At 38.8% G+C, this 72,089-nt stretch overlaps 2 protein-coding genes across 6 annotated transcripts; one reads left to right on the top strand and one right to left on the bottom strand.

Moving 5' to 3' along the window:
* Positions 1-2,291: 2,291 nt before the first annotated feature.
* Positions 2,292-10,276, top strand: LOC115726335 (UMP-CMP kinase 3-like). Of its 5 annotated transcripts, none has more exons than XM_048284971.1 (11): positions 2,292-2,573; positions 3,589-3,651; positions 4,429-4,474; positions 5,231-5,348; positions 6,675-6,831; positions 6,977-7,057; positions 7,173-7,280; positions 7,375-7,446; positions 8,473-8,539; positions 9,244-9,297; positions 9,383-9,623. In XM_048284971.1, exons 2-11 carry the CDS (start codon positions 3,622-3,624, stop codon positions 9,439-9,441), a joined length of 792 nt encoding a protein of 263 aa, XP_048140928.1. In that variant the 5' UTR covers positions 2,292-2,573; positions 3,589-3,621; the 3' UTR covers positions 9,442-9,623. The 5 variants fall into 5 exon arrangements, with proteins under 5 accessions (XP_048140928.1, XP_030512017.2, XP_030512019.2 ...); XM_030656157.2 differs by lacking the exon at positions 9,383-9,623 and adding an exon at positions 10,109-10,276 and having other exon boundaries at positions 2,293-2,573; XM_030656159.2 differs by lacking the exon at positions 8,473-8,539 and having other exon boundaries at positions 2,298-2,573; positions 9,395-9,623.
* A 37,010-nt stretch (positions 10,277-47,286) lies between these two features.
* On the bottom strand, positions 47,287-54,425 carry LOC115728556 (pleiotropic drug resistance protein 2-like). The gene is made up of 20 exons (XM_030658875.2): positions 54,099-54,425; positions 53,870-53,990; positions 53,507-53,595; positions 53,318-53,402; positions 52,934-53,224; positions 52,754-52,844; positions 51,677-52,577; positions 51,371-51,531; positions 51,111-51,214; positions 50,852-51,017; positions 50,688-50,771; positions 50,352-50,488; positions 49,775-50,107; positions 49,349-49,639; positions 49,179-49,262; positions 48,939-49,072; positions 48,627-48,854; positions 48,301-48,472; positions 47,916-48,170; positions 47,287-47,583 (listed from the first exon to the last, which is right to left on the bottom strand). The coding sequence occupies exons 1-20, from the start codon at positions 54,395-54,397 to the stop codon at positions 47,314-47,316; spliced, it is 4,296 nt and encodes a 1,431-aa protein (XP_030514735.2). The 5' UTR covers positions 54,398-54,425; the 3' UTR covers positions 47,287-47,313.
* Between the last annotated feature and the right edge of the window lie 17,664 nt (positions 54,426-72,089).

The following is a 72,089-nucleotide window of genomic DNA, read 5'->3' as shown; positions in this document are numbered from 1 at the left end:
GAATTCTCATTCGATAATGATTAATGGACGACTTATGATATATTAACCGCTCCATACTAAATCAATTACCTAATGTGAGACTTTCTAACACAACTTACACATATATTTTAACGATCTCCTCGTTACATATGAGCTCAATATCAGGCTGCTCCCCCTTTAATTCAGATATTCTTCCTCATCAAGATATATCTTAATTTTCCAACTCTCACCCTCATCCTTAGTCCCTTTCTATTGACCAAACTATGGAGGATGCAATTGGGACCGTGTCGCTATACCACAAAGCCCAACTCTCGGATACCTCGTTGGTCACGAGATTCCTTCTTGAGATTGGCAGGCCCACCAATTTACAATTGGCTCTAGTACCATTTGCTGGGAGCACGCATCGAAACCTAATAACCTATACTTGAAAAGATTGCCAAGAACGAGCCCAAGTCCGAGCATGTCAAAATTGAGCCAATTATAATATATTAATTGCTTTACATTGTATTAATTCTCCATATAAGACTTTATAACGCAACTCACATATGCATTCCAACATTACATTCGCCCATCTAATCTGTGGAGTTTTTTTTTTAACCATGCTTGATCAGCATGATCCCTTTGGATTTCGTCAGTAGTGAATTGATGAAAACTCCGGGCATGAAAAGAAGTCTCCCTCGGGCATGCAGTCAAGTCAAACACTTGGAGGCATTGAAACCAACTTTTCCATTGTACCGAAAGATCAAGAAATCCCCATTTCTACGCGATCCTTCACGAAATTTAGCCACCCTCCATCGAAATAAAGCACACCGTCTTCTTGGATTAGGATGACCGTCCAAGAATCGCCATCTGGGCCAATCAGCCAAACCGCTCGAGGGCTTTAGCTTCTGATGTAATTTAGAAAGGCTTTGAAATTTTCTATAGAAATTTAGAAAAAGAAAAGAAAATAAAATAAAAGAAAAGATGCTCAGAGCCTCAAACATTAAGCTCTATCACACAGTAACACAGTCAAGGTCGGACTTGGGTCCTCGATGCCCGTACTCGAGTTCCCAGTGGCTGCGTTCGAGAAGCCCTGGCTCCCATAATCTAGATCTCGGCTGCTGGGTATCCCTATATTATGGGAATAGTGCAGGTCTCTCTAAGAAAATAGATTCAATGTGTTGATTTCCAAAGGACGGAAAATGTTTTTCAAGTCATTGTCGGATTTTATTGGAACACAAAAAATACCGCCTTTTTTTCCTTCTGGAAAATGACTTCTTGAAGATAACATTGTTGCTAAGCAAACGGAGCCTGAGCCTTGGTTTGTCTTTCCTCTGTTTCTCTCGCCCACTCCCTGTTTCTCTCTGTTTCTGATTTTCCCGACTCCACAATCCACAAGAACGTGCGTTGCCCTCTCTCCGTTTCTTTGTTTCAGCTCATGCGCATCCCCCTCGTGTGATGCTGATTGGCAACCTTTCGCTAGTTGCCAAAGAAAATCCCACGAAACATGGAGTCACCACCAAGTCAATTGAGAGCTTTGCTGATCTTTCTTTCTTGAAGATTCCCCTTTTCTGGAAGAAATGAAAGAGAGTCCCCTTTCGTGCCGCGTGCCCCGAGAATTCCCAAAAGGATGGCGAATGCCAATTCACCGAATCACTCGCTTCTCGTTCTTACCACAAACGCATCGATCGGACATGTCATATTTCACTTCCAATCTCGGTCGGCCCCCACCCCCACCTTCCACGAATGTCTTCATTCTTGCCTTGCTTAGGAGTGATCCGTGTATGCATGCCACTCCTACGTTTTGATCCAGATATGCTATTCTTAAACAAAGATGCCCAGAGTTGGTTAGTGCGGAAGATCAGCGGACCCGATTCCTAACTTTCGTGTAATTCGAAAGGGACAAAATTTCGATGTCAGTACCGTGGTCTAGGATATGTGAATTTATTTCTACTTTCTGCTTAATGTAAAATCTTGTGCACATGCATTTGAAGCAGAAACATACAAGCCCTTAAACTACACGCCTTACTCACTGGCCACGCGGCCCGGGGGCAAGAGAATTGGGTAGGTGCCACTTTGTTCCCTCTAGATTTCTCTCTAGATGGATAGCATTTAATTGAATGCCCATCCCTCTGTTACTTAGCGAATGCTCTAATCGCCGTCCGCCACCAACGAGCCCTAAACCTCGCGATCTTCTTTGGCCAGATGGTTGTCGCCAAGGCCATCGTCTAACTTGCCGTTTCGACAGTCGAATCGCTACAGCCAACCAGCCTGACGCGGCCAAAACCCGATAAAACATCTAGGGGAAAGGTGCACCCTTGTAACCAAACGCTAATCCTAGCCGTAGATTTCTAATCTAGACCTCGTACGCGGTCGGGTGCGGGCTTCATAGAATCTGAGTTGGAAAATTACATTTGTGCGTTCCTTTGGAGCTTCGGGCGCAAGGGTTGTTTGTAACTGTAACCGTCGGGATCACGCGAAGTTGCTCATCGCCCCACCACCCGACCAGCCTATAAAGCCTCGATTCGCACCTTCTTCTTCTTCTTCTTCACCGTTATATCTGCCATCTTTCTCCCAGATATCTCTCTCCCTCTCGTACATTTTCATTTGCAGAGGTAATCCTCCGGATCTAATATCTCTCTGCAACTTCTAGATTTGGATTGATCTGTTCGCGGCTTTCATGATCTTCCGTGCTTGCTTATGCTTTCGTTTGTTGCTTCATTGCATGCTCATGTCCCGCGGCTATTGCCGGATCTGATCTGTTAGCTTTGATTTCGATCCGGTTGGTTCCATCACTTTTTCTGGCGATTCTGTGCTGTGAAATGCGAACGATTATCGACTGCTCTGAGTTTCCTTGCTGTCTCTGTTAGAATTTCGGAACGCTCTTGCTCTAAAATTGTTCGGCTGGCCTAGTTGTGATCTGAGCCAGCTTTGGGATTCTACTCTTACGGTGCTGATCTTTCGTTTTTCTGCATTTGGGGTTGAGAGGATTGGAGGAAGAGAGTCGAGGAGGGCAAAAAAGACGAGATCTTTATTCTTCTTAGTTGAGCATTGTTTTCAAATGTTCGCTTGTTAGATTCTAAGTTCCTTTTCTTTTAAAAGCGTAGTCATATCGATTTAGCTTAAAGCAAGTTTAAACTAATCATAAATGCAAGTTTAAAGCTTTTTCTCATACGATTACTTTGCTATTGAATTGTAAGTACGACCATCATGCAGTGGATTCAGTCGTACCATATGATCTTTCAAGTTGTGCATTAGTTGAGTCATTGATCTGGATTTGGAGGATTTCTTCTTAAGGGGTTCTATTCGGGATAAGATCTAATCAGTAAAATGGAATAATTAATAGGTTATAGTGAAGCTATTCCACAACAGTTGGACCATCTTGATTTTATGAAGGGTACGTATGTTTTAAGCTTGTATGGATCAAGGCAAACCATCAGCAGATATGGTGTATGTTTCCAAACTGATCTGCTTTTGTGCCAAATTATATGTCAGTGGTTTATGATATTTTACCTCTGAAATGCACTCTATTGTTTGGAGCTTAACATGGCCTCTACTTGGCAGCCTCTACCAAGAATTGATAGCATGAATTTAGCTGTTCTTATACAATTCTTCTTCTTGGTGGTCCAGATCTTGTGGTTCAATATTCTTTAGCTGGCTCTCATGGGAAGTGTTATTGATGGTGCAATTGAGGCAAGCATCTTATTTCTTCTCTACTGTAGCTTTCTTTTGGTTACTTCTGTTCTGTTTTGAACGTTAATCCTAAATGGTAGCCATGATGTACTGCCTGATGTGCACTGATGTCTTATTCATTCTTCCAATCTGGAGTAGTAGACTTCTCAATCTCAGTTGTTTCTGCATCTCCATGCTCATCTTTGAATTCATTCACACTTATACATCTAGTGAGAACTTAGAAGTTCCTTCATTGCTGAGAGTTGGGGTCCTATCAAAAGTATCTTGACACCCTGCTAAGGCCATTGTACAAGTTGAAAGTGAAAAGTCTGTTAAAATGCACTAAGCATACATGATGATGAGATAAGATACATTTGAATTGCTAGGACAAGTCTCCTAGTGAAAATTACTCCAGAATAAAATCTTTGACTGGTTTCCCATAATACACTATCTTAGTCTAGGATATTGAGTAAATGTTCTGCTGAGCATGTTGCAGAAAACATTTGATTCTCTCTCGCTCTCTCTCTCTCTCTCTCTCCCACACGCATGTGCATTTTTTTGTGGGCGTGTGTGTGGGGGGAGAGTGAGGTGTGCTCGTGCTTGTGTTAATTTTAGGTTTGTGTGACATCCATGTATCAAAGTGACTTGACAACTTGCTATGAGAACATATTCAGAAGAAGATGTTGAAGAATAATTGGTAATTGTGAAGATTCTTTCTCCGGGACAAAGATGCTTTTAACATATTCTTCCAACTTCACTGATGTAAGATGCTGATATGAGAAACTGCCCTGCTTACAGGAGGGAAGCTTGACAGAGAAGAAGCCCACAGTTGTTTTTGTTTTGGGTGAGCATCTATTCTTAAGTTTCTGCAACTTGCTATTGGGATAACAGGGGTCCTTTATTTCAATTCCATCAGAGTTAGCTCCTGTTAGATTCCATGATACTATAATCTGAATTTTTGAATAATAATCAATTCCAGAGTTAGCTCCTGTTAGATTCCATGATATTATATTCTGATCTATTATTTTAGTTTGTCAAGTAGCAGAAAGTAGACTCATTCAGATCTTTCAGCAGAGTTGCTAGAGTGATGCATTGTGTTTTAAATTTTTAATATGCTTGTCTTTCGTTTCGTCCCGTCTGGATCATATCCTTGGTGCTTGATTTACTGTTAGGTGAGATTTTATTTGTAGGGCCCTTAATCGCTCAGTTTTTCTTCTTCCTTTTGACTTTATTTGATTTCTTTTCCCCCATTTTTCAGCATTGGCCTCTCTCTCTCTCTCTCTCTCTCTCTCTCTCTCTCTATATATATATATATATATATATAAATGTTTCATTTGAACATCCTATGTTATTACTCGGGTCATAATATGCAAGTTTAAAATAGTTTTATCTTACACTCATGATAAACTGGGGTTCATATTTTGCCTTCTGGATGGAGACTATTCCAAAAGTGGAGTATATGATCCAATGTATTCATCTAATTCAAATTCCTTTTAACTTTTTGGAAAGAGTGTTTTTATTGCTCGATTTCTAAATTCTAATTTGCCAAAAGTGTAGAGGCTCTTCCAAACATTTTAATTGAGCTTTCTTAAGTTTGTAGGTGGACCAGGCAGTGGAAAGGGTACCCAATGTGCCAATATTGTTCAGCACTTTGGCTTCACACATCTCAGTGCCGGTGACCTTCTCCGAGCAGAAATCAAATCTGGTTCTGAAAATGGGTAATAATGCCGCTGTCACTGATCTTGTATTATTTCAGGAAGTTAGTATAGATAGTATCTGTTCTTGTACTTTTTTGCTAGAGATATGTGCTTTCTCTATTTTCCATGTGGTGGGATCCCCTTCTTGACTAAACCTAGTTATATAAGTCCAGGCATGTTCAAGTCAAGTTTATATGTCATGCTATTTTCTTTCTTTTGTAGATCTTTGTAATGCTCACTTGAACAGGATTTCTTGGCTATTTCACTATTTTTTGTTTTGTTTCCACTGAGAAAATGTCATGAATCGTTCTGTGGCAGATGATTTTGTTCACATCCACATTACTTGTAATAATAAGCTGCTTTAGTGGCTACACAGAGAGAGAAGAGGGAGGGGAGGTGGGGTGAGTATTTTCCGCTTGGGAAGAAATTGATTGCGCATGGTGTTGTTTTTGATTCACTGGATTTTGAGCTCTGGTTGAGGTATCAAACCGGCTTGAAAGTTGCAATTGCAATTTGGGTTGTGTGCACGCTCGCATGCGCAGAGTTTGCCGCATGGGCAGCTTGGTTGCACTGTGTTGTTATTGACTCACTGGTGATTTTGAACTCTGGTTGAGATGACAAACCACCTTCAAAGCTGCAATTGCGACATGTGTTGTCTGCACACACGCATGCGTACACACAGAATATTGCTGCTTGGGCAGCAATTGGTTGCATTGTGTTGTTATTGACTCACTGGAAGCTGCAATCTGCGACATGGGTTGTTCACATAACCCGCATGTGACTTTAGTTAGTTTCCTGTTTTGGACCCAACATCACAGCATAAATGGTGCAACATGAAAAAGAACCGTGTCCTACACAAGTTAACCTTTGGTAGTCTCTTATGCTCATTCTGACATGTTTATTTGATTCTTTCACCTATTATACATGACAGCTTGTCACTTGCACATTATTACCCATTATCATTTGCTAATAAGTGACAAAAAATGTTGTTAAACAAGCTTGACTCATATGGCATGAATGATGAATATTCTTTTTATTTATTTATTTTTGTGTGTGTTCCAAAAGTTCAATGCGAATAACTAACACGTCATATCTGGGTAGAAAAATTTATAGTCCTGCTAAGTGGCAGTAATGATTAATTGCAAGGTCGAAACTTCAGTTCTTTGCCCTAACTGGCATAAGACATGTTTGACATTCCTTTATTCTTTTTCTACCGGAGAGACTACTGATGCCATCTCGAGATGAATGAAAGCACATGATAGGAGCCACGTCTTTTAGGTTCTCGTACAACTGAGTTGTCTCTTTGAAGGCCTGATGACCAACCAAATTTCCTCTTTGAATTGGCAGAACTATGATCCAGAATATGATTAAGGAGGGAAAGATTGTGCCATCAGAAGTGACAATCAAGCTCCTGCAGAAAGCAATGCAGGAAAGTGGAAATGATAAGTTCCTTATTGATGGTTTCCCTCGAAATGAGGAAAACCGTGCCGCATTTGAAGCTGTTGTAAGTTTGGCCACACCTGTTTTTGTTTGAAATGCACTGCTTTAGTCTTATTACTGATCTAGTATTGTCCCTCACATTTTAAATTTGACCTTATTAGCTGTTGCATGTTGTTCTTCTGTCCTAAAGGGATGTGAAATTTTTGCAGACTAAAATTGAGCCAAAATTCGTGTTGTTTTTTGATTGTTCTGAGGAAGAGATGGAAAGGCGCTTGTTGAATAGGAATCAGGTCAGGCAATTATTTCTTTACTACCTTTACCAGACAAGCACATATTCCTGCTTTTGTCATCTTTCCGATTTTAGAAATCTGATTTTTTTTTCTCTATTTGTCACAAATTTTGAAGGGAAGAGAAGATGACAACATAGAAACAATAAGGAAAAGGTTTAAGGTGTTCTTGGAGTCTAGCCTCCCAGTTATCGAGCATTACAATGCCAAGGGAAAAGTCAGAAAGGTGAGGAAATCTCTAAATGCATTGCAATCTTCCTTATGTGTATTTGCATGCTCTTGTTTTATTCAGTTACTTATCTATTTTGGCTTTTGTTCAGATTGATGCTGGAAAACCTGTTGAAGAGGTTTTTGAAGACGTTAAAATAATTTTTACCTCAAACTCTGAGAAGGTACAGCGCCACCGCTGTGTTATCTTATAGGCTTCTTTTTTTGCTGTGAAAATCACTGAAAGGAACAAATTAATGATGATCAAATTTCAAACTAAAGGAAAAAGTGGTGATTGATTGGGCTTGTACTGTCTTCACAAGTCGATGTGATGCTGTCTGTTTATTAAATGTGGTTGTAGCATTGTAATACCTTTCAGAGAACCAGTACTGGGAAATAATATCCAATGTGATTATTTAGCATAATCATGTGGTTGTAATATCTTTGCATGTGTACGGTGTTCTAATTATGCAAGGCTTCCATTTCCACAGCCAAAATGGCTGTAGTCATGTCCTATGGCTCTGATCAAAAAAGAAAAAAAAAATTTCCTAGGGCTATTATACCCTCGTTTAACATTAGGAGTAAAATTGCAGTAGCTCTGCCCCTTATTCTCCAGTTCCTGTTTCTTGTCCCTCGCCAGTCTCTCTCTCTCTCTCTCTCTGACGCTAAAGCTTTTCCGGTTCCGCTGTTGTTTTGAATAAAGTAATTCATGCATTTATAGAGAATTTAAAAAAAAAATTCAGTGATATTATATGTCACCCTTTTAGTTGAAATGGATGCAAGGGAGAAATGTTGCATTTTTTGGGGATGCCTGCTGTGAATTAAGGATCAAGCAACACTTGATTGGTTGATCAATCAAGTGCTGGTTCATTCTTTGCAGGAAAGGCCAATTTGTTATATTTTAGGTTCTTCATAGAAGCAATTTTCATCTTATGAAGGCGCAGATTCCATTTTTTGTTAGGTCTGTAGAAGAATTAAAGAAGTAAAAGATTTAACAAAATAAAAACTCACCCCAACCCAACAATGAGCTTTCTGCAAGACTTTTGAGCAATATGGGTGGGGAGAGAGACTTTTTATATCAGATAGTTCGGGTAACCTCTGGGTAGAAAACCTTCTTTGGGAGGAACTAAAACCACAAGCACTGGGATTTACAAAGAGGTCTGTACAGTGCTTCAGGGCTTATAGCCCATTATTTGTTCTCCCTTAGTTAGGAATTCACATTTATAGGAGATAGAGTGAGGATGGCAAAGTGCGGTCAACATGCCATTCATTTTCACGGTTTGCCTACTTATCCTAAAGGGTGTTTAGTCATTGTAAGATGGTTCAATTTCTGAAGCTGTGGCTGCATAATTTGTTGCTCTGGAAATAGCTGTAGCCTTTGTGCAGTCGTACCTTTGTGCAGTCGTACTTTTTTCTTGCATGGCCCTATGCAGTATATTAAGTACCACATATAAAAGTTGTCTTCCAAGGGCAGCTGAACATGGAGGTTACCTAGTGCTATGCATGGTGAATTTAAAGGTCCACATACTGTCGTTAAATGCAGAAATCATAGCATAACTCATGAGTGAAAAATGCATTTCAGCACCATTAACCCTGGGTATAAGGAATAAGAGAAATATCTAGAAAGTAATTAAATAAAGAATGGGGGTGCTCATAGTTATTAACTTCTCCATTTACCACTTGTCAAATTGAAAGGTGATGGTTCAGCCAGTTTTCTTTGCTCCGACATTTTATGAAGGCCTTCCATTAACAATCATTACCAAATATGAATGAATATAATAATTATTTTGCCATAAGTGGCATCTCATGGTTGCAACGTTAGGCTAAGCTGCTTTCTCCCCCCTCCTCCTTGGGTAAATAAGCGAATAGTGGTTGGCCTAATTTTAACTCTTGCATGTTCTCACTTGATTTATTAGAATATTGTTTTGGGAAAAAAAGGATGGGAACAGTAGGTGATAATTCTGTCTTGCACATATCTGCAGGCTACTGTCTAGAGCTGCCTTATATGTTCTGGCATCAGCTTTGGATATCCCGAGGTAATTCTATTATCTTAATCTTTAGAAGTACCAACTTGATTTCATCAATATGTTTCATAGTTGAAGGTTGATGAATTGCATGTAGTTTTTGTTCCAGTGGTCATGCAAAGACCTTATCCTATACTGCCCCTCGTTTTGAGATAATCAGCTGGGTGGGAGATTACAAGGGTTTTTGGAGCTTATGCTAGTACTATGATTTGAAATTGGCTTAATAATGTTGATATCCCCAGTGCGGATACTGATATGTTCTATACAGAACCTGATTCTATGCTCCACTGATGGAAAGACGGAATACATCTATTCGAGTATATTCTGCTTCCACTTCATATTCAGACTCTTAAAAGTGAAAACTTTGCTTCTTGCATAAAAAGTTTTATGTGGGGGCTATAGGAGGGTTCTTACGAAGAATCATCAGTGGATGGTCAAGAGCTTTCCCATGTGCCTCCTTTGTTCCTTTTGGAAATGGGTACTTTCTTTCTTTTTAATATTTGGTTCTTTTTGTTCTGTTTGGCCAATGGCTGGTGAATGATAAGAGTTTGATGCACGGTCAGGACAAACCGTTTGGTCATCGATGTTCAAGGAACGTAGCTTTTGTTCTGCTAGCATGCTGACTCTTTAGTCTCCCTTCTCTAAAAATCTTTCAATGTGCTATTTTCCAAGAGGCTTCACTGAATGGGACTTCCATATGAGAACTGACATGAACTTACGTGACTTTGTATGCCCGTTATGTCAAGTCACTTTTCCTGGAAGATATGATTACTGTTCTGAACACATGATGTATAATGCTGGATTTTTCTTTGGTCCATGCCAGGTGATGATGCTGTTGTAGCTGCCTATTGTTACTTCATTTTGGAGATTTTCTTGAATCTATTTTAACGGTAGAAATGATTATACAAGTATGTACCGGGATATATGGCTCTAGATTCTTATACTGGCTGCATTTTAAAAGTTTAGTAACTTGAAAATAAAGTTACCTATACGTCCATAGGCTCAACATGTTGATTTTTCCTTTCCTGCTTTGCCTCCATACCCTCCCTCACCGCCAAGCAACAATCATCACTAAAATATGACGCAAAAGTAAATCTCAAATACAGGCGAATGTTTGCTTTTGAAACAGATGGTTCCAGACATTATGAGATTTTTCCTCTAATGTTCTAAAATGTCTCTAGGCATGATAGAGTTGCCTCTTTGACATAACTTTCTTTTGTATGCCGGTGTGCATTATGTCGCTGATATTTCATGACATTGCATCATTTGGCAACAATCTCCGAGAAGGAAGAACCAGCTCAATGGAAAGATTCGTGTGGATCGGAAAAACACCCTCTAATGTTAAAAGAGTTCCAGAAAACTAGGAAAGGTTAAATGGTTTCTGTACTATATATTTTAGCTGCATCCATCAATCAAAATCATACAGAGGTAGTCTTTGAAATGGTTGTGGTATGAGGAGATGAACTAAAACTTAGCCTCTTCCATTGAAGATGGTGACCATATCTGCATTTCAAAGTTGTGCTTCAAGCTAAGGGGCTTGAGTGTTTTAAGATATGAAACATAAGAAACCCTTTTAGATTAGATTAACCTCGCTAAATAAAGTTCAGCGTCCTTGAGACTTTAAAACCTTAGTAGCCGTAGCTAGCCATCAACTGTACTTCCATCTCTCTGAAAAGAACCCTTTTCATTTTATAACAGGAGGGGCCCAAGCCCTAAATTTCACACATTGTCGAGGTGGCACCACAGCTGCGCCTGCCTCGATCCGAGGCTGACGACCTCAGTTAAGGTCACCCATGGCGGGCCTCGCTGCCTCCATGGGTGGCCTTGATCAAGGTCATGGGCAGCAACACAAGCCATAGGCAACCTCGATGGCGGCTCATGACCTCAAGCCGAGGTCGTCAGCAGCTGGTGCCCCTAAACAAGGCACCGAGAGCAGTGAGGGAGGGGGGTTTTGTCGATACAGAAATTATGGGAGAGTTGGGGGGCTAGAGAATTTAAACGAAAAGTAGCGGGCGGGGCAATTTGATCTTTTCAGAGTGGAATTTTTTCTAAATTGGTAATTTTGAAAATAGAGATATAAAAGTACTTTTTCTAATGAATGTGAGACATGTTTTTGGTTGAACAACGTAAATATAGACATGAGAATTTGGCTTCGCTTCCTTAAAGTATAAATCTTCAAGTTGCACCCGCGTAACTTATTTTTCGGAAGCAAGACTACGGTTATGTTTTGGTCACTGCACCCATCTTATTGATGAATCTTGATTGTTACTGTTAAAAAGTTAAATCCCAAAGTTTAAATTAATAGATAGAAGGATATACCATGCATAAAAGATCCAGTTTAAACTAATAGATAGTATTTGCACCAGAAATAATTGAGTCGTTGACACGAACAAGCGTGTGCTATACCCATGAACGTAGACAGTCACATGAATGACCCGTGAACATCACCAATGCGTGTGTTAATGTCGATCGCACGTGACATGTTGTCGATCACCATGGAGATTGATATTTGTTGTTTGACATCGACACGCATTGGTGACACATATTCAGCTGTCGATACACAACGGGGAAGGGCTAATAGTTACCAATATGCAGCTACGGCGTGGTGCTACTTTTAGAACTTTCACACGCCCAAGTCATGTTTGTACGCAAGAAGATTTGTAGCACCAATTACAACTCTCATTCGACAAGTGAGAGGAACTTCTAACTCGGCCCTATTGCACCATCTCTTGGACAAAAGCTCGAGATCTATGTGTCAAGGCAGGAGCTAGCTTGCACCGAACAATTAAATCAAGTGCTAGTAAGGTTCTAACGTGTTTTCCTAATTGTTTTTCCATGTAGGAGGATTCCTACTATCCGCATCCTTCAGTAAAAGAATTTTTGTGTGATGATGTTTACATATTATCAGAGCCTTTTCTCAATTGTCGGCCACTAAGGGCGTGCCTGGTAATATTTCTTCTTCAGAAATCAACTTTTGGCCAGAAGTTGATTTTTTACTTCTCTTTAGAAGCATAAGTTAGTTTTTCTACTTCTACTCTAGAAGTTATTTTTTATCGTAGAAATTTGTTTGGTAGCGCTTAAAAATTTTTACTTTTAAAACATTATTGACACAAAATATTCTATGAAAAATCATTATTGGTAGCAAAAAAATTTCTACTTCATTTTTGAACTTTTTAAAATTTCTTTAAAAATAATAAAAAATATTATTTATTTTTTACTCCGGCGGCCGAAAATGGCGACTTGGCAATGGTGGCCGGTACGGTGGTCGATGGTTGGCGGTAGGGGGTAACGGTTGGAATGGAATATTTATGGAATCCCCATGAATAGAATCAAACCTTATTCCATGGTATTTACATGAGATTCCTCTTTCTTATTCTTAAGCAAGCCCCCGAGAGGGCTTAGTTGATCCATGATTTATGTTTCATCTTCCGTTTCTTTTTTGTTTTTTTTCGAGAAATAGATCGATCAATTTCGATTCTTTCTTTTTCTATTGATTCTTTTCCGATTGAGATATATGGATCCACGGATCTATGTGTCTATATAGATCCTCTGTTCATGGATTAACAAAAATGTGCAAAAGCTCTATTTGCCTCTGCCATTCTATGAGTCTCTTCCTTTTTGCGTATGGCATCGCCACTCCCTTTGGCAGCGTCCACTAATTCGAACTTAATTTGAAAGCCGTAGCCGGCCATCAACTGTACTTCCATCTCTCCGAAAAGAACCCTGTTCATTTTATAACAAAAGGGGCTCAAGCCCTAAATTTCACACATTGTCGAGGTAGCACCACGGCTACGCCGGCCTCGATCCGAGGCCGCCATCCTCGCTTGAGGTTACCCATGGCGGGCCTCACCGCCTCCATGGGTGGCCTTGATCAAGGTCATGGACAGCAACACGAGCCATAGGCAACCTCGATGGCGGCTCATGACCTCAAGCCAAGGTCGTTAGCAACCAATGCCCCTTGTTGGGGTCCATGGGGTTTACCGTGGTCCGCCCATGCAAGCAACCATACCCCACGTCAACGGTTGAAAATGCATCATTTAAACGTCATTTTTATGTCGATACATATGCCCCCACTCTCTGTCAATTTTAAGCAATGAGGAACGAGAAAGAATAGAGATGACGACGATATCTCTCCCTTCTCCTCTTTGGAATGTCAAAGGGGCGACGGATTCTCTCGTTGCATTGTGGATATTTTAATCTGTGAAAACAAGGTACGTCCGTTCTGTGATGTATTTTTCCGATCGGTGATTCAAGATGATCCTAGGGCTTGTTAATTCCATGCAATCCGTTGTGTATGTTAATTAGGGATCGGTTCCCTTCGTTGGTATCAAAGCCTTTGTTCTTGAATTCTGATTTTGTGTATGGTTATAGTTGAATTATTTGGATTTTGGTGATTTTAGTGGGTTTTTTACGAGAATTGTAATTTGGGGCTTTTTTGGCCGGGGAGTTCTTTTGCCGTTTCAGACCAAATTTCGGTGAATCACAGTTTGCCTTTGGAACAGCAGGGTGGCCTTGCCATGGGGAACAAAAGCCCTAAGGAATCTCTGCATTTGGTTGTTCGTCGGAGATTGGGGAACAAAAGCCCTAAGGAATCTCTGCATTTGGTTGTTCGTCGGAGATGAATTTCGCGAAGGAATTTCGCGTTTAGGGTTTTTGCGCCCAAGCGGTTTTTCATTGATTCCGGATAAAATACTTCACCGTTTTTGTTGATTCTTGGACCTATGTGGTTGCGCCGGCATGATGTTCAAAACCCACTATTAATTTCGATTTGAAGTGGGCTGTTGGAGGAGAATCGGCCGGTGGAAGATCGGCCGAATCGGGCGTTCGGCGGTGCAAAGTTCGCTCTTCTTGCGAAGAAGAAACTGCATGCGTGGGAAGGCAAAAAAAAAAAAAAAAAAAAAGGGAGGTAAAAACTGCCTTTTGGGCAGCCCACGTGCCCCCCTTTTTTTTCCTTTGAAAAAATTTGTAAAAAATAATAATAAATGAGGGGTAGTGGGCGTGGGCAGTATATATAAAAGGGGCCCAACCGTGAAAAGTGAGATTTGAACCCACGGCCTCACCAAAACTTCTTGTGAGACCCCTTGGACCACTCGGGTACGCTGACTTTTTCCGTTCAAAGTTGACACGTCTTTATTCTTGTTAAAGAAACAATTGATCGTGCAAATTGACGCACGTGAGTGGCACGCGCCTGATGGTGAGATACCCGTTTTGTCCCTCCGCGCCAGAAATTCTGGTTTTGCGCCTTCTGGACGATGATTTGCCAATTTTGCCCCTGGACACGTGCAATACCCTTTGGGCCCCTGATTTGCGCCAGAATTTACACTTTTGCCCTTACATGCAATATTATGAATATTTTGCATGAAATTAGGTATGCTCTCAATTTATATCTTGTATTATGAAATTAAAGGATAATTTAATGCGTGAATTATTTGTGTATTAGTTCAAATCATGCTATGCCATGTTATGATTATAATATAAGTGGATCATTATGTGATTTATGATCTTATTCGAGTGGGGAGTTCTATTAAGTTTTAGTAATTTTAGCGAACTCAATTTTACATAAATGATTATATTAATGGTAATTTCAAATGAGAATTCTTGGACGATGATTGGGAATGTAGTGAACTTTCGAATATGAGGCCTTATGTGAAATTATTCATTAATATAATTAGTTAGTGTAAAATAAATGCATAAATGTTAGACATCAATAGTTCATGAATACATGTCTATAGAACTTTTTGTTTAGATACAATGGCTTTAGCTTCCTAGAATATTGTAGTTGAGCTTGACAAAGGAGAGAAATTGGATGGCGAAAATTATGAAAGCTGGAATAGGACCCGGTATGTGCTAGAAGAGCAAGAAGCACCATGAGCTTTTAACTTAGTTATGAAAGACCCTAAAGATAGGAATACCGCACAATTTAGAAGCGAAAAAGAAGCATTTGCTGCGTAGAAAATGATAAACTCTATTGCTTGCATTATGTTGCTGAGTAGCATAAAAAAATGATTTTATGAGTGAGTTTAGGCATTTTGAAAATGCCAAAGTCAAGTATGAGGCATTAAAAACTAAGTTTGGTTAGACATCGGTTACCAACTTGAGACATATCACTATAAGATTTGACACTTATATGATGTTTCATCGGCAGAATATGAAACCACATTTTGAGGCGTTTGTCAAACATGAGAAGTGAACTACAAGATACATGCCACATTTTGAATGATGAGTAGCAAGTGCAAGCAGTAATTCATTATTTACATCATAGTTGTGTGCATATGAAAATCCACTTAATCCACAATAAAAAGTAGAAGACTTTTGATGATGCTATGCGGCGTCTTGAACTAGAGTTGGTCTGCCTTCCGGCGGCTAAACTAGAGATTGACATTTGTTATGCTGGTTCTAGCTCAAATGGGGCTTCGTGTTCCAGGCGTAAGCGTCAAGGTGGATTCAAGAAGTGGAAGGGTAAGGGAACAAATCTTTTAGGATAAAAATCAAAGTTTAACCAACATGGAAAAGGAAAATGTCCTTTCAAGAAAAGGTTTCAAAAGGTGAAGTGTTTTCACTATGACAATAAGGGTCACTTTCCCCACAATTGTGGTGAGTTAAAGAAGTTAGAAACCCTTTGTACACTTAAAAGTGTACATATGTCTCGATTTAGTTTTCGTAATTGAATCTCATCCTTTGTGGATTGTAGACTTAAAGGCCACAAACCATATAGCGAATGACAGAAATGTCTTAGTGGAATTTTAATGAGGTTCATATGGAGCAAAGTGAATAAATGTAAGAAACAATTTTTGAGTGGAAGTTAAAAGGATTGACACCTGCCAATGGAGTATGTGTGGTGGTCGCACCATGTTTCTACATATTGTGTTATATGCTCCAAAAACTCGATAAAATTTAGTTTCCGTGTTAGTTTTGGTTAAACTTGGTTTTAGTTTGAACTTTCATAACTATGGTGATAACTTGTCGTTGGGAACAAGTTATTATGTTTATGAATGGTTCATTGTGCTGATTGTTAAGTATAATAATATGAATATTTGTTATTTCCTATTTACATCTTTTGTGATGATGTGAATATATGGCATGTTAGGTTGGGTCATATTGGCTAATGGAGAACATTTGGATAAGCCAAAAGGGCTTACTTGGGCAATATTGAAAAAGTCGATTTGCCTATTTATGAGCATTGCCTAGCGGGAAAAACAATGAGAAAACCATTTGAAAAAGAAACAAGAGTTGAGTTTCATTTGAAGTTGATCCATTCTAGACATATGTGGTTCAATGAATGTAAGATGAGGGTATGGAGCTGTTTAGGTCTATGATAACACATGCTAATTTGCCTATTACCTTTTGGAGTGAAGCTCTATTGATTGATGTCTAGATACTTAACCATATGCCTTCTAAATTAGTTACTTTCACTCCATATGAGTTGTAGATAAGTCGATAATAAGATTTGAGTTTTCTTAGACCTTGAGAATCTACTACCTATACTCATAAGTTCTCTTACATGTATGGAAAATTGGGCTCTAGAGGCAAAAAGAGTATCTTCATGAGATATCGAGAGCACTCAAAAGGGTACATGTTATAGGTGAGCAAGAAAGTGAAAGCGTAATTGAATATGAATCACGAGATGTCACATTCTTAGTGAATAAATTTTCAAATAAGGGTGAGATAAGTGAAAAACTATTCTCTATTTGAAAACTTGGATAGTGATAATGATTTTACCGGGGCATCTCATTCAAGTGGGAGCAATGTGAGAAGTGGGGAATTTGTTTCGAACTAGTTTCAATTTCAACCACTTGATGCGAAGATGTTGTCATTATCTAATCCGAATGGGAGTATAATAGAGAATGATGTACTAAGTGTACAATCTCCAATTTGGCAAACAAGTCGCAAAAAGCTTTCTCTGTCGACTCGTCGATGTTTAGACATTGAAAGTAAAGCTTTTATGGTCACTCCACAAGAAAAGAATGAGCCAAGAAATGTAAATGAGGCTCCGACTTGCCCCGATAAGGAAAAGTGGATATAAGCAATGGAAAAAGAGATGGAGTCAATAGGATCAAATCAAGTTTAGAAACTAATTGATCTTCCGCATGGACGCAAAGCCATTGGAAGCAAGTGTGTTCTAAAAAAATAAAGCCCAAAGCTAATGGCTCGATTGAGAGATATAAGACTCGTATTGTGGTGAAATGGTATAATCAATTCACCTTATTTTTGGCAATGGTGATTAGTATGGATCTTGGATCACATCAAATAGATGTAAAGACTGCGATTCTCAATGGAGAATTAATAAATAAAAAAATCTATGTGTAACAACCTATTGGGTTTGTTACGGAAGGCCAAGAATAAAACGTACATCGACTTTTGAGATCAATATATGGCCTCAAGCAGTTTTCGAGATAATGATATTTACTTTTTCGTAATACCATAGTGGCATATGATTTTACAATGACTGATGAGGATCATTGGGTATATATCAAAAGCTCCAAAGATCAATGTGTGATCTTATCATTATATGTTGATGATGAACTAATTGCTAGAAGCAATATGGAATTTGGTAATACAGTTAAGAATTGGCTATGTTCCAATTTTGAGATAAAAGATATGGGTGAATCTGCATACATTCTTGAAATTAAGATTTTGGGAGATTGTTCAAAGAGATTGTGATCTCTTTCACAAGAGACTCATATAGATGAAGTCGTTGAATGATTTCGTAAAACACAAAGAAGCCGATGATCCGGGCGAAGGATGTCGGCAACCAAAAGAAAAATTCCGCTGTGAAGAAATACCCCGAGCTAAGAGCACCGAGGACAACGCTCAAATGGGTAGGGGAGAATGACACGGGCCGAGATTTTTGTACCCCAACCGGTCGTGCAGAGGACCAAGATGATCCCCAAGACTTGTTGTGTCTTGGTCCCCTAGGATTTGTCTAGGGTTTTCTACTATATTCTAGAAGGTTCTTAGGGACGGGTGAGACGGTAATTTGCCTAGGGTTCTAGAACCTTCGTATTGAATGTCGGTGGTTAGGAAGATCTACGGTTGCAATTCGAAGGCCTCTCCTATATAAAGATGCATCCTCCTTTATAAAGAGGCATCCTTCTTGTCATTTAATCATCCACAAATTAATATCACAAAGCATTCCTCCTAAAGTCTCTCTCTCTAAAAGTTTCTCTCTCTAGGAAGATCCAAGAGGAATAAAGACAAAAGGCTTAGCTCGAGTGCTCAGCAATACAAAGGAAGCCCGAGTTGCCGCACGGGTCGATCACAAACTCCCGGTCCATGACACTTGCTTGTTGGATGGAGGATCCAAATGGTGAATACTTCAAGAAGCACCTAGCTAGGATAAAGGATTTTATGTGGGTTGCTGAAGATGGAATGAAGATGCTAGTCGGTGAAATGATTCATCACATGGAAAGGGTTTTATGCCTATCTTGAAAGTAGAACCGGCCTCTAACTACTCTAATACTGGCAAAAACCCATTGATTATCGGCAAAAAGTAAAAGCTGTTTTTTGGTTAGATGGTCACATTCCACATGCTGAGTTTCGGTAGCCAACTATGGAATCCAAGCTTGGGAAACCTAGCTATGCTTGCTAGTAATCCAAGCAACGAAATAGGTCCAATACTAAGTGAACGTCAAATAATACTTATTTGTTGGCATCGAAGGTCAAGGATAATCCTTCCAGTGACTTCGAAAGCATGTATCGTCATATATCTAAATTCTTGGATGAATATCTTGGATGTTTTCCCGATCAAGATCATGGTTAGCAAGTGTCTGATTGCACCGCAGAAGGTTTGATGGTGAGATTCTCTTGAAGACCGTGAATGCAGTTTTTAACTATATAACTGTTCTAATTGATGTGATCGATCTTTATTAGTTCTCACCGCATGAAGCGCAAAGTCTCACTTGTAATTTGCCACATAACTTAGATGTTGGAGCCAATGTATGTCGATACAACCCATTTGCCCAATACTTGCACGTAATTAAATAGGTTCACGTTTAGTATAAGTGGGTCAATGTCATAAATGGGATGACACGAGAAAAATCGTGTCTTACGTGATAGACTTGCTCAAGTCATCTAGGCATGAATCGATATGTTTAAACTCATTCATGACACAACAAAGTCATGTCTTTAAGTTATTTTAAAAAATAAATTATCCTAAAAATGATTTCCAAACAACTATGGATGACTTTGCGAGATAAGTTGATCCATTAAATAGAGAGGCATAAAACCCATGTACTTGCATACAGTATCTGTTCAAAGCCCAGTATCTACAAAAGCTCCAAACGATGCTTCAGTTCTCCACCTTTTCCTTTATCTTTTCTTGGTACTCTTTAATAAAAGTGATTTTTGATAGTACTGCAGCAAAAGTCTCAAATCTTAAATTTCCTCCAATGCCAGACCATGGCCTGAACAAGTTGGGCAAGACATAAGGATCGGTTTTCTATCTCTAACTCGGTGAGCTTCCTGTTGTAAGAATCACAACCCCTGAAACAACCAAGGAGGTCCTAAAGACTCAAGAACTCGCCTTCCCAGACCGCCCGCCGTTTCCAGCCACTTAAATGACGAGTTACGAGAACTCGAGCCTGTTCTTAACTCTTTAGGAAGAATTTTGAGGCAACTTCGTAAGATATGTGGACTAGGACTCCTTGGGGTTAACTTGTGCACGGCCGCGTCATATTTGTATGGAGGAAGATTTAGCACCAACTACACCTCTCGTTCCACAATTGAGAGAGGAACTTCTAACTCATCAACCCTATTGTACCATCTTTTGGACAAAAGCTTGACATCTATGTGCCAAGGCAAGAGCTAGCTTGTAGGATTCTAATATATTTCCTTAAGCTATTGTAAATATAGGAGGATCTCTACTGTTTTCGCATCCTTTTGTGGGATGGTTTTTCACACACTATCAGAGTCTCTTCTCAACCACTGGCCACTACATAAGTTGATAGAGAAGGCTCCAAGGATAGTGCGACTTGGTCTTATTTCCGAGGATGGTGGGAGTTGGTCTTAACGGATACGATTTAGAGAAAGTTGGATCATGTTTTCCAAAGATCGTGGAAGGTCCAGCAAGATTTCCATGCGCCGTGCATGGACATATATGTGTCGTCCATAACTTCTAGAAGGGTTGTTGGGTAAGTTTAAGGTGTCTTTTCCATCTAAATTTTTTAGAAATTCCAAGACTTATTTTTCAGAGGTAAGTCAAAGGCCAAGCTTAAGCAGAAAAAGAAAAGGAATTCAGCCTTGAAAAAACAGATTGCCGGAGAGAGAAAAAAATCGAGGGCAACTGAGGTACTATCTTTTCCTTAAGGGTGGACACTTAGCATGAATGACTGGCCCGGGATCAAAGCTGTGCCCCGAGTTACCGATGCTTCCCTCATTTCATCCCCATCATCCAGGTTTTCCAAAGTATCCACCATTTTGTTCTCTCCCGTCGGATCTCCAATATAGATCACGACCGCGAGTTGAGGTCCGACGGCCTCCACAGGATGCTGTAACTACCACCTGGAGGTAGGTCAGAGGGCATGCGACGTTGACAACGGAGGTCGGCCCTAGAGATCACACAACAAGAGATGCAGCGAAAATCACAATTGAGGTATTTCAATTTACACAAGATTTCGGTGAAGGGGGGTCTCAATGTCTCAATAGAGGACATCTCTCCTTTGCTTTCATGGAGTGCAGGCCTCAGTGAAGTGGCATGAGGAAGATCATTGAAACGAGAGAAAATATTGGCTAGATTAGATTTGCCAGCTAGATAGTGCATTAAACCATTGAGAGGCCGACACGTGGCTGGTCGGGCCCCACCGGTCAGATTTTGAAAAAAGCAGAGATCCAACCATCTCCGTTATCTCTCTTCTCTCCTCCGTTATGCCCTAGTCAAATTTTTCAAAAAGAGAGCGGCAAGTCTCATTATCTCTCTCTCTCTTCATTATCTCTCTCTCTCTCTCTCCCAAGCAAGGTCGATGAATGCTCTCTCTCCCCAAGTTCACTCTCTCTATCTTCTTTGACCAAATCTCAACTCGACCACGACACTAGGCTAGTCCCTCGACCAAAACCACACCACAGCCACCGCCGCCACTACTTCCACCTCCGCCATCCCGAAGCCCCTCTATGTCGCCTCCTCTCTCTCTCTCTCTGAGTCCACGGCTTGCTCTATTCTCTCCAAGTTCACTCTCTCTCCCTCGACCAAAACCACGCCGCCCCTGCATCATCACCTCCCCGACCCCCATTGGTGGCTCCGATTTGTCCTTTGTGTCCGACAACCTCGGGTAAGGGTTTTCAACCCAAAAACTAAACTCCTCTTTGCAGTCCCTTGACCAAAACCACGCCTCTACCGTCTCATAGCCCCTCTGCTGGCTCCTCATCTCTCTCCGAGTTCACAGCTTGTGCTACTCTCGTCCATTAAAGCTCTATCTTTGTGGAAATTGTGGGTACTCTCTTTTCCAAGTATCTTCCATTCAATTGATTGCGCATCGACTATTTTCTTTTTCAAGTCATAAGTAGGAATTCTTGGTTATTCACTTCAATTTGCTCGTTGGGACTTCTTGGATCGTGTGTTTGTAGACTTTGCTCGTGGTAGGTCACTGGTAATCCGAGCATCTTTGATGCTTTTTGGGACTTCAATTCTAGGAAGGAAGCAATCGATAGGCTCTTGTTGTAGCAATTTCGAGCTTTGTGTATAGTTATTTTGTTGGAAATTTGCTAGATTTTTATTATTGCTAAGAAGCCAATCTTGAAAAATCTACCCAAGGAACAAACTCACTTCATAGTTTGAGGGGGCACAATTTGAGGGTCTTCCCTCATTTCGAGCTGTAATTGTGTGGAAGGATTGGTTCCGGGTGTTTGTTATCAAGTTTCCTACCCTCTCTTCACCTCTACTTGAGCTCTAATTCCACATCTTGCATCTGTTTTACGATTTTTTCCATCTATGGTGAAAAGGCTATATAAGATTTGGGATATTTTTGAGATTATACTCCCACGCTACTTTGGAATGGTTCTTTGTCATAATTTTTGCGTCAATTTTTTTGTCTTTTTCATTGTTGTGATGTTTCTCATTTGGTTTATACACAACAATTTTGATTTGTTTATTTCCGAAGTAGAGTTTTTTCGTCGGCTAGTCCTTACTTGTCTTATACACGGTTCATGTCTCATGAAATGGAAAATATTACATATTGATAACTTATCTAGTTTGAGTACTCTTGGTTAAAGGAGGATGTAGGTCATTTTTGTCATTGATATTAGGTAGAGTACATCAAAATCATGAAGTTTCTTCTAACGTTTGCATGTATTCTTTGCATTGTTGTTGCACATGAGTTATGATGGTGTCGGCTCATGTTGCTTCCTCAATGTGCTCCCTAACTAAGAATTTGCTTGTAGCATCCTGTAATAAGCTGCGGTTGACTAACATTGAAGATATATGACAAAAACATTTGTCCAACCATCAATAATTAGTGATTCAATGCGAGAATTTGGAATGAATCTAACTAAAGTCAAGCACCGAGTGGGCAAATATGAGGTGTGATGGACCATTAGCGAGGGAACATTTGCAAAAGTCAAATTTACAATAAACTCTGAGACAGGGGAACTAGTGGCTCTTAAGATCCTAGACGAAGAGAATGTTTTGAAACACAAAATGGCTGAACAGGTTTCTTTCTATTATCCGTCATGGTTATTCGGTTGCCTACTTGTGTCTTATTCTTTTGTTAGATGAGAGTGGATTTCTTTTGTGGTAAGAGACAACTTTGGCTTGAGTGCATTGCCCCAACAAGTCAGGGTAATTACGTGACTTCAATCTCTATCTGAACGTGCTTTATTTTCATTAATGCTCTTATTTTAATCAATGACTGGTGTAAGATGATTGGTATCAAATGGATCTACTTGCATCTATGGATATCAATGTCGTGATCAACTTGCACTTTATAGTCATAGTCACAACTCCTCGGATTGATATGGCTTGTCGTAGCACTAACCAAGTCCGGTAAGTAGTCTTCACAGCAAGTAAGTCTTCATAACATATGTCTTGAATTGCACTTAGTAGAAAGTTGTCTGTCAAGTTATGCCGCATCTTCTCAAATTGTCCCGAATTGGAAAATTAGCTTATCCAAATGCTTCTTAGTTCGAAGATTTTGCCTAGTCATGCCTCCGTCCTTTTGGAATTCTCATGATGTCACTTATTGTTGTGAAACCATTTCCTATCTTCGATCCGTTACTTGATATGAAAATATAGTTTAGACAATATCTAATCAACCCAAGCACTCATTTCACATCTTTTTTTCCTTCTCTTCTTTGACCACTCTATGCACAAGCTGGCTATGCATTTCCTTGCTATGTCGTGGAGTAATTTGTCCCTTTGATTGATTTGGCAAGATGATGGTTTTGTTCATACTACATTTGGAACTCTATTATGTTGCTCCCGAGGTTTGTATGTTTTTCGATTCCCGTTACCTTGATGACACTTTGAATAACTCCATGTTTATTGCTTTGGCTTGTAACCTAAATTTATCAACTCTCTTGTCTCTTCTTGTCTATAGGTCCTTAATGATAGAGGCAATGATGGGGAAATGACATATCTGTGGTCTTGTGGAGTAATACTCCTTGTATTGCTTGCGGGTTCCTTGCCTTTTGATGATTCTAATCTTATGAACTTGGATAAAAAGGTGAGCATTCTTTTAATTTCATTAAGCGTACTTAGAGTATTTTCATCATGACAATCTAAGCTCGAAAAAAAATCTAAACGATGTGCCTTATTCTATCACAAAGGTTCCGCCCGCAATACAAGAAGATGACATGAGAATGAAGAACACCGATGGGAAGGCAGCGGGACTAAGGAATAAGCTCAAGGATTGACGCATTATATGCACCATTTAAATGTCTTACTAATTAGAGGTGCCCTTTTTGTTTGTCTATTATTTGTTATTTTACTAGGTCTAGTATTCTTCAAAAAGTAGATGATTAGATCTTTGCTGTAATGTTCCCACAACTTTACCAATAGATAGTTGCAATGATCATTTCTTTGTAACAAACCATTTTTTTTGTAACATTCGATTTTTTTTTACCTGTAGACCCTGTACTCTATGTTGTATGTAGAATTATTGTTCTCTAATCATCCGAAAATCCCTTTGTGAAAGAGTTATAGTCGTTTTGTAACAAAATCATACATCGTCCTTGTTGGACACAACTAGTGCTTGATTTAGACCTCATAATGTTATCTTCTCTTTAACCAGCAAGTTAGAGTTCAGAAGTGGGGGTAAATTTCGTCTATGGTCATTGAAGTTGAACTTATTAGATCTTATTGTCATGGTCTATCGTTTCCCCTCCCAAGAGGATCGTTTAGATTTAGAGGCACTACCTATCAATTTAGGGGTAGATTCTCCATAATCTTACCTCGCATGACATTTGATTTCATTTATTTATGATTCAACATTCAAATTAAGAGTGGCCACTAGCCTTTGGGGTCGGCTAGAAACCAATCGAGATACGAGAGCATTATTTCAATTTTTACACAACCGGAGCATCTAAGTTCGGAAATTTATTTACGCTAATTATCTAATTAGCACTACCTAACCAATTGATATTCCTAAAGTTACCATGCATTTTGCTCATTACTCGAAAACTCAAAGACATCTAACCGAAACTAGGTGACCAAGCATGATGTTTTTTTTTTTTTTGTTTGTCATTTCCATGTTCTTATCTATTTAGTTCTCAGGCTAACATTCAGGAAAGAAAAGAAAAGAAAAAGTTAAACGGAAAAAAAAATCCTCAAGCTATTAAACGAGACAAAGTGATAACCAAGCAGTCAAATATTTAGAACAACTATTTGCCGAAAAAAAAATAAACACGCATGCCAATCAAAATGGATTATGAACTCGGATAATCGAACATGAAGCATGGTAGGATACATGGCGAATGTGGACCGAAATGGACATTGGTCGCCCTCCTACGCGAAATAACGACTACAAAAAGAAAAAAAAGATTAAAACGCAAATGATTGTTTGGTTTTTTCAAAATCTTTGCTCTTTTTTTTTCTTTTTATAAAAAAATGCATTATTACTCCTGCATTATTTTTCTTAGCGGAATAGGAACATAAAACGAAGGTTAATTATGAATTATAAAGCAAAGTTAGATTACACAAAGTGGATTACCCTTTTTTGTGCTTTTCTTCTTTATGTTGTTTTGGTTTTTTTTTTTTAATTACAAAAAGAAGGGGTTTCTAGTTCTAGTTATTTTTTCTAAAAAATTTTGGGGCTCAATATCTATATATAAAAAGGGGTTAAAAATAAAATAAAAATCAAAACCTCATTATCAGACATAAATCCCCTCAAAACAATGCTGGATTACTATCAAAGGAGGGTCCTTTTTTTTAGGCATTTCCTAAAACACTCATGCTACAGTGAATCGATTAAAACTGCCTCATGGAGTGTTTTCATGACCGTATATTTTGAATCTCGAGAACCGCAAACAGCAAACTTGTTCCTATCCTCTCTTGCGAGAATATTATCTTCTGCCGTATCCAAAATTCTCTACTACATATATTATCTCATGGTGTAAATAATATTCTCTCCCACAGATATTATTTCTTGGTGTAGATATTATCTCCTGCAACATCCTTTCAACCAACGGAATTCCACGACTCGGATTACATTGAGCCAATTGTTAATGAAAGTCATATTTTTCAGACAAATTTAGAGCTAATTGGTGTTACTCTGTGCACAAGACAATCACGTGACTTTGTAGAGGAAACTAAACCATTTCGAGGCTTTCAATCAAAATCAAAAAACATGGCTTGCATTAATCGATCACATGAACAAATAACATTGTATTTTCTAGCCAAACCAAGGGTTTGTCTCTAATCAATTGTACAGTTCAAAGGAGATGGGAATGTGTAGTCGGATTGCAGTCATTCCCCCATAAATGTAGCTTGAAACTCATTACAAACAAAAAAGATGCAACAAAAAAATGAAACAACAAAAATACAAACTCTTTAAACCTCCGAACAAGGCAAACATATGATTTTAGGGTCTAGCTTCAAGGTCTACTCCATAGGCTTCCATGTCACATCCTACTTTTATAGAATCTAAATGGTTAGGGAAGGCCGAAACGGATTGAAAAGCTGGCTAAGGACAAAAAGGACTTGCACAACTGGGATGCCGATTAGAAAGAAGTTATATAAACATATTATATGGTTGGGAATGCGAGGAAAGGAACAAGAAATCAACCGTTTGGGATAGAGGTTAATATAGTGCAATAATTCGAAGTTGTTGTGGCTAATTGCCCAAGAAATGATCTCGGCAAGGGTTAAATGAACCAATTGGGGGTCTCGGTCAAATTGAGGGTATATGTTACGCATGACCCTAATGGCTGAACCTCACTAGACCTCAATTGGAAAGAATGGTAATGCATCAAACCGAGAAAATTAAGAGCATGTCACGTGTCTTGGAGCTCATGTTGGTCTCTTTTCCATGCATAAAGATCATGCAAATAGGTAGATGAAAGGACAAGATAACCTTAAGTGAGTGGAGGAACAATCATTAGTTTCAAATTAGGATAAGTGGCCCAAAAAGGGGAGGTTAGAGTATGCATGCTTAAGGGCGATAACACTTGGCGAAAATAGGAAAAAAATATATGTATGCAGCTTGCCACTTGTAGTCCTCAATGTTACATCCCTTTCGTTTTTCCAACTCTATATAAGCTTGCGTGAGGGCTGAGAAGAGCTTTTGGGCCTCTTCATCTTCTTCCTCCCTCCTTCATGCCCGGCGACTAGCAGCTGCAAAAGGGGAGTTTGTGGCTATTCCAGCGGTGGCAATGGGTGGAAGGCTTGGCAAATGGCAGCACATTGCGAGTTCTATAGGCAAGAAACTCTTCCAATTGTCTTGTATAGCTTTTGGTATGAATAGACCATTAAAATTTGGTACGATTTTGGGTAGTTCTCCAGGTAATCAGAAACGGCAGGTCATTGTACTCGGCTTTAGGAGTAGAAATAGGAAGTTAATTTCAAGAGGTAGAAGAGATGATGATTTTTACTAAGGGCATGTGAACATTGAGCTGGACTTTTGATAATTGTAGGCAAGAAATCGTCTTTATGGATTGGGAGAGTTTTAAGTGTATCAAGTTTGGGTACAACCATGAATCAAGAGGATGCTAGGAAGATAACATACCATCGGTTGAAATCGAAAATCGTAGGTCTGGGGGTAAGGTTCATAAGATGGGTTGCATTTAGTGGCCGATAACTTTTAGAATTCAAGAAAAGAGATAGGGAAATGGCTTACCCTACCGTGCCCTATTCATGGATCAATTGAAGTCATGCGAATATAAATTGCTCATTTTATCTTGTGAATTGAATTGAATTAGATTCGGGTTGTGCTTATATGCTGGTTTTATTTATTAATATGTCAAATAACTCCTAGATTGAGACATTGTTGAGAACAACGTTTTGAAGGAGTTGTGTGCTCTCTTGATGTTGGCATGACTTACATGTATTGTAAGGGTATCCTAACCCTATCCATGCTCTATACTCTAACATATGGGTACTCTATAAAGAGCTGTTTTATTGAGATATTTCATCATGTCATGTGAGCTTAATATTGTAATTGAAAGTGAATGTGAAAAAGTACTTGGAACTCCCAAGTTGGGTGTGGAAAAAATGCTATACGGATATCCGGGGAGCCTCGGAGTAGAGGGTAGCAAACGGAGCCTCGGAGTAGAGGGGTAGCAAACGGAGCCTCGGAGTAGAGGGTAGCAAACGGAGCCTCGGAGTAGAGGATAGCAAACGGAGCCTCCGAGTAGAGGATGATAAATGGAGGGTCATAGAGGATGCATCAACTTCGGGTTGATGGAAAATGGAGCTTTTAGATTGAGAAACCTTGAACTTATACCACCTGCATATAGCATCATGCATTTCTATACTCATCTATATATATACATAAGTGGGGAAAAGTACACTAGAAGTGCCATAACTTTTGTACGGCGTTCACTTGAGTGCCATAACTTTCAAAACGTTCACTTAAGTGCCATAACTTTTAAAAATCGTTCACTTAAGTGCCATGGAGAACGATGTGGCGCTGGAAAAGTTGTAATGCGGAAAGTTGTAGATGCCGGAAAAGTTTGTAGCATGCCGGAAAAGTTTATTGTAGCACTCAAGGAACGATTTTGCTCCGATAGCACTCAAGTGAACGATTTTAAAAGTTATGGCACTTAAGTGAATGTTTTGAAAGTTATGGCACTCAAGTGAACGCCGTACACAAGTTATGGCACTTCTAGTGTACTTTTCCCTACATAATTGTGTTGGTTGTGCATAAGGTAGCTATGTGTTTTTGTGAAGTGATTTCGAGGATTTTATTAAGAGGTATGATTGGAAATTATTCTAAGCCATTCAAATTTGTTCATTCGGTCTCGCATAAATAAAGTCTTAAAAATTTAAGATGTGTAACAATAATATTATAGGTTAAGGACGATTTGATTGGACGTTTTTCTTGCTAAACTTTATGCTAATCCACGTTGCTCCTTTAATTTTCCAGATTGACAAAAATGACAGCCGCTCCAGTTATACGTTATGGTGTTCCAATTGATTATGTAACTGAATATCGTGACTTGATTCACGTAGATGTTCCGCATGTAGGATTAGTTATGCACATATCTACTTTGAGAGTAGATGAAGGAGTCCCTCATGGTATTGTAAAGCATTGTTGGTATGCGTATTATATTCGAGTAGGGGAGCAGCTCATAGGTCCTTTTCCCGAGTACATTTTCGACGCGCCTATGGAGCCGATTGTACCTGCCCCCGTTCAGCCCATTCCACCCCCAAAGCCAATTGTAGAGGATGGACCGAGCAAGGAGGAGGAGCTCATGACCGACCCGTCCGAAGATTGAAGACTAGATGCTTGACCCACTGACTTTTAAATGATAGGCAACTTTTGATGTAGATAGATATCGGGAGTAGATACCTTGACCCTCCTAGATTCGCCACATAACCTAAGGGACTAGCGAACAAGCTTGCTTATTTGTGTGCAATGCGGGATCCTTTTGTGTGAATGTCCTAAATGTTGCTAGTCTTTAATCATGGTCTATGGTTTGAGGTGGTTGTTTTTATTTTAAATGTTTTTGTTGAAGTCAACTTGTTGTTCATGTGAACATGATCTTTGATATATGGCATTAAAAGGTATCTTTCATATTATTCACTTCTTGTCATGGTTACTCTTCTTTGTTTTGGATTTGGGTCTTATGGCCATTTAGGGCTACGAGGGTTGGATATTAACGTTGACCTATTTATAACGTCATATGTTATTAAAGAACTATGGCGATAATCGATAGACGTGGCGACCCGGGACATCACATTCCATCTAGTCGGGCAAAGCTCATTGGGATCCTACATGTACTGCAAGGCCAGCGAAACAAAATTTCACGAGTGGTGAAGATGATATATTTTGATCCAATTATGTAAGAGTGCCCCTTATTGCATATCATAATAAAGTTGAACTCCGCAGGGCGTAGAGGCACATAAGATACAACAATCCTTCAAACTATTATTTGCGGTTGTTAGTTGACAAGCAACCGTAATAAATAAAGGGTTAATACCATGGAAAACCCCAAACTGGTACACTTGTGACAAATTTATCCCAAATTATTATTTTTTTGGGTAAGGATCCCAAATTATTATTTTTTTTTTACCACAAAAAACCCTAAACCGGTACACCTGTGACAAATTTACCCTAAACTGGTACACATGTGACAAATTTACCCTTCGTTAATTTTCATTAAATTTAACTATCAAATTGTTGATTTAGTGACATGTGATAGTTGAGTATACCAATATGGGGTTTTAACCCTCTATTTGTTACAGTTTATCAATTTGAGATAGGCGATCTTGATCCGATCTCGTGGAAGGCAAAGCATTAGAGACAGGTCTTGAGCCATCGCCTTTCTTTGTAAGATTGAAGACTTGCTTTCCGTATCATTGTTACCAATTATCTCCATGGTCTCCATGGTCGGGATCTTCGCCGGCGCCCTAAGGCTTACTTATTTATGTCAAATCGTGAACCTCCTTCCTTCGAGTCTCTTCTTGTACGATGACACCATCCATAGCGCACGGATGGGTGGAGCACCAAGGGTTGTGTCCTCCCATACCGTAGCGGACCAAAAGCCAAAACAAAGTGACGATTTAACGGGGGGTGAATTTGTCACATGTGTACCAGTTTAGGGTATTTTGTGGTCAAAATAATTAGTTTAGGGTAAATTTGTCACAAATATACCAGTTTAGGGTTTTTGGTGGTAAAAAAAATAGCTTGGGGTAAATTTGTCACATATGCACCAGTTTGGGGTTTTTGTTGGTCAAAAAAATAGTTTGGGGTAAATTTGTCAGAGGTGTAACGGTTTAGGGTTTTTCATGGTATTAACCCATATATAAAAGACAGCGCCCGATTTATATAGTAGCCTTCCCTATCTTCCCCAATATGCTCCATAAGTTACTAAAGCAGTTTCATTGAGAACGTCGTCCGTGGCACAATCGAACATAGGAAGCTAGTATTACAAAGGAAAACTTTAGAGTGAACACCACAAAGACAACAAAAAGCGGTAACAATCCCTATTCTCATGCAAAAACTGTCTTCATCCTAAACATCATATGAAAACCCCTACAACATTTGCCTTTTAAGAAACAATTAGTGTTATCTATCAAATCTTCCCATGCTTATACATGCTTAAGTTAAAAACCAAATTCGGGTAGCAAGAAGACTCCCTCCGATAAGCTAAACTAATTCTTATGGAGGTCACGCTTCTAAAGCTGCATCAAATGCAAATTAGTAACTACAAATATTAAACTCAATTATAGAATACTAACAAGTTTTCATCTGAGCAATTAGTTTTTTAAATTTTAAACCGACTTCACATGTTGAGAGCAAGAGTAAAGCCACTCTAGGCCCTTGATGAGTGCACACATTCATCTAAACAAGGGATTCAATGCTTTTGGTAGGGTAGGGGAGGGAGAGACCTCGGTTTTTCTTTAAAATGGTATGCACATTCCCGACTATTTAAGCTGCGACTGTGCATTGTCTATGCCTTCGTAATCGTTTGATTCATTCATCCCAATATGCTAAAAAGAGTTTGATGACCCCTATACAAAGGAATAACAAATTTACTCATATTTTAATAATCAACATGCCTAAATAAATATGTCTCAAATAATCTTACATCAACAAAAGGCAAGTTGTATCTGACTCAAAATGGTTCTATGAGATCTATTATGGTACTACAACATCTATCCAAAAGAAACCATTAACAATAAATATTACCATAGTAACAAGAAGATGAGACAACATTGGGTCCGAAATGATTTTCATAATAAGTACCCGACTTGTGAATGGGGAAAATCCATTCATAATCCCCGGTGGCATGACGTATGGCGTTTGCATCCGCAATGGTAAAAAGGCACAATTAGTTGAAGAACATTGAGAAAAAATGATTGATTACCAATTAAAGCTTTCCTTATGTCGATAGAAGCAATGTCGACAAAACATAAGCTAACACACCAAACTATTAAATACCTGGCTAGGGAATGGGCAAAATCCATTCAAAATCCTTGGCGGCATGAAGTGTGGTGGTTGCATCTATATAAAAGATACCACATTAGTAACATGTAAATACCCATTAAGGACTAAGAGGGATATACTTGATTATGAAAATTTAGATTTATTGTTGGACCACCAATATTGCTTAGATAAAAGACACTTTGAATCTGACTTCAATTATTCAAATAATCCGGGAAATGACTTTCATCATGTGTTGCTTGGACAACCAACTCTACATTACAAAATAATAATGATGATAATTGGCAACATGTAGCATAAGCGAAAAATTTAACTATTCATATTAACTAGAACAATGTCACTTACCTCGATTTTCTATTCTTATTGAGGTTGTTCATTTCTTATATTTTTTCTTTTTTTTCTCACTTGAGCTTTTAAGCCTTCCATAAGTTGTTCCCTTTCCTCTACTCCAAAGGGGGTCCAATATTGAAATGTCACATGAGGATGCCTCATTATCATCATCATCATCACTAGCATTAGCATTCACAACCACAAATGATTTGTAAGATGAAATTTCAGCCTTCATTTTTCCCAAGTTCTTCCTCACTATTTTCATAGTATTTACATCTTCCACTTCCAAACTCATAACTTCAAAAGATTCTTGCATTAACATGGAAAATCGATTAAATTTAGATTCACCAGGTGACATTTCATTACATTCATCATTCACAATCCCTTGTTTGGCACCTTTAGTCCATCTTTTCAAAATATAGGCAGATGGAATATCCTTAACCGATATATTCATATTCAGCACGTGCAAGGCATGGCGATACAACCACCATTTTGATTCAAATAATTTGCATTCACAAGAAACCGAAAAGTCTGCAGCATTAAATCTGACAACATGTTCACGATGAATCCCTCCACGCTTGAGAGTATAAACATAATCCAATCCATCAAATGTAGCACTTGAAATATGTTCGGAGAGACTTTGCAAAAATTCTTCATTGAACCTTTTAAAAATGGTACGGGTATACAATGAAGCAGCATGCGTTAAGATCCCATTATCCAAAACATGCAATTTGGGCTTCCCACAAGAACTATAATCATCTTGACTTTCAATTTCTCTCATGTGTTTTAGTTGTTCTTCATAGTGGTGGACAAATTCTATAAGGATCAATGTCTTGGTCGACATAAGTTGAAAGACATTATTGGTGCTCTCACTCCTTTGGCTTGATGTTATACCACATGTAAAAGTATCACGACCAAAAGCTAAACTCCATTTATGTCTAATGTCGTATAATCTTCGAAGCCAATTGTTATTCTCGATGCCCTACTCCTCTTCCATTTCTCTCTATGTAGATTCAAATTCATCCTTTGATCTACATCTATACATAAGCACAAAGAAATATTTATCCTTAAAATTCGGTTCCTTGTAAAGATGTGGAATGTTTTGATTGGCATTTTTCCCAATGTGTCAAGTGCATAAATGATGTTGTGTATTCGGAAACACTATTCTAATGGCTTTTTCCATAGCTTGATCTTGATCAATGAACATGGTTTTCGGAGCCCTATTTCCCATAGACTTCAAAAACGCCTCAAATAACCGGATAAATGAATCCGCAATCTCATCCATCAAAAATGCGCAACCGAATAGGTTATTCTTCCAATGGTGATTAACCCCAACAAAAGGTGCACATATCATGTTATATTTGTTGGTACGATACGTGGTATCAAACACCAACACATCACCAAAATAGTAGTAATCAAATTTGGACAAGCTATCTCTCCAAAATAAATTTGTCATTCTACCATCTTGATCTACCTGTACAGCGTAGAAAAACATTGGGTTTTTCATTTGCATGCAATAAAATGATTCAAAAACTGACAATCTCCACATACCATTAGATTTTTCCCTCTACAATAAATTTTGAGAATCAAGATGAAACCCAAGTTTTTGCTTCCTCCAGCTTTGTTTGCTAAGTATTTATGTGCCGCAGTCCCCCCAATTCTTACTTTAGCCACATCCACTAAAGTACCCTTTTCATAATCAAATATGACCTTCGCATCTAATGAAATGCCTTGATTTCGGCACAAATGGATGATTATGCTCGGAACGACTCTATCACTTCATAGATACCATTACAAACCTTAAATTTGATATGGGCAAGACACCCACATCTAACTTCAAACCTCTCATATTTCTTTTCTTGATCAGATGAGCTGACAGAATGCCCTTCACAATTACACAGAAAAGTTCGTCGAGTTATTTCCCCTTTCCTATTTCTAACCATAAGACCCTTCCTCACACCAAATCCTTTATTAATTGCATAGGCCACGTACTTCGCATATGCTTCAACATCATTTGAAAAAACCATCCCTACTGCAAATTCAAATTCTTTTGCCATATCACGCATTACATATGCAAGATGGGAAGTTTCATGCTGCAACCAAATGGACAAAATGTAATTAAGTAGCGCTTTTATTAAAAATATAATATCTCGTTTGTTACTTAAGAAAGCAAAATATGCTTCACATAATATGAGTGAAGGATTACCTCTAACTCAGCCATCCGAGAATTTTTACATGTATGAATTAATTGATGTGATGACTTAAAATAGAGATAGTTCTTCCAAGTTCCTTCGTAATAAAACACAGAACAAACTTTTTTAGATCACAGGCCAAAGAAATTTAAGGATTAAAATTTGCAACTAAGTTATTATAGGCAAGAGGCTCTTACCAACAAAAAGTAGACAAGATAGCTCCAATCACCAAAGATGGAGAACTAACGCCGAAATAATTACAATGACATTGGCAACGCCGTGGTCATACCCGAAGATGTGAAAAAAATAAAAAAAAAAAATAGATGAGCGAAGAATTGTATATAAAATAATTGACAATGACATGTGCATATGTAATAACTCAAAAAGCATGCAGCTAATCATCAAAAAGGTATTTCATGTAGAACTATCTATATGCAATTGACTAGGAACCAAAGATTATCGAAAGTTTTCATTTTTGGTTTTCCCATTCGTGCATGCTACACTATAAATTATGTGTGCCAAAAACCTTTTCCTAATGAAATACATAACATACATTTTTAGAATGCAATCACTTGCATGATAACACTTTATGAGGGGTATTACCTTTATGTTAGAACACAATCACTTGCGTAGAACATACTTATGCTACACCATAACAAACTCGTCATTCCTTTTAAGCCTTAAAATTCGCACTAAGGTTATGCTACACAATTACTAAGTGACCTATGTCTACTTAGTGGCCGGAAGTTGCAAGCTCTAAACACGATGTTATTTACCTTCCCAAGCTGCACAAGCTACTCCACTTCGTCAATCCTTCACTCATTCATTAGCCCATCAACAACAAGCTGCAATGCCTAATCGACAAGCCAATGGATATTGATAATCTCTTCACACGCCTTGAAATTACTCTATCATATTTCACTATACAATAGTTTAGCATTGTTCAAATTACCACACTTGGCAAAACCCTTGATCAAAGCAAATCTTTAGTTTTTGGATTTCAAAGAGGGGAAACACTAACCCGAGGTCGTTGGACACAAAGGACAAATCGGAGCCACTAATGGGGGTCGAGGAGGCGACGGCACAGGGATGGCGTGGTTTTGGTCGAGGGAGAGAAAGTGAACTTGGAGAGAACAGAGCAAGCCGTGTTCTCAAAGAGAGAGAGAGAGAGAGAGAGAGAGAGAGAGAGAGGAGGTGACACAGAGGAGCTTTGGGACAACAGAGGTGGAAACGGCGGCGGTGGCGGCGTGGTTTTGGTCGAGGGACTGCAAAGAGGAGTTGAGTTTTTGGGTTGAAAACCCTTACCCGAGGTCGTCGGATGCAAAGGACAAATAGGAGCCGCCAATGGGGGTCGGGGAGGCGACAATGCAGGGGCGGCGTGGTTTTGGTTGAGGGAGAGAAAGTGAACTTGGAGAGAATAGAGCAAGCCATGGACTCAGAGAGAGAGAGAGAGAGAGAGAGAGAGAGGAGATGACATAGAGGGGCTTCGGGATGGCGGAGGTGGAGGCGGCGGCGACGGTGGGCGTGGCGTGGTTTTGGTCAAGGGACCGGCCTAGTGTCGTGGTTGAGTTGAGATCCGGTCAAAGAAGATAGAGAAAGTGAACTTGGGGAGAGAGAGCGTTCATCGACCTCGCTTGGAGAGAGAGAGAGAGAGAGAGAGAGAGAGAGAGAGAGAGAGCGAGAGAGTTAATGAGACTTGCCACATTCTTTTTGAAAAATTTGACCAGGGGATAACGGAGGAGAGGAGAGAGATAACGGAGATGGTTGGATCTTTTCTTTTTCAAAATCTGACCGGTGGGGCCCAACCAACCACATGTCGACCTCTCAATGGTTTAATGCACTATCTAGTTGGCAAATCTAATCTAGCCAATATTTTCTCTAGAAAAGAAAGAAAAGAAAGAAAAGAAAGAAAGAAATAACATTATTCAATTCATCTAAATTCAAGTTGGCAATCCTAGTTAGCATTTTTTTTTTAAACAAGCCAGCCATGCTAGCAATTTTTTTTTTTTTATATAGTAAATGAGCAACATCCGTAATAAACACATGAAGTGGTAATTTATTTTGGGTTAATACCACAAAAAGCACCAAACTAATATAACAATTTCATTCAAATTAATTGTTTTGACTATCGAGAGCCCTAAATTAGTACAATTATAACCAACTTATTCTCCGTTAGTTTCTGTTAAAGTTTATCGGCAAATTTCTGAGTTGGATGACACATGGCATTTGATGAGTGTATTAGTTTGGGATTTTTATCTTCCATTCATCATATATGTATCACATTGGACTTTTTTGTGGTAATAACTCAATTTAATGGAAACTAATTAAGGGTAAATATGTCTCGAGTATACTAATTCGGAGTTTTTGGTGGTTAAAGAATTAGTTTGAGTTAAATTTATCACAATTATACCAATCGATGGTAAATTTGTTACATGTGTACCAATTTGAAGTTTTTCGTGTTATTATCCTTTTTTTTTTATAATAGAGGCACTATATTCAGTCACCTTTGAGAGTTCGGATATTTGATCGGACAAAAATAATCCAACTACTTGATTGCAAAACCGAAAAAAGTTAGGTATTTGCGTTGTCATTATCGTTAATATTAACAATATAGTAAACATCTATATGAACGTTGAGATACTCATTTTCTTGGAGAAACTACTATGTTGCTAATGACACGCACGGGTGGATATTTGAAGGGTCATTAAATCACATAAAACATGCATCAAGCAAGGTAGCACTCTTCCCAAAAAATTGAATGCTTAAGCTTTAAATGTTAAAAAGTAAATTCGGAACAGATGTTAAAAATCCAAAAAACGAATTATCACAATTCCAAATGCATTTATTGTCGTTGTGGAGTGCACAATTGACGCTCCGGAAATCGAATACGTCCTCTTCAAAACGTGTTTTCGGAAAGTGCCCTAACAAAACCGACCGTAAAATTTCAATAGCATACACGAAATAAGGATCAAATTATTGCACTTATTCCAATTCGGTCTAAACCTTTTAATTTTGATAACTAAGTTCTCAACATTTTCATATTTTGTTAATTGAGTCCAATTTGGCCAATTTTGGCCGAAAATCGTTGATGCGGACATCGATTGTCCTACGTGTCACGGCCGGTGCTAACATAAATTTTTTAAATAATTTTTTGATTTTTTTGATTTTTAAATTAGATAAGAAAAACTAAGAAAGAAAAGCTAAAATTTTATTTTAAAAAAACTGAAATAAAAAAAAAAAGTATGGCTGGATGGCTAGTTGGAGCTCTACTGCCGCCACCATCGCTCGTTGCCAGAAAGGCCGGTGGAGGTCGCCCGACCCGGGTGAGGGTGGTTGGCGTTTGATATCATTTGAAGAGGCCAATTGCTATAGAACTCTCAAATTTTTTTTTTTTCAAAATTATGACATGTTTAGAGTAATGATTGGATATAGTGTCTATAGGAAAATGATTAATTTTAGTGCTCAGTCCTAAAAGTCCTCTTTGATTTGGAAGTGTCCAATACGAAGTATTGCTAGGCGTACTAACACCGGTTTATAAAATAGATAAGTAATGTCGTGGAATGGGCGTGGGTGATTAAGCATATAACATTTGTCATACAATATACCAAAGTCCCTCATATTGCATGGTATGCCTACACGATGTCCCCGCCGGCGAGCGACGAGCGCTACCGGAAGCTGCGGGGATGCGGTGTCTGCTTCCATGCTGAGTGCATTGATATGTGGTTTGAGCTCCGCACCACGTGTCTTCTCCACCGGAGCCGCATCACCGGGGTCGGTCCTCCGTGTCATGAGGGCGGATATAGCGGAGCAATTGCGTGATCCTCGATTTCCTATTGTTCTCGTAAAGCCTTTTTGGCAACGGAGTTGCGGTGCCATGTGAGAAATTAGAAGCAAAAAAGTCACTCTTGTTTGTATCAAGGGGTCGAGGATGGCCATACTATTTTAGAGACATTCTCAAGTGCACCAGTCTCACACGAGATCCATTATGTTAGGAGCGTACAATAGAAGTCCAATACATTCACCTGGAAAGACTATCAAAAGAGAGTCCAAGTTCGAACCCATCAATATATCCAATTGGACACACCTTCACTCAAAAGCTTAAGCCTATGAATTATGGATCAACTATGATATATTAATTGCTCAACACCAAATCAATTATCCGATATGGGATATCTCTAACATACATCACACGTGCATCGTAACAATCTCCCCCTCACATGTGAAGCTCTAGTGTTAGGTTTGATCCCCTTTAATTCAAGTATCATTCCGTATCAACTTATCTCAACTTGAATCTACAAGTAATAACAATGCACTCGCAACTATGCACTCGCAACTATGCACAGCAACTAACTAATATCAATTGCTAACTTGGGATTGCATCACTTATGGTCTCTATCTTGCCTGTCCATGGTCTTTTCTTTGTTAACTTGGGATTGCATCACCCATGGTTTCTATCTTGCGCCTCCCGACCAACTGTCCATGGCCTTTTCTCGCCAAACTCGCATTACTAGACCAACTGTCCATGGTCTCTTCTCGCTAGATTAACCGTGATGGCAATTATTTTCCACTCGAAACAAGCGTTAATCATGAGATTTCTTTCTTGAGATAGTCACAAACACCGGAACAAATTGGAAGTTCACTAATCGACCATCGGCTCTAATACTATTATTGTGTGGAAATAAGCGATCGAACAATAAAATAGATAGTAGCAAGAAAATAAATTGCACACCAAATGTACATGGTTCGATCATAGAGACTTACGTCTATTGGAAGAGCAGTAACGAATTCCACTATAGATCAAGCAATACACGGAGATTACAAATCACACTCGAGTCATTCAAATACTCTTAATATTTCCTAGCCCTAATTACATTCAATAATGTACATAGTGTTTAGCCCTCCAATTCCTCACGAAATAATCTCTCAATCTCACAAAGAAATTAAACGCAAATTCTTACCATAAGAATTTCTTGACTATAACACAAGAATTATTGATATAATTCCACGAATAAAGACCCACGAAAAAACCACAACAAGTACTCTACAATCGGCGCTTCAAGACCTTCTTCACACGGCTAAGTCCGAGAAAATATATATCTCCACGCAAAAGAAGAAAATTTAGTGGCCGACTCAACATAGGAAATCCATTATGCGGTCAATGCCGTTCAAATCCTAGACTTTTCCCTTTTTTTTAGACATTATTTGGCCGGTATAACACTAAAGATAATTTCTGGAGATTTGAAAAAACAAGACTTTATCCAATACAAAGTCCAAACTAATATAATTTTCCATTGTTGACCAGATATTCAACGCGGATATAACATTCGTAATCTTTCCAAGGTCTTTGAACTTTCATGTAGCCGATCACATAATACAATTCGGATATAGTTGTTTAATGAGTTCAAACTTGAGACATATTTTAACCATCTTCACATTGACTCTACGTTTGAGCCAAGTCATAATCGTTTCATTAGAACTTCGAACTTCACTATTACTTTCATATAGCCCCTATGGGTTCAACCGCCATAGAAATCATCCAAGTCTAAGCCGAGCTTGAACTTCACTGTAATTGCGGACCTCATCAGAACACTAATCGTATATGCACCTTTAACTATTCCACAAGGACTTTCTAACATAAGCTCCTTAACCATAGATAAAGCAAAATCATTATTGCATCCATATCTATTAGGCGACCGAACATGTACCTTGTCAATATCAACAGTTATAACAACTGTTGGCTCTATAGGCTCCACCTCGCTACAAAACCTATCTATGTCTATTACTTTGCTAGTATATACTACCTTAAGTGTTTCTAGTTGCAACTCCACCTCAAATTGAACACCGTTCACATCCATATGAATACTGCTATGATCATTCCTACCTAAAAGTACTGGAGACTCGTCCACTATAACTTCTTTGCTAATAATATGTGAATTTAACTCCAAGCACCACAACGGATAACCACGCTCACCTTGTGCATAGCCTAGGAATATGCACTTTCTTACCCTTCCATCGAGCTTACCATCATTAACTCAAACATAACATGAGCAACCAAATATTCTACTAACGGAATAATCAGCAATGTTACCCGACTATAGTTCTTCAAGGAGTCCGACATCCAATCGTAGTCGATGAGGATTTATTCACGAATTAGCTCGCCGTACTAAGTGTATGCGCCAGGAATCTCTTAGCCATACCAATACTAGAGAACATTTATGGGTCATCTCTAATAATGTTCTGCTCATCAACTTTGTAATATGTTGTGGTTTATTGGCATTAGTGTGATATCTCACTATGCCTTCCTTCATGCATAATTCATTTAATAGCTTTGAGCAAAACTCCATGTTTTTATCAGCCTACACCTACTTGATCATTTTACTAGTCTTCTTTTCGATCAAAGTTCTTAACCGCCTGATTTTGACAATAGCATCAAACTTGTGCCTTAACAAAAATACCAAGGTCCTCCTCAAGTAATCATCAACAACTATTAGCATAAATCTAGCACTCTTCCTTGAAGGAAACCGCAACAACCCGCAAACATCTAAATGAATTAATTATGCAATCTCCGTGGTTTCTCTAACAACCACACTAAATTGTACTTTCCGTCGTTGATCTAAATCATAGAACCTGCATATATTTAGTTCATCGGCAATATAACCACACAATAAACTCCTTTAACTTAGAACCTTCAGGCTTCTCTCGCTAATGTGCCCCAAACAAATATGCCATAACTCGGACTCTCGAATAGATGCATTTAACGTCTCCGCATTGAAATCTGTCATTGTCTCACCTTGAAGCTCATACATGTCATTATACTTGATTCCTTTCTTTGTCACCAAGGCACATCGAATAATTTTTGGAACTTTACATTTTGAAGAATACTGGTACCCAACTGAATCCAAGGCACTCAAAGAATTCAGATTTTTCTTTAACTCTGGAACATGTCTTGCTTCAGTCAATGTCCTTACAATACAATCGGGCATTTTGATTTTAACTCCGATAACACCTACAATATCGCATTTAGCATTGTTCCTCAACTACACTTTACTAATATATGTGCACCGATAAGTAGTAATTCGATTCCTGTTTGGTGTAGCATAAAAAAAACGACCGGAATCCATAATCCATTTGACAAACGACGAATCATTAGTGATAGACAAAAATAAAATTAGCATTATCCGAATTACTATAAGCTATAACTAAAATATCATCCGTAGATTCAACTCTAATTTCCTTACCCTTTTCATTCTTCCGCTTAAAGCAATCCCTTCTAAGATGCCCCATCTTACCACGGTTTCAACAGATAGCACCACCAATCCTATATTGACTTCATCTATTTTAGTTCATACTACTTTTGCTAACATGAGTACTAGTTCTTCCTCTATTTTAACCTGCTAAAGTAATAGTCACGTATTCGCCAGATTCTCTTCTACGAATATGCTCACTTAGAATTAAATCAAGAATCCCATCAAACGTTAAATTTGTTGATCCATAGGAATTACTAACGGCGAGTAACAATAGTATTCCAACTAATGGGCAATGAGGATAAAAGAATCAAAGCACATACCTCATCTTCAACGTCAATATCAACTGAACTCAATTGACTAACAATCATATTAAATTCCTTGATATGATTAGAAACCGACGCACCTTTGCCCATCTTCAAGTTAAACATTTGTCGCATCAAATAGACATTGTAGATCATAGAGGGCTTCTTGTACATATCTAGGGTGGTCTTCTCTTTGATGATAGTAAACGCGACGTTACGAGGCAACGTCTATCCAACAATTCTCAATCAGCTTGCTTCATCATATATGGTTTCTCCTTAGAAGGAGCAACTACGGTTTCATTTGATATAGATAGTCCTTAATTTACATATTTCAGAAACCAAAATCCATCCCGTCAAATATGTCAATTTTCACTACTCAAGAAAGCCTAGCATTGATACCAATTGTTGCGAGCTATATCTTTCAGAAACCAAAATCCTTCCCATCAAATATGTCAATTTTCACTTTACCTTCTTTTGTCGCCATCGATGTGCTTCAACTCAAGCAAGCCTAGCACTAATGTCAATTGTTACGATCGCATAGCAGAAGTTCAATACCTTTACCTTAAAAGATTACCAAGAGAGAGCCCAAGTTTGAGCCCATCAATATATCCAGTTGGACCCACCTTCACTCAAAAGCTTAAACTTTATGAGTTATGAGCCAACTATAATATATTAACTACTCAATACCACACCAATTGTTCGATGTGAGACTTTTCTAACGCAACTCACACGTGCATCCTTAACACATTAAATAAATAAATAAGTATAAAGTCAAATCACCTTGGCGTTTTTTATATTAAAATTAATTTTTATCCCATTTAAGTTTCCGCCTTTATCATTGACTACATATTCCCTTGTCAACATGAAAGTTCCATTGTAACTTGTGAGCAGATCAAACAATGTTCATTTTTATCTGATTTATGGTTTTTTGTTTCATGAAAAATAAATTATGTGATTTTTTTTCTAAAAAGTGATCGTTTAAAATAACAATTCAATCGAAAATATTTTCTTTATGGACAATAATTTATATCTGAACAACTTCATTGACAATGAAAATATTTTTTGTTATTTATTTTTTAATTAATACAGGCGATTATTTTTCAAAAAATAATTTAAGAATTATTTATTTGTTGCGAAACGAAGGCTTAAATTTTTGCATCCGTCATTTATCATTTGCATCTTAGTTTGTATTTTAAGTCCGCGTGCATTCACCCGAGTCAGAATGTACGGATTAAAGTTTGTATGATGACTTTTTAGCTTTGTTAATAAGTCAAGACTTTGAACAAAAATAATAATAATAATAATAATAATAATAATAACAACAACAAGTCAAGACGCACCTGTCTCCCTCGTATCCTTCCGCACTTCCATCACATTAGCCTAAACTATTTTTGTAATTTTTTATTTTCAGCAGCCATGAAATACTAAGCGTGTTCTTTCTCTTTACTTAAGAGCTAAATTCGAATTATCTATGCCATCTCCATAAGCACATATTTGTGTATTTCATGTAATTTTTCAGTACGTATCGAACAGGTAAACCGCCATATCTTTTGAGAATTAGTCGGTTGCTAAAACAGCCCCAAACACCCTCTTGATATTAACAATAAAAATCATAAAATATTTTTATATGAAGTAATGCTCCTTTTGTTTTGCGAAAAAATAAATGACTTGAAAAACATTTTCTTAAAAACGATCTCTTTTATCACTTACTAAATTAAACGAACAAAAATATTTTCATCATCCACCAAAATGTGGGAAAATTGTTGGAAGAGTCCTGAACCTATTACATTGATGTCAATTTAGTCATAAATCTTTTAGTGGTGTCAATTTAATCCTAATCCTTTTGACCTAGAGTCAATTCAGTCTTTCCGACTAATTTTGATCGGATATCGCTAACGTGGATGCCAGAATGGCCTACATAGCATAGCCGACACTGATGTGGAACATTTTTAAATAATATTTTTTATTTTTTATTTTCTTTTTTTTTTTTATTTTTTCTCTTTCGTCCTCACGATGAGTTTATGTTTAGAGGGATTAGCTTCTATGCTAGGTTTTCCCTCCTTCATGGATAGGAGTGGCACTCCTTAGGTCCCAAGGGCATGGCTCGCTACAGAGTCACAGTTTCTCTCTGCCTCTTGCCTCCTTCCAAACCCCCTTTTTTTTTTATTTGCTTGGTGTTTCACGATAATGGGGACAGGCACCTTTAGCTAATGCGGTCTTCTTCAATGGGGATCGAGTCAAAGGGACTGGAAATCCCATCGTGGAGAGGTTGTTGGACCTACAGATGCTAGCTGATGTTCTGGTCTCGAAGCGACGCCGGGTGAGGCCGCCCTGGCTTGGGTGACTTGGCCTCGCTAGATCTAGCGAGGGCAACCTCGCTAGTGTTTTCCTTGCCCCGGCAAAGCCGATCGTCACCTGTGGCGACGAGGGTCAACCTCACTCCAATGAGGCCAGCCCTTGCCATCCATAATCAGTCACTGAAGGATCTTTAAAAAAAAAAAAAAGGGATAGGAAACAAAGAAAGGAAAAGATGAAAGAAAATGAAGAAAAAAATAAAAATTTAATAATATATTATTTAATAATATCCACGTCGGTGCCAACCGTGCCACGTAGGCTATTCGACTTCAACGTTAGCAATATCCGGCTAAAATTAGCTAGAAGGACTAAATTGGCTTTAGGTTAAAAGGTTTAGGATTAAATTGACATCAATAAGACGTTTATGAATAAATTGGCACAAATGCAATAAGTTTAAGACTTTTATGACACTTTTTGCACAAAAAATATTTAAACATAAATTGTCATCGATAATGAATTTTTTGATTTACTAATTATTTCAAGCGATATAAATTATCATATTTTGAAAAATATTTCTCAAAGTTTTCATTATTTGTTAGACAAATGAAGCAAAAGTCTATTAACTGCGAAGAGATTCACTTTTTGTTGTTGTTGTGTGAAACAGTTCTTTTATTCATGTGACAAACCAAGTCGTTGGTACAATGTTTTATCTCCAATTAACATCCGACTCGAAGTTACAAAAATAAATTGGAGACAAAACATTGTATAAAGAAAGCAACATTAGGGTGATACTTCGGTGGTAGACTAGATTGTTCATGTGTAGGTAGATCTTATCTCACGAAAATTTGCAGACCAGTCGAATGATGGTATGATTGGGTGATGAACATTACCCAAATCAACTTGGAACTCCATGTGATATATATGGTGCAAAAGTTAGTTTTGTTTTGCTAGGACAAAAACCCAAAAATGCCGAGAGATGATTTAATAAGAACTTTTTGCCAAAGGAGTCACATTAATTTCCTTCTGTAATTCTTCAAAGTTATTTTTTTTTGTCATCTAAGTCTCTGTTTTTTTTTAATCAAATGAATTATATGAAATAAAATATTTTTTTAAATAATCGCTTGCATGGCCTGAAATAAGACTGTTAATAATAAAATATCTTTCCTTTGGTGTACTCTATCAATTCCCCATAATTGATCCTTTGTCACTCTCCTCAATGATTGCCCCACCTCCAAGAGAAGCCTGTTCAGTCCTCTTGAAGAAGATATCATGCAATTATGATGGTAAAAAATTCAAATAAAAATTTGAAATGTCTTCAATTTCTCAAATAAGAGTCTGAAGTGGACGTTCTTTTAAATAAGGGCCTAAAGTGTCCATATTGTTTCAAAGAAAGGCTTGACCAAGGTTATTTTCGTCATTTAATTTTTTTTTATTTTTGTTTTTTTTTTTGACCTTTTTTTTCTTTGTTTTTTTGTTTTTCCTTTTTGTTCTTTCTGTTTTTTCCGTCTCTTTCTCCTTCAAGAAGGCCGCTAGGAAACAGGACCTTTGGTATTCGGACTTGACCCAATTCTGGTTCTTCTTCTCCACCTCTGCTCCTTGTGCGGCACGTTTGCAAACCACGCCGTCCCGTGACTCTCCGGCCAGCAGAACGACCTCCTCTACCCATACGGCAACCCAAAATTGGCGAACTTGGCGACGCTCTGTTTTGACTCCATTGGAACGCTCCGTCGCTAGCCCAAATTTTTCCAGGCACAAAGTTGTCACCGTCACAACGTCGCTGTCACTCTCGATGCCCTTATACTCGGAACGAGGGAGACCATACATGTTTGAGCTCTAAAGAAAGCACGCAGTCGTTCCGAAGAGAATGGCCGGCAAAGTAAGTACGATGACGCCCTCGACGTACTTGCCGTCGCCTAATCAGAAGAAGAGGCCGCCACTCTTCAAGGACGGCGACCTGGTGGGGCTGGCCCGATGGCCGCAGATTTCACTAGTGCAGGCCTGCTTGTAAGCCTATATGACCCCTTCCGCCTCGTCCAGGTTTTGAATTTTCTGGCTTCGCTGAAACGCTGTGGTCGTTTTTTTTTTTTTTTTTTTTTGTATGTTCTTTTATGCAGTTGCTGTTTGCTATTGTCCCATGGGTATGTTTTATTCTGTTGATTTTGATGGGGGGAGCTGTTTTGATCTATGAAGCATGTGGAATATGGTTTAAAGCTCAATGCTGCTGTAGTGACCCGCTGCGAAGGAGCAATGAGGTAGAGGTAGAGGAGGGGAGAGAGGAGAGAGGACATAAGAATGAGAAGTGAAAAGGAGGAAAAAAAAAATTACATTTGGTCAAGCCCTTCTTTGAAACAATAAGAGCACTTGATGTTCTTATTTGAAACAAAATTCATTTCAAGCGCTTATTTGAGAAATTGATGGCACTCATGCCCTTATTTGGAAATTTTCTCATTATGATATAACATGTTATCAATACATGACATTGCGAAGTTAATGCCGAGTGACAAGCCTTTTTGAAATTTAAATACAAAAAAAATTAAGACTTTTCTCACGGGAGTACTATAAATTGGCTCATTAATCAAGCTTTGTCATGGAAACATTATAATTTTACCATGATTGACAAAATCGATTTAGAAAAGTGACTTACAGTATCCAATCCAATGGATTTCGATTAAAAAAAAACAGTGCCATGAATTTTTTTTATGGGCTAAGATTTGATGTCGTATTACGTGAGTAATATTGACACGATATTCCTCGCTGGAAAAATCAGCGTTACATTTTATAACGCTTGCGATGATTTTTTTTTTATCTTATTTTTAAGTTATGACATTTTATTTTTATTTTCTGGTCGGGAAGTTATGATAGTTAAAATGATCGATTAAGGTATGCATTTTGCAGCCGCCTCTTTGGAGTTCATATCATGCATACGCCATTGACGCATTTTCATTCAAAGTGATGAGAAAGAACTCGAAAAAGTTATCATAATGTTTAGATTATAACTCCTTGAAAGAACCACAAAGGCATATGGAGCAAGTTCCGAGTTTTGATTGTGGACGAAGGTAGTAGTCTGGACCTACGGAGCACTTTAACTAGCTTCACGGTGGACAATTTATTCAAGTGCGGCCATCGGGGTTTATCTCTTCTGGAAATTGAGGAACTTGATGCCGTAAGCGAAGACAATGAAGAAGAGCAGGACCCAGCCGATGTGAGCCACCGCGACGATGGGGAGGAAGTCGTAGTCGAAACCCAGTTCTTGTTTCAGGAACTGCTTCAACGGCATGTCGCCGGCTCCCGGTATTTCAAGATTGCCCTTCTTGTCGCCCACTTGGGAGGTGACGACACCGTACAGCGTCCACGCCACTGGCGAAGCCCAGTAATACCACCTCCACCATATAGGAATTTGCTGCATGCGTTAGAATGAAACAGAAAAGATGGATCAGCACACGGTTCTCATGTTGCCGATGATACTGATCTCTCAAGTACGTTTTTTTTTTTTCAAAGAACCTACTGCACAGAAAGAAGCTCGAAATGTTGGAATAAGCTTCAGATTGTGATGTTTCGTTCCGAAAGCTGCTATCCTTCGACAGGATTAAGCCATCGAGACCAAGAAGAAATATGTTTTGTCCAAAAACTCTCTGCTTAATTTGACAAGCTAGAACTTCTCCAAAGTGAGCGACTGAAAATGCGTTCAGGACATATGTAATTCGCTCAATTACCAAGTGAAAGCAGACATACCGGCCTAGGGATAACGAAGCCAGAGAACAAGTTCCAGAAGCTCATGAAGAAGGACATCGCAATGGTAGCGACCTGGTGGCTCCTCGTCAACGCTACAACCATCATCCCATACATCGTGAAGTAGATGAAGCACATCAGCATGTAGTAGTAGAACCAAAAGAACTTCCCCGCCTCCCACTGGAACCCGATCATCGAGTAAAGGAGAAGACTGTAGACAAATGTCTGAATCGCTACGTAGATTGTCTCAATGGCAACCTGCAAAAAAAAAAAAAGGAACCATCATATTGCTGTTCAGCCTCCACATAATTGGGGTGGTAATTGTTTTCTTCTATCCTTTTATGCTTCAAAGGGGGGACTCGGCCTTGCTAAATTACTGTGTTCGTACATGACCAAATGCATATGGCAGCGGAGAGTACATTCCGGCTGCTCGCTCACGGTAGAAGACTGTCCTCTCAATGGCGACAACAGACTGCACAGCAGAAGCATTCGTGGCCCCAAGGAAAAGCACAGCTGAATACATGGCTCCCAAAAGATTCATCAGGTCTTGTTGCTTGGTCCTGTCAAGAGATTAATCTTAGCCAAAGTTTGTAAATGTAGTTATAATGAATGACTTGCATTTCTATCATCTAATGATGTGGAATCTATTTATGTTTGGTCACTTTGAAGAATTTACTTAGCAAAACACATAAGATGAAAGGACTCAGAACTTACATCTGTTGTCCTTTATTCCAGAATATCAGACCGAACAGAACTCCAATGACTACGGTCAGGAAGAACCGAGTGGCATTGTACCGAGAATTTCTCCAGTAAGACCAATGCTGTTTCCAGAAACAAGCCTTGCATTGAGTGAGGAAAGGTTGGGAGTACTCGGTTGGGAAGTAAAGATCTTTGGAGCCCGGAGCTGGAGTACTGAGCTCTTCGATCAGTTCTTGGTTCCTCCTGAAATTGATTCAAAGAAAATGCCATTGTTAAATTGAGGTTCGCCTTTATGAGCAAGTTATTTCAACTATGCATTAAACTTACTTGTATAGATCAGAGTTTTCATAAATGTCTGCGAAGTCGACATCGAGCTGAGCCTCAACTGCCGGAGCACTCACTTCCAGCATCCACGTGGCCGGATTGTAACGATCCCTAATCTTCGGAACCCCGGGGACAGCCTGGTGTAATACACATATTTAACAGAATTCAAGAATTACCCGAAGATTCCGAGGGAAAGTGGCGACCGGGTGGACACCAGGTATTTTGGAAAAAGAAAAAGCTCACCTCAAAATATTCTATGAGCTTGTGGGAATGGCAACCAAGAGATCCACCATAAATGACCCGCCCACCGCTTTTCATCAATAGCAGCTGCAATAGGCACATTTCTGAGTCAATTACTCAAGAGCATGGCATTTCAAACAAAAATAATAACATCGAAGGATTAGCGATCAAACCTCATCAAAAGCTTCAAAAATGTCAATGCTTGGCTGGTGAATCGTGCAAACAACAGTCCTCCCTGTATCTACCGTGTTCCTCACTGTACGCATCACGATAGCGGCTGCTCTAGCATCGAGACCGGAGGTTGGTTCGTCCATGAAAATAATAGATGGATTAGCCACCAACTCTACAGCTATTGTCAGCCTCTTTCTTTGCTCAGTCGAAAGGCCATTGACACCAGGAAGCCCAACAAGCGCATCCCTGATCGGGTTGAGCTCAACTAACTCCATAACTTCTTCCACAAACATCTGTTATGAAATGAGAAGCACAAGACCAAAATAGAAAGACTATCAAACCATCTGATTTCAAGTTTTTCCACAGGAGAGAACGTGAACTAGGCCCTAGCAAAAGCAGGGCGTGTCTGAGAAACAAATATTCCCTACCTTGCGAGTTTTAGTCTTAATGTCGGAAGAAAGACGGAGCCAGGCTGAGTATTGGAGGGATTCGTAGACAGTGACATTAGGTGAGTGAATGTCATTCTGTTCACAGTAACCGCTGACCCGAGCAAACTTGGATTGGTTTTTAGGGTATCCGGAGATGCTAATACTTCCTTCAATGTAACCACCTGTCTTCCTTCCGGCTAGCACATCCATGAGGGTTGTCTTTCCGGCACCGCTAACCCCGACCAGTGCCGTGAGTACCCCCGGTCTGAAAGCGCCGCTGACATCTCTCAACAATTGGAGACGGTCTTCCTCGACTCCTCGACTCTTCATTTCCTGGTACCATGAAACATAGTAGCTATTATCCCGACTCATCTGCCTTATGACGATAAGAACAGGAAGTTCAGTCCAGCAAAATCGCAGGTTAAGTAAATTGGACAAGAGTTTCACCAGACAAAAGAAAAAACGACAATGGACGATCATATGTAGTTCTAAGATATGCACAAGCTCATGGTTACTTTTAGGAAGAAGTTACTGTTCCCAAGATTGAGAATAGATTGTTTAGGAGTAAGGTACCCACCGCAGGCATATCCACGTAGTAGTTCACATGGCTGAATGCAAGAGAAAGTGGTTGGAATGGCAGAACCATCCCTCTTCTCTGTATATTCTCCGCAGAGCTAACGATTTCTGAAGAGCTTCTGACTTGCATATCGGTTCCTGGTATTTGATGAAAAACGTAAGAGACCAGGCAACTTATTTTGGAAGACAATTGTAGAAATTCCTCGACACTAGTTTTCTTGGGAAATTGCTATATCAGCAATATGATCGCGACTAGAGTCTAGCAAGCTTATCAACTAAAGTAGCCTATAAAGAAGAAAAGCATTGAGCAACTGATGAATTTTGACAATGTGCAAACCTTCTTTCGCCAGTTGAGAAGACAATGGTTTGTTTTTCTTATCTGCCTCTTCATCCAAGACAACTGCTTTTGTCTCTCCCCAAGCTGCAAGCAATTTCACGCAGGGGAGTGTCAACACTATTACATCATTTGGCTCACTGATATTCAAATTTTAGCCGACTTACCAGGTAACCAAGTCAATGCTGCAATAAACAAGATGTTGAAGAGGAACGAAAAACCAAACAGCGCTCCGATGCAGATCCAATACTGATACTTTTGCACAAACAAGCCTCGAGACTTCAAAAGCACTCTTCCAACAGTGGGCTCATTAATTCTAGGATCCAAGTTAGGCTGCAGTTTGCACGATGGCAGTCAGGTTTCGATAATGCATTACCTGTGCATTAGGAAGAACAACTGATTGGCGAAAGAACAAACAGATTTTACCTTGCTCCATCTTTCGTCAAGGAATTCATTCATCGCTATAGCATTTTGTCCATACATTAGAGGAGACATGTAATATCCCCATATCATCCATGGCTTGATGTTGTCTGTAAATTCCAAATTAAAAATTATTGCAGACGAAAAAAAGAAAAACTGGTAGAATTGATTTAACGGCTCAAAGGAATCTATAAGCAGCCTGCAAACAAATGCTTTAGTAAACAAATGGACATGATTGGCAAAAGTATGAGGTAACTTGTACTTACCTTTGGAAACAATAAATCCTGCTAGAACGAAAACCAGTAGCAAAGTGAAGATTCCCAGGGGATCTGTGACAACCGGAGTTCGTCCAACTGCAGCAATGAACCGAAAGAGGGATAGTGCCATCTGATGGATGCCGAAGAATGCCAAGAATTGCTTGAAGAACCTGATAAGAGTAAGATTGATTAGTTTCCTAGACTTTTCCTTCTTGTCAAGCACAGTGCCCAAAAATTATGAGTAAAATATCCCCAGAAACGTTAGCTTGAGATAATTAACTATGATGGGGAGCCCAATAGCGAATTTCCACGTACCTGCTGGCAGCAGGAGCGAAACCGATGGTGTAGTATGTTAAGATGATCCATATCCCCGATTCCATGAATGACAATGGAATCCGGAGGATCCAGATAGGCAAGCCGAAAGCCCAAGCGGGGTAAAGCAAGAAATCTCTTTGCTTATAGAACACAGGAAGCCTGAAAACGGTCATTGAAAGTTCTGCCACTCCATTGAACATGACATTGATCAAGCTGAAGAAAAGTGCACCGAAAAACTTCACTCCATCTTCCACTGTCCCTACTGGCATTTCAGTCCTAAGGAACACCGTCATAGTAATAAGCGACATGATAGTGATCTGGGTGGTCTTGAATATGAAAACAAAGGAGTTTCGCTTCATTAGTAGCCATTCTCTGGCAAAGCATGCCTTGAACAGCTCCATGTTCGAAATCCCATATTTCTGTTTGGCTAGTGCAGCTGGGTGAGTTTTGGATTTTTCATAAGGAACCCTAAGATCGGATGAGAGCTGTTGGCCAATGGGAAAAGATTTAAACCCTTGCACGAAATCATCTACAGAAACGTATTGGTAAGGTTGGTTCTTCTTGAACCAATACTGTTCTTGATCTTTCTTCGATGTCACTTCTTGCAAGAAGTCGGCAACTCCTTTCCGTTCAGGGCATTTGAATCCCATGTGCTCAAAAAACTCAAGGACGTTCTCTCGTGGACCTTGGTAGATGACTTGACCCTCCGACAGAAGGACAATGTCATCAAAGAGATCGTAAGTCTCGGGTGCCGGCTGAAGCAGTGAGATCATCATCGTGACATCCATTATATGAACCATCTGTCTCATGAATTTGCAAATTTTGTAAGTGGTGGAACTATCCAACCCTGTGGATATTTCATCCATGAAAAGAGCCTTTGCTGGTCCTACTAACATCTCTCCTGCAAGAAATCAAACAAGATACCTTTAGTGTGGAGAATGGTGCAATGAGGAGCACAAGCAATGTTAAACCAGCAAAATCCCAAATTTTAGCACCAGCCTAAGCTAACAAGTCCTAAAGACACTTGACAAATGCAGAACTATTCTATAATATGGAATAGAAGCTCCAAGGACATACCGGTCGTGACACGCTTCTTCTGTCCACCTGAAACGCCCCTTCGCATTTGATCTCCGACCATAATGTCTGCGCACATATCCAATCCAAGAATCTGCAAGATGTAACTTGGGAGGTTGGTTTTCATGAAGCAACTCCTACCAAGAAGGAATCAACTACAAAAAGAGACTTGAGAAAACCAACCTTGAGTACATAATCAGTGACCAAGCTTGTCTCTTGACCCGATACAGCTGTGGCCTTCATAAAAGCATCGATTTCGGGATCGGGTTTGATTCCGGCTGCCCTCTCTCGCCTAGAGAGCTCTGCAAGCATTGAATACCTTGTCCCTACACCCAAACAGCGACCCGAGAAGTCCAACGTCTCTCTAACTGTCATTTCTCCATGGTGAAGATCATGTTGGCTGATATAAACGCATGTCCTCTGAGGAACGAATTCGTTTAGCTCGTGACCACAGTAGGTGACTTTTCCAGTTACCTGTCAAAAGTTTAAACAAATAGAAGTCACAAAATGGGTAGTATTTGTTGGATTCCTACGCTAACCATATGGGACAGAAATGAGAAATGGCACCCTCAGATCACTATCTAGTTTCCCGGTAGGCGCCAGCAACAATGTCGTCTTCCCGGCTCCTGGTGGACCCAAAAGTAGGGTCATCCTGAAATAAGCAGCATCAATTGAGGATTGATCCCAAGGCATCGAAATTGTTAGTTCAATGCGTCCAAAAAGGACTCTGTAATGTTGGCAAAAGCATGAAAATACCTTGAAGGCCTGAGAATTCCGTTCACGTCCTTAAGTATCTGAATTTTTCTCTTCTTTGATGGGGCTAGCCGAACAAGTCCAAGAACTCTCTGTTGCCACACACAAGAAGGGAAAGAGTCAACGATAAATTCGAACATTTCCACTCATGTGATGTCTACAGCACTAAACCAAGCAAACGAAATTGCCAGGTAGGTTTGTCGGAAAGTAAAACCTCTTCCTAAAGATGCTAAACTATCAGTAACAAACACACCAGGTAAATTTCATAAATTCCAGAAGCTATCTCTACGCAAAATCATTGCCAGCTCCAACAACTGCCAATCACATCTCAAAATTTGAATTTGAAAACTGAATAAAGCGTAGCACCTCTAGTGTATTCAGAGTCGCATTGAGCAGGGTAGGGAGGGCTCTGCTTCCAACGTGCACATCTCCTTCGACGGATAAATGCTCGTACCGGACTTCTATCTTCGGAATTTCGATCCCAACCCTGCACTCGATAAATGAATTTGATAATGAAGTGTCACCGCCAAATCTATCCCAAAACAACACTCGACAAAATTCATATATGGTCAACCAGAAAAAACAATTCGCTGACCTATCAGTCCTGTCTCTCAATCTCCTCAAGAACTTCTCATTGTCTTCTTCAATCTTAAGTATGCTCTCCATCAACTGCTTCTTGTCCTGCATGCCGAGGATGGTCACATCCACTTCACGTGGGACCACCCTCCCAGTGTCGAGTACTTGCTTCAGCATGCCTTTTCGGAGGCGGTCATAGGTCGGCAGCCTCTCGATGGCGGCCCACCGGAGCTCCTCCTCGTCGTCGTACTGCCTCTCGCTCATCTCCCGGATGCTCTGGGACCTAGCCAGATCATCGCCTGCTAGAGCCGACGCCATCGACGAGTGCCCAAAAAATTATCAGGTTTCCCAGTGTTGTGGGCGACGGATATTTATTGATACGTCGTGACAGCTTGCGCTGATCAGGAAGAAATCTTTCCTTAATCGAAACAAGAAAAAAATCTGGTTTCCGTTCTTAAAAGGGAAGTAGGATCGACGGGAATAAATTTCCCATTTGGGTTGGTGCAAGAATGCGCCACAAATTTTTAAGTCGACAGAAGCTTCTTCGTCTTCTATAGGTTGTGAGAACTTGAAACGTCTCTCGCTCCTGACGTCTCTATTATGAGACCAACTTAACGGCAATAAGAACATCACAAATGCCATAACTTTTGTACGGTGCTCAAAGTGTCATAATTTTTTTTTTGATTACTTGAATGCCATAAATTATGTATAGGGTTCACTTAAGTGTTATAACTTCTTATCAATTACTTGAGTGCCATGTAACTTTTCAATCGGTCACTTAAGTGCTATAACTTTTTAAAAACGTTCACCACGAGTGCTATATCACTTTAGATTTACGGCACTTGCGTGAACGTTTTAAAACAACAATTGGCACTTATGTGATCGATTGAAAGTTATAGCACTCATGTAAATGTTTTTTAAAAGCTATGACACTTAGTGGTGGGAAAAAAAAAGTTATGGCATTCAAGTGAGTGTCGTACGAAAGTTATGACACTTGTGTTGTACTTATCCCAACTTAACTTGAATGGACACAAATGGACTTTATCTTAAAAAAATATTAACCGAGACTTGTGGAAAAATTACGACACAAAAAACCGAAAATCATTATGTGAAAAATGCCTCGAAATCAATCTACTCCGGGGATCAAATGGTGACAATATCGACATCCATGAAAGTGAAGAATGGGGTACGAGGAATCTTGACGACTCAAACGTCGTCTATGTCATTTTCCCTTGGTTTCCCTATCAAGACCATCTTAGCTGGTTTGTCGCTGTCTCCTTTATTATTCGACTCCCGGTAACAAAAATTAAAGATGTACCAGAAATTGGAGAATATATATTAAAACATACTGATTAGTGAGATGAGTCCTTTAAATTCATTTTGTGAAAGGAAAATGCATATATAGTTAATTTATAATTATCTTGGACTATTTAAATTGTAATTTTACATATCTTATCATACCATATTCTATCGTAATACATCGGACAAGTGACTTGGACATGAGATCAAATCTCTCCAATAGTTTGCTTTCTGTGTAGCAAAGTTTGTTAGAGGGACAATGTCGGAATGGATCCCAGACTCTCAGCCAATATCCACTGGGGAGAGGTTATATCATAGCTGGGCAAATTATGATTTATAAATTGTTACGTAGCTTAAACCCAAAGAGTAATTGATGGCCCAATTGAAGAACGTTTAAAACATGGGCTTGAGAGGATGCTATCCTAGCCGTTCATTGCATGGTTCATTTAAGCCATCCAATGTGACAGCTCATCAATCCATATGCTGAAAATGCAACTAATGTGGTCTTTCTTCATGATTAAGGATCCAATTTGAGTCATAGGATCAACCTAAAGGCAAGGATTTAATCTAGAGTATATAACATTTTTTCCCTCGAAAGTAGCTGGAGCTAAGCAAAATAGAACCCGAATTTCTCTGAATTTGCTAATTTCAGTTGATTGTTTGATTTTGATAAAATAATTAAACGTCAAATCATATATTCATCTACTAGTTTAAGCTTTTAGAATAGTTAGTAGTTTGTAGCGACCTAAAATTAAGGTTTTCAATTTTAAGTTGATGGATTACCAGATTAATTATCTTAACTAACCTAGTTCAAGCTCTCCCAAGCTCTACTAAATCGCAACTTATGATTTAATATTTAGCATGGAAAGATTTTCAATAGGAGTCGCCACTAATAATTTTACGGTAGGTTGATTAGAAACCTAATTAAAATAGCGGGAGAACCATTTTATTTCCGCAAACTAGAGATAATGAGTCCGGGGACTTCGCTAGATTACTTTAACATTCTTTCGGTACCGTTTTATTTCATGAAAACATTTGACAAGTAAGTTGTTGACACCTAAATTTTCACTTTTCCTTAAATCATCTAGTTTGCATAAAAATGAGAGTTAGTTTTTGTTCCCACTAAAATTAATTAATTTTTCATGCATAGCATAGCTACTTTTCTGTCAATCATGCATTTGGCTTGCATTCAACCTAATGGTGAAAGGAATTGAGTTTAATTTAACAGGCGATTGGACCAGGCTTAGCCTGGGATTTTCAGCAACAAAATGAGAGTGTGTTGAAATTCATTGAGGCCCTTTGGACTTATTTTGAGCTTAAATCAGCCCATTCAAGTTATAAAAGGCTTTTAATTAGTTGTCTATTACCCGAAAAAAAAAATCCTTAATTTGAGCCCGAAAATGTGCGGTGAGCCCATAATTTGATTGAAAAAACTCGACTAATTCGGCTAGGGCTTGCATATGGAGGTGCCGAATTTTATAAAGGGGTTTGGGTCTATTTTCAAATTCAATTCAACCCATTTTTAGTCATTTAAATATTCGAAGCCTTTAATCAATTACTCATTTAATTAATTAAAACCTGAATTAGGCCCGGAATTGCATGATGATAAAATTCAGCCACACCCATAGATAACCCATTTGCCAAAAATTCAAAGAGTTTTGGGGGATTTGAACTCTTTAAGGTTTGAATTAATTCAGAATTTATTTAAATTGGGAGTCCTACCATATATAGGGATTAGAATTTTAATGGATTAGGACTCTTAAGATCTAACGGTCCATATCTAATCATATGCTAGCTAGGTTTCCTAATCCTTCGGCTAAGAATAAGTACTACTCCTACAAGGATTAGTAGACCGAGCTCTATATAAACAACCTCATGCCTAAGTTATTGATTCATTCATTCTCATACAATTTTTGGCACACTCAAGGCAGAAAATTCAAAGTTACTTCGAGAGGTCTAAGGAGTTTGATTGTCTCCCCCAATGTCGGGACAATCCTCCACTTGGCTGAGCATCCCGTTGGTCCGCCAACCATCCTCCTTGGCAGCCATCGTGTGTCCAACTCGCCACCTTCTCCGTTCAGGTTGCATCCAATTTTCCTTCGCTGTCTAGCTCCGCCTAGCACAGCCCCGGCGCCTAGTTCAGCTCGTGATCAACCGCATTGCTCCCCCAATCATCATCATCGAACAACCCTGCAGTCCAGCCGATTTTTTATGCCACTGTTCAGCCCTATTTGAGGTCAATTCAGCCCTTTTTTTTAATTGAAATCCAACGACTCACTTGTTCGCTGTTTGGTGTTAAGATGCCCTGAGGTTTGGAGCTCAATTCAATGTGAAATGAGCTGAAATGGGCGGCTGTTTCGAGCAAGGATTGTCGTTGGCGCACGTACAAAAAATTAGCTTGGAAAAGGTAAATTTCTTGAACTTTTGATTGCAAATTTGTGCTTATTTTGCTTGATAACTCGCATTGTTGTTCTGAAACCTTCTTGAACACACATGATATGCAATTAAAATTGGAAAAGTTCAAACCTCTTTCTAATCAATTTATGGTTAAAATCGAAAATTGACTTTTCTGCATACAAATTCTCATCTTTCGAGTAAATTCGATTTGATCAATGAACTTGAATGAGTTTTTCGTAATTTAATTGGAACCATGTCTTTTCTCAAAGAAACAAATTGTTCAATTTTTCAAAGATCAAAATGAATGAATTGAAGAAGATTGAATTTTTTGCAAATTGAGCTTTGATTTTCAGCATTCCCTATCAGCATGGCCAAAAATTACATGTTAATGGGTAATCTTTGCCCTAGTAATTATCTCTTGCATATTTAGTTGGTTGAGTTGAATTATCCTGTGATTATCTGATGTTATCTTCATGCTAAGGATGAGAATTGCGTGGATTGGATAATATCTAATTTTTGAGAATTATCCAAAATTATTTTTTCAAATCCTCGAAGGATAATTTCTCAAATTTAAGATTGAATCTTGGCAGATAGGGGAAGTGGACCCACATGATTTTTGACCACCCCTAATGATTTTTTTGAAAATTATAAATGACGATGATTGACTTTACTTCTCGTTTAGTTAACTTTTACTTCTCGTCCGATGCTATGCATATCATGTCATATTTGTTTATTATGTGATTGTTTTGCTCTGTAATAAAGTTTAGACATTAATAAATAAATATGCCTATAATATATGCTCATCTACGTGCCTTGACCCTACGGAATATGAAATTACATACCTTAACCTTGATCTCGATGGAATGGGTTGGTAATTTCGTATATGATTTTCTATTATGCCCTTCTTAGAATGGGATGATCAAATTCTAATAATATATCCACTTACTAACTCGAATCAAAGAGTATGTTGTGGATAAAATTCCCCTCCACCCTTAAACTTTGGATGTGAGGTGAATTTATCGAAATTTTCAGAATTAAGGTATATTATGGGCATATTTATTTATTTTTGTTCATTCTTTGCTTTTCGTTAGTTTAATTGCATTCATAAAAAATCTAAAAAAACAAACCTCATTTTTTTCTTAGAGTAAAACATGTCAAAAGTCCCTTTTCATGTCATAAATAACATCTAATATAAGTCAAAACTTTGAGAAATCATTTTATTAATTAAAATTGGATGTTATCACATTTTATGACAAGGTTTCAGAATAATCATATTTTAATCCGAAAATACAATAAAATCATTGTTACTTGCATATCATAGAGTTTAGAGCATACCTTGCCATGTCGTCATTTCATATTGCACGTCATTTAGGTAGTTGCATTGCATTTTAAAAGAAAAACTCAAAAAGAAATTATTTTTATTTACATCAACAATTTGAAGGGATTTTTCATGAAAATTGGTACCGAAAGGGCATTAATTTTTCTAATTAATGTAACCAAGTCCTCGGACTCATTATCTTTGGTTTGTAGGAATAAAATAATTCTCCCAATATTTGATTTAGGTTTCTAATCAATCTACCGTAAATGGTTAGTAACGGCTCCGAATTAAATAAATTTTGTATGAAATAAACCTAAGTTGCAATTTGGGAGGACTTGGGAGAATCTGAATTAAGTTAGTTAATTTAATTAACATGATAATCCATTAACCTAATTTTAGGTCGTGAGAGCTTGGCGACTTCGTTAGGGAATTATACAATAAAATTTTCAAAAAAATGGAGTTTATAGTGGACTTTGGAATTTTCGAAAATTTGATGTTGCTTGTGGACTTATGCCATTGATTTTCATGAATTTTCTCTTCATTGACTGATTGTGAATTGCTCTCGATTTCTAGCTATCTTGTAGGTTTATGTGATTTTTTGCTTTGAATTTAATTGTTCACTTTGTTGCAAATTTCCATGATTGTGTGATTATAATTGTTGTACATGAATTTCGTGTCATTATGTTTGACTGAAAATGCTAGTTGAGCCTAGGAAGAATTTTCCTAACCTCGGTATGAGGAGTGGATGACCTTGCCTTCGACCTCAATCATGTTAAGAATCCTCGGCCCTGGCCAGATTCTATTAACACGAGGCAAATTTTTAACATTCCCAAGTTTTAAAGGAGCTAAATTAGACCATAATATATTGGTATGATTTACCCTTTGGAACTATAATATTTGGCCATAATAATGCGTACATGAACTTCAATCGTATGTCTCTGAGCTCATTATTTTCATTTTTTTACATATACTTGTCATGTGCTCATTTTGAGTCGGTCCATGGCAATTAGGTGTATTATTATCATTCGTCACTTCATGGGGCACAACAGCATGCACACCATTATGACGCCCAAGGCCGATTGGCCGAATGGTTAACCCAACTAGATCAAGCGGCACATTATTATATGGAGCGCAGATTGGGTCAATTGCTTCCATTGCTCGACATCAAGGTCCGCACTAGTTTAGTTCAAGTATTGGCTTATTTTTAGGTCCCTGATGTGGCCACATTCCTATTCAGTATGCACGAGTTCCCCCCCACCTTAGAAGAATATAGCGTGCTTATTGGTAAGTCATTGGAGTCAAAGCTTATTAGTCTATATTTGGGGTCCGATTTCTCTTTGGTGTTGGCCGAATTTTTGAAAGTGGAAATTTCTACCATTCGAAGATTTTTAAAAGCCAACTAAATTGTCCATTCTCATTTTTGATTGACTATTTTAATAAGGCCACGTCTTTACAAAAGGGAAAAGTTTTCTTGCTTGGCTTTTTCAGATTAATAGTATTCCCGCACCACAAGAATTCTGTCAGTCTGAACATGGCTTACTTTGCTCAACAGGTCTGTAAGGAGAAAAAATTTGTTAATGCCATGTTAGCGGAAACCTTTATTTCTCTTAACAAGTATAAGCGAGGCAAAGGAAAGATTTTACAAGCACCGGCCGAATTTTTACAAGTTTGGTTCCTTTCTCATATTAAGGATTGTCAAAAATTTGTGTCAATTGATAAACTTAGAAACTATGCTCCTCTGATGATTATTTACAAAAACAAGCAAGATGAGACCCCAGATTATCACTTTACTGAGTGGCTAACACTTATGAGGGAATCGACCGTCGGATCTTTCTAATGGCACGCTAGCTGGTTCCAAGTTAAGGTGGCTCGACACACATATGGGCAAGTCGGGCCCGTTCATTTGCTTGGTCCTACCAGAATGGTGGAATACTATCCTCCTCAAGTCATACGACAGTATAGATGTGCGTAGAAGATGTCGCCTCCTCTTCCATCCTAGCAGGTTCATCTAAACTTCGAGAACTCCATCCCTGAGCATGAGCAGATAGTAATCTCCAATCTTTATCTATGGGCTGCTAGCTTAACTTTTCAAGGAAGCCGTTGGAGCCTGCTAATGAGGCATAACATTCCACGAAGGAGTATCGTCTGAAGCACACTATTCCCCTAGCCATCCATCCGAAGGTTCCCAATTTGACCCCATCTTACTTCACAAATAACAAGCTCAAGCGGCTGCTAGCTGAGGCATATGAAGAAGCGACAATGGCAAAGAGGGCACTCAAACGACTGAAAGCTGAAGTTGATCCCCGGAAGTGATATTGCTTTTATTTGTCTTGTCGAGCCATGTTCTTCCATTTATATCTTTACATCCCTAGTTCATTTGTTTAGGAGTTTTTTGTCGGATTGATGGATTGTGGTGCTTTCATTACAATTTCAGTTTAATGAATGAAGTTTTTTTTTTCTGACACGACCTAGCCGCATTGTGTGAATTTTTGGACCATCTTCGAATCAATTCTAACTCCCCATCATTGAATAAAAAAAAAATTCACGAGATTTCAAATATCATGTCAAAAAATTTTGGATCGATCCGGGATGTTTTCTATTTATTTCGGAATTAATGATCAAAACAAAATAGTATGAAATCCCACAGCTTTCCGACCTCAGTCTCATCTCACTGTTTACCACTAGTAAATGGGCTTTTTTATAATGGGTGAAAACATGAAAGTGGTAGAATGTGCTTTGAACTAATCAAATTTTCGGACCTTAATTCGCATTTTTTACGGCCCATTTTCCCTCCAAGTAGAAATTGGACAAATAAGTTTTCTGAACAAAATTTTTGTAAAGAAATATTAAACTGTATTGATCCATGCATTTTTTGCCTGAGATCAAAACATGAAAGTTATTCATCATTCTCTCGGACATATGTTCGGTAAATTTTGGCATCATTTTGAGCACTCCATAATTTATCATGAATTTTTTTGCCAAGATCTGATGGAGCCGAAGTTTCTCTGGATAGTTGTCATGAGTCAATTGAGGTCGTGTCTATGAGTCTAGTTTAGATCCATGGATTGACTCATCATTTTCATTCATCACACTCATCATGTTGTTACCTTTTGCAGGTAATTTACCACGGATTCCCACATACCTATAATACTCAATCGAGAGAGAGGAAAATGGCTAACAGAGCCAAAATTAATGCTGCAATACAAGAAGCTCTGAGGGAACACATGGATGCCTTGAATGTGCATGTCGATGGCATGATGTCCCAAAGGATGGAAAGGGTGATGGCGAACTTCATGGACAAACAACAGTTGCCTAGCTCGACTGTGACGTCCCGAATCAAAGCACGTCCCTAATCAAAGCTCCGACATCCCAAGGCATCGGCTGATAGTGACGAATTCTATTTTAATCTCATATTATATAGTATTAGAGAGCACATGCAAGAGCTTAATAAACTAAAATCAGTCAGCGGCTATACAATCAGAAGTACATGCGAAAAGAAAATGGCAGATACGCCTAATAGGGTGTGGTCTTACTAGGGTTCACTATTTGTATGGCTTCATTATATAGCACACATAAACCACACAAGGCAAAAATATCTTATTTGTATACACATACACACACATAGATATAAGTTAGTTACATTATTTGTTTACAAAACTAAGCTACAAAGTACACTGGGATGATTACTAAGACCAACAGCACGCTCCATCACCATCACCGTCATCTTTAGCTATCTGAACTTGGACATCTGAAAAGAGGAAGCAATTAAGGAGTGAGCCAAAACTCAGCAAATAAGATATCTAACCAAACGACTAGACGAGTCATTCGTTCATTTAGTCAGGCAAATCTTAACAAATAACCAGACAACAGAACACCAAACAAAAGGCAACACGAAATAAAGGCACGAAAGGTCACAAAAAGGGACATGAAGAAACTAGATAAACCTATCAATCCTTCCTTTCACATCTTAGGGCTGAATCCCATATAATCCTGCTTTCCATTCACGCCGATCTAACGACTTGCCAGATGATCTGATTATAATTTCAACCTTCCCCAAGTCATTTAGTAATCATATGACCACCAAACTTGTCTTGCTCAAACACCAAGCCTCACAAATCCTTTCCCCCAAAACCAATTAGCCGAGCTTCCTTTCGTATGGTCCCACCTCAATTCATCAAAAATCACCGACCACCAAGACAATCTGCTCAAATATTCTACTTGCCCAAGACACCGAGAAGTCAATTTATGCAATGGATCACACATGCAATCCCACCTTCCAAGTTTCACACCCAAATCGATGATCCAAGACCCATTTCGATTCCTCACAAATCAGCGATATTCTAGACAATCCATTCAAATATTCAGCTCATCCATGACTCAAGGATATCAATTCAAGAAACGAATTCGACAATTAATTCTCCATTTCAAGCTCAAGGTCGAATACCCGTCCATGGGTTTCAAATCTGATTCACTTCAAATGGACAATGAACAAGACAATCAACTCTCATATCCCAACTACCCATGACCGAAAGGCGCTATCTCAAGAACAGATCACTAGTACATAGGCGTCTTCCTTTCCATGCAAGCAAAATTCACAACATCATACCCATTTTCCAAACGTCGAGAATTCGTGCTAAAACCAATGATGAATGGACAATCTATTGGTAAGGATAGATAACTACTGGCCTCAGATTGTCGCACGAAGAAAATGGAGACCGATTCGCTGATGAAACGAGCTCAAACCGAGCCCTTCTTCCTCCAATTGCCGCGCGGGTTCCATGGGTGAACGAGAAGGATAAGCAATGGCTGGAGAGCTGTCGTCGGATTTTAAGATTCAAAGATTCATCGTCGACAAGGCGAGGTGTCGTCTGCGCTTGAACGAGAGCTGGAGAGGCTTCGGACGAGAGAGAGTTTGAGGGAAAAGAGAGGATCGGAGGCGGGGGGGTGGTGGTGGTGAGTTGTTATCCACGAGAGAGGGAGGAAAAACGAGGGAAGAGAGAGAACGTAGGGGTATTTATAAGGGATGGGGGTTCAAGGTCGGCCAAGAGGGGTGGAGGTCGGTTGGGGCTTCGCACTTCGATCCCGAACCAAACTTCGTGCGAGCCAAAACTATACGATCCAAAACCAACTCCGACATATAATTGGCCCTCATTCAAATTTTCATCATGCTCCTCACTACAACTAAATCTAATCATTCACCATACCGATAATTAAACCCCACATCAAAATTTTTAATAATTCAAGATTGATATTGACTATTTCGCCTATTAATCCAATCCGGTGGAAAAACTAGGCATGTGACTATATATTTCATTACATTTATTGATGATTATAATCGATTCGATCTTGTCGATTTGATTTCTCACAAATCCGAGGCATTAAGTTGCTTTAAGAATTTTATGAGCTTGGTAGAAAATCAATTGGACAAGAAAATAAAAGCATCAAGATGCAATTGAGGTCGCAAATACTTATCTAATCAATTCATAAATTTATGTGATAAAAAAGGAAAAGAAAGACAATTGACTATCCCAATGACTCCTCAACAAAATAGTGTTGCAAAGAGAAGAAACAAAACCCCAATAAAAATGATTAGATCTATGATGGCACAAGCTAATTTACCAATCATCTTTTAGGGTGATTTTTTCTTAACTACTTCCCATATATGACCTAACACTACTTGCAAGGACAAATTTTTGAAAAGATGAATGCTCAAAACTATGTTTTTGATGAAATTACAAGCTTTCTCATGCTTAAAGCCTATTGGCGACTGCCTAACACTCTTAAAATGCTCATATCTTTTGAAAAATGATTTTGCTTTGTAATTTTACCTGTTTAATTCACAAATTCCATTGGAGATCATCAAGGTAAATCGAGTTAATGAATGGTATGGAATTATTGAGATTGCTAAATGAGATGTGTCGGGATGATGAATGGCAAGCCCTATCGTATACAAAGTGCCTCTTTATACATTGTGAGATGCGTGAAAAAAATTTCATGTCTATAAGGTAAAGGGTTTTCTCGTGAAAGGATGACAACCGAAATTATGAGAAACATTTCATTCCTCCTCCTAAATAGTAGGCAATCCATTGTTTAGCCAATTTGAGCCTGAATATGTGGAGAATTTTACATAATTACCCATGTCAATAATTACCCCACATTAGGGTAGAATGGAGACACTATAAGGTGAGAAAAATGACTAGAAATTATCTTGCTCTCACTTGCATCAATCTTCTATCTTTATTGCAGATGAACTCAAATGAGAATTTAAATGCCTTAAGGATGACAAAGAACATTTTTTCTCTATCCTATACAATTTTATCTCTTGCATAGCCAAATTGAGCCTACATATTTATTTATGAAAACCCAATTGGGTGATCATCCCCCACACTAGGACAAGGTAGTCAAGTTGCCATAATTTAGACGACATACTCGGCAAGTAGCAGAACGATAGGACACGCGACACGACACGACACGACACGTCGACACGTCATTTCTAAAAAATAGAAATTTTCGACACGTTGGGGACACGTTGTATATTAAATATATTTTTATATATGTATGATATATTATTATTTCTATAATTTTTTATAAAACGAAAAATTTACAAAAATAGTTCTTATAATAAAAACAAAGCTAATGCCATGAATACTCGTAATTTGATCTCAATCACCTAGAAAATAAATAAACAATAAAAAATCCCGTAATATGCGGCTACCCGCTTCCCTCCTCTCCACGTTTCCTCCCCCTCCTCTCTTTACTTTTGAAAAAACTCACACGCCCCTCACCTCTCTCCTCCTCTCCCCCTCTTCTCTCTCTTTACTTTTGAAAATATCACCAAAACATCTCGCACTTTCATCTCTCTCTCCTCTCCAAAAATATCCCCCCCCCTCCGTCTCTTTACTTCCTTAAAAATCTCACACCCCTTCCCCCGTCACCCTCTCTCTAAACCAACCCCAACGTCGACCACTATGATTTTGCTGCTCGCTCTCCTCCGGCCTCTCCCTCGTCCTTCGGCTCGTTCGCTCTCTCCCGCCGGCGCACACGAAGGCCGTTCCGCCGCACCGCCGCGCGTCGCCCCTCCCTCATCTCTCTCATGGCCCGAGACGCTCTTCTTCCCTCTCCCCTACCGTTCTCTGCCCTTCGGATCTGCTCTTCCCCGCCCTCCCCCGTGTCCCCGGCGTGTCGCTGGCGTTGACCGGGTGTCGGATCTTCGACACGTGTTGACCGCGTGTCGGACGCGTGTCGGGACGTGTCGGACGCGTGTCGGTGTCCGACACGTGTCCGACACCGACACGCCGGGGGGTTTGGCGTGTCGGTGCTTCATAGTACTCTGGAGCATCAACTGAAGATGAAAGATCCCGAGAGTCCAAGAATGCTGAATTGTTCGAAAGATGATAGCACCGTAAAAGCCAGAGTCTGGTTAGTCCATAAGGGCACCGTAAAGAAAGTGTATCCGCCAAAAAAACGAAGGAAAAAAAATAGAGCGAAAAAACGTTGATGCAAAGCCCAATGTTGATAGGGATAAAGGAGTATTTGCGTTGAAGTCACAGAGTCATCACCAATAAAAATGGTGGTTATTTCACAAATTCAGTATTTGGACCTCTTGGCCGAAGAAGTATTTACATGAGAAGACAATCCCTGATGAAAAATCTTTGAGCCAAACAAATCCTTTCGTTTATCAGCCCACTACCTAAGCCTAAGTAATGTCCCTTCCAAAGTCGGTTCTGAATATGGCACTTGAATTAGCGTAGGAATTAAGATGTTTATAAGCTTTGCTCGAAGAAGTGTGGGCAAGATTGTTCTATCTCATTTTGCATGGTACTTGACTTGTAAACCCGGCAAAAATGGTGAACGAAGAATATTCCTATTGTAGCCATGAATTGCTATATTCATTGCTAAACCACTAACCAAATCTGTACTACAGTCCCGATAAAGACCTTTCCTATTGGTAAGGTTGTACCGCTTTCGAAAATACTTTGACCCTTTTCGACATGATTATGGTGATGGTGAGTGTGAATGAAAAGCCCTTTCAAATTAAAAGTCCCTCGTTTGACATGTTCAGGACATCCGCATCATGAGAATGAAATTGTCTTGTTATAGTTTTTTCCAGTGGATAGAAATGCAGACTTGACAAAATCGTCATGCATGAACCACCATTTGAGTTGGAAAACTTCCGTCATGTGTGCCCTTGATTGCTTGCATATTACATGTTGACTATAATTATGTCTGACAGGAGACATGCCCTCGACAGCAGATGTTGCCTCGTAGGTGCATCTTCACCGGAACTTATTTCACAGATGAGTGTGATGTGATCGTCCAGGTATTCTAACACTCTTGAGTACTTGTGATCATCCAAGCACCCTGACCTTTTGAGTACTTGTGAAGAACCAAGTATTTTACCCTTTTGAGTACTTGTGACCATCCAATTATCTCCCCAAGAATTTGCTATTATCCAATGATGAGTCCGAGAAAGGTTGAGTACTAAATAGACACTTTTTATTGCCCTATCATGCATTTGAGAAAGGTGGGATACTAAACAAGCACTTCTTAATGTCCTGTCGTGTGTCTAAGAAAAGTCGGATATTAAACGGGCGCTTCTTATAGTGTGGGCATTTTTCTTCCTTTAATGTACTCAATCAATCCCTATTAATTGAACCATTGGTACTCTATTCAATGCTCACCCCACTCCAAAAAAAGCCTTTAGGGTCCTTATTTTTTAGGTCGGGGTCTACTATACAAGCCACTTTAGCGTCCTTGAAGAAGATATTTATGCAATTATTATATGACATGTTATAAATACATGAAAATGAGTTAGTGAGAGTGATGAGCCTTTTCCAAATTCAAAGACAAGTAAGAATTGAGATTCTTATCATGTAGGTTCTATGAATTGGCTCATTAAACAAGTTTGTCATGTAAACGATATTTTTACCATGATTGACAAGGCTGATTTAGAAAATTGATTTACAGTATGATGCAAGAGCACCTGTTTAGGCATTTAATAGGGTTTCCTCACCTGCCTTGTCTGGCGATCAATTAAATTTATCGCGAAATTTTGTATGCGAATTTGTAGATTGATCCTAACGTTATCAATCATTAATTGATAGGTTTCTCTTTTGCTATAGAATATTACATCTTATCCATCCAAATCATTCTATCAGGCTAAATGTAGGAAAGCTCTCAATTTATTCTCTTCTAGAATCATGACATGCCTAGTGTGATAATTGGGTTGGGTGCCTACAGGGAAATGATTAATTTGAGTGAACGATAAGGTGCTTCGAAAGCTCCTAAAAATCCCTCTCGTGGAAGTATTCAGTGCCAAGCAATGCTAGGCACACTATGACCGACGTACAAAACTTAGCAAAGTAAATAACATGGCGAGCCGTGAATGGGTAGTTAAGCAAACAAGACACCTTTCAATATTCGATAAAAATTTATCTCATTATTTTGATCATAACTTAGACTCGTTAAACAGATAGCATGTTTCTTTCGACATGAGGTCTGTACCGTCTCACTATCACATGCAACCAAGTGTTTTAAGCCGTTGTGAATCCAAAAAAGGGAAAAGAAGAAACAGCTAATGAATTTATGAGTTAACGAGAAAGTATCCCATGTATTAATTTACTTGGACTGTTATGTGTGATAAGGCCCATTATCTTCAATGGTCTAGATTTAATTTAGTACATAAATAAGCACACTTATAGTAATTGCTCATTACTTCACGTTAATATGCTCCATAGTGTCGTTGAGATTTATCTATATTTTTTCTTTCATCCAAAGACTAGAGTGCGTTAACACGAATCCACTATATACACTTGCAAGCATAGGAAAACCCAACCGAAACTCCTTTAAGTTATAGAGAGAAAGAGCGGGTAAGTACACCGAAAGTGCCACAATTTATGTATGGCGCTCACTTGAGTGCTATGACTTTTTTTTCCTTCACTTGAGTGCTAAATCGAAGCAAAAACAATGACTTGAATGCTACTTCCAACAAATTATTTTACGTGGATTTTTTATTTTTTTTTATTGATTTTTTTGTTACACGTGGATTTGTTTATCATTATTTTTCATTTTTCTTTCGTTTTCTAATTTTTTGACATTGGCCGCCGAGGGCCATCGGCGACTCTCGCCAACCACAAATCCTTCACCTAGGGGCGAGGGCCACCTCGCCCTCAACCCGCTAGGCTGCGACAACCATGGACAAGGGCCGTCGTGGCCGCGTCGGCCGTGGGCAAGGGCACGAAGACCCTCGCCAAATTTGGATGAGGGCCCTCGCGGCCCCATCAGCCATGGCCGCAAAGGCCCTCTCCCAGATCGGGCGAGAGCCATCGAGCCCTCACTCGCGGTCTCCCTCACCTCACCGACCATTGGCGGGGGCGCGAAGGCCCTCGCCTAGATTTAGCCAAGACGGCCCTCGCCCATGGCCATCGCAGCCCCGCCGGCCGAGGGCAAGGTGGCCCTCGCCTCTCGGCGATGGATTCATGGCTAGCGAGGGTTGCTAGTGACCCTTGTCAGCTAATGTCAAAACTCAAAAAATAAATAAATAAATATATATACATAGAAAAATTAAAAATTTTAAAATAAATAAAAAATAAAGATATTCTATAAAATATTTAAAAATTCAAAAAAAAATCATGTCAGCAATGCCACGTCGGACTTTCTGATGTCCATGTAGGATTTCCAACGAGCCAAATCGTCGATGACACTTAAGTGATCGATTTTTAAAAATTGTGACACTCAAGTGAGCAAAAAAATAAGTTATGGCACTCAAATGAGCACCATACAAAAATTGTGGCATTCCAGGAAGAGAGAGATAGAGAGAGAAAGTTTACATGGCAAGCATTCTCAAGCTCAACGCCATAGCGACGACGGCTCTCGACAAAGCCACATTCGTTGTCATGATGTCATCGTCTCCCTCGTCTGTCTTAGCGCCATGGCATTCCAATGGATCTAGTATCCCCTGGCCCTCACTCTTTGTCGGCGGCACCTAGCTCCTCCATAATGTGTAGTAAACGTGGCCGGTCCCTCGAAATCGCCGATTCCGGCTCAGGAACCGATGGTTCCAGTTCCTACAAAAGGTGGAACCGGAGGGTCCGGGCCGGTTCCGTTTCCGTTTTTTAAATTTAAATTTTAAAATAATGAAATAAACATAATAAATTATAAATTATAATCAAATTGTACATTGTAATAAAATTTGGGAAAAAAAAGAGAGAGAGAAGGAATGGGCTTGAACTTAATGAATTATCATTAAGCGCCTACATATCTTCTTGGGGATAGAAGAATCAAAGTTTATGTAGTTCTTTTACCTTTGATAACCCCAACTTACCTTATCGTCAATCGCCGCTACTCATTGTGGTACCCGTGGTGGTGGTATTTTCACAATCATTACTAAAGAATTCGTGTTCTCGATCCAGCTTTTGATGTCGAAATCTAACCTCCGTCCAATCGTCAACACAAGCTTGAGTTTCCACGGACTGTGGACTTAATCTTTAACGGTGATAGTCCAAAACTAATCCTCCAGCGCTAAATGTTTGTTCAACTGCAACTATTGAAGAAGATGTTGCTAATATCTAGCCAGCGATGAGGGCGAGAACTGGGTAATCAATTGAGTGACTCTTCCACCACTCCAGGATTTGGAAATCTGTATTGTGTTCGGCATCACGAAACTCAAATTGAGTGGTTAAATATTTTTCTAATTCAGAAATACTACATGTTGCCCCTTTTTATTTTTTTTTTTTTTATTTTTTATTTTTTATTTTTTGTCTACTCTTGAGCATATTATACCATCTACTAAGTGAACCACCAGCTTCGCTTCGTGAGGCGATGGATTGTAAAGATCCACAACCACTTAAACCATATCTACTACAAAATTCTCCATATAATACTATTATAGATTCTTTAACCTCTCCTTGTATATTTGAAATATCTATTGCATTTTTCAAATGTAAACAATCATAATAATACACATTCAAATAATATAGTAAACCATCTAATTTAATATGTGGATAAAAAACAATACCAACTAAATAGATAAGAGGAATTTTGAAATAATAATGCAATAATTTTTCTCGCATTACTAAAATAGTCCAAGCTAATTCAGTATCTTTTTCAATTCACTAAAAACACCACCAATATTAACACACTCTATTAAAAATAAATATATAGTAGAATAATAAATACCAGATAAATATTAGTAGCATCATTAAAAATTTTCAAAAATTCTAAATTTTTTTTTTTGCAAAAGTCCTAATGTTGCGGAAGTAAAATAATTTCGGGAATATTTTTACGAAATAAACATACATAATAAATCTTTGTAATCAAAAGTTTGACGAAGCAACTCATAGGTAGAATTCCAAGGAGTCGGAATATCTTTTGAAAACCTTTTTTCATTCTCCCATATTGTTTACAAAATTTCTTCATGCTTTCATAAAATGAACACGACTCCATAAAAATTTAATTTTACCATTTATTAGGGCGAGAGAAGTCTTAAGAGTTCGTAAACCATCTTATACACATAAATTTAAAACATGGCAAGCACATCTAATGTGAAAAAATTGTCCACCAAAAGAGGGTTTATAAATATTTTCTAAATCGGGAATGGAAGCGGTATTTGCGGCAGCATTATCAAAATCAATTAAAAATACTTTATTTATCAAATTATATTCTTCTAAAACTTGCCTAATTATTCTATAAATATTATGAGTCGAATGCATTTAATCAAAAACTCGAAATGCAATAAGTCTTTTTGAATGGTCCAGGTTGTCACCTATCCAATCACATGTGACACCCATATAAGAATGAATTTGCCAAGGATCGCTCCAAATATCGCTATCTAAATGTACACGTCCATTGAATTCCGCAAAAAATTTTGCCAAAGATTTTTTTTGTTTTTTTATAAAGATACAAAAGTTCGCATTTAAGAATAGTTTTCGGAATAGTTGGTGCTTGCGAAATCAACGCAGTATTTATAAACAGAGTATGATCATGGGCAATATATTC

The sequence above is a fragment of the Rhodamnia argentea genome, chromosome 9 (genome assembly GCF_020921035.1).
Source record: "Rhodamnia argentea isolate NSW1041297 chromosome 9, ASM2092103v1, whole genome shotgun sequence".
Taxonomy (NCBI): Eukaryota; Viridiplantae; Streptophyta; class Magnoliopsida; order Myrtales; family Myrtaceae; genus Rhodamnia; species Rhodamnia argentea.
The sequence above is the reverse complement of the archived record's forward strand: the minus strand, read 5'-3'. Positions and strand labels throughout refer to the sequence as shown.

Coding starts and splice junctions, on each gene's coding strand:
- LOC115728556 (XM_030658875.2), bottom strand. CDS start 54,397: ATGGCGTCGGCTCTAGCAGGCGATGATCTGGCTAGGTCCCAGAGCATC. Junction 53,403..53,506: donor GGAATTCTCAGGCCTTCAAG/GTATTTTCATGC, acceptor TGCTTATTTCAG/GATGACCCTACTTTTGGGTC. Junction 49,640..49,774: donor TTAAGACTAAAACTCGCAAG/GTAGGGAATATT, acceptor ATTTCATAACAG/ATGTTTGTGGAAGAAGTTAT.
- LOC115726335 (XM_030656157.2), top strand. CDS start 3,622: ATGGGAAGTGTTATTGATGGTGCAATTGAG. Junction 7,058..7,172: donor GCTTGTTGAATAGGAATCAG/GTCAGGCAATTA, acceptor CAAATTTTGAAG/GGAAGAGAAGATGACAACAT. Junction 7,447..8,472: donor TTACCTCAAACTCTGAGAAG/GTACAGCGCCAC, acceptor TCCCTTAGTTAG/GAATTCACATTTATAGGAGA.